Genomic DNA, 68207 nt, shown 5'->3' with positions numbered 1-68207 from the left:
AAACTACACCCAAATCAAACAATGGCTCGAAAATGTTTCCATAATAAGGGTGCATAAATTACCTCCTTTACTTGGAAAGCTCTTACTTGCATCTTACCAGCCACATTTGTAGTATTCACAGGAGCTGATACACTCCGATCATGATAGACATGCCTCTGTTACAGTAATTATAAAATGCTTTGTGAAAATATCATTGTGTCTACAGAGCTACTGATGTTGCACCGTCTGCTTGGTGTTTGTTTATTGCCTCTGTGAATTTAAAAAATATCACTAAAAAGTGCAAGAATAAATACATTCGAAAGGAGATAGATCACTTTTTGATATTTATTCTCTGTGAGGGGGAAAAATGAAAACGTATCTCAGATGGTACCAGTATGTGATATTCACCATCTGGATAATGGGAAGTGGGGTGTGATTCCTTGAAAAAAGACAGGCAATAATTCCAGGTTGGATGGAAGCATTGCAAGAAGATACACTGATGGTTTCTTGTGTAAGAGCTCAATCACAGGTGCATATGCTCCTATGTACAAGAAGGATCTGGGAGAAAGGAGGTTTTGTGGGAGAGGACCAAAGCCTCCCAGGACTGGGCGCTGCAGGCGGTGCTGCCCCTGGATCCACACAACCCCTCTGGAGCCCGTGGAGGCAAGGAGATTGCTCCTCTCTCTTGCTCTCATCTCACAGTTTGAAAAGGGATTGCTAGTCAGGGCTTTTCTTTATTTTTGGCATCCTACAACTTGAAAAATAACAACTTTTATTTTTTTCTTTAAAGGAAAACCCCGTACAGTTTAACCAAAAGCAGAGCACTTATAACTATTTATTCAGTCTACATATCTCATCATTTTATATATGTTTTCCCCTCAAATATTTTGTTTTAGTTGAATAACTCTAATGAGGTAAAGCTATAAGTAGTCAAAATTCTTTTAGGGTTCATGATGAAACCCTGGGAAATAATTATACTAACAAATGAAAGAGAAAACACAGTAATAAAAGAGTTATGATTTGCTTTTAATTTTGTGGTTACATTTACCATTACACCAAGGCAATATAAAATATCTGTCCCGAACATGATTTTGGTCCTTATTACAATTGCTGGGTTAATTAAAGAGACCATGTTAACTTTATTTTAATAGTGTAGAATCTTGGAGTATAAGTGTTTTCGAAATTAAAATCAGCCAACCTAAGTAAAAACCTTGAACAAATCTGAAATGCCTTAAAGGGTTGCTCCAAATTTATTTTAACACAGAGTGTAAGGGGAAAATGTACTTATATACAGCTGCTTTTATTATAAAAATGAATGTGGAGGAAGTTTGGAGAGAAATTGTCCACAAGCAGTGAAGTACAAAGCGTGAAACTTCAAATATACTCTTAAAAAAAAAAAAAAAAAATTACCCAGTTTTAACAAGCCAAGAGGATCTGAATGCATGAACAGCATCAGCTCTATTTTAAATTAACCATAGCAAGCCCTTCCACGTACCTGGAAAACCTGATCCGAACGCCGAGATTTTGTATGTTAATTTATACTGCAGAGTTCTTAACATCTGACATTGGCTGTAACATTACAAGTTGTGCTATGACTTTATTAAGGGATGATTTCCAAAGCCCTAAAGAATACTTATTATGTTGTAATATATATTTCTGAAGAGGATTAGGTCTTTGATGCTAAAACCTAGACGTTTTAAAAGCGAGTTTACTGAAATGAAAAAGATTACATACGTTCCTTTGTGTTGCACCAGGTAGAGCTTTTCCACCTTCATTTCAACTTCGTTTCGCAAACCTCAGTGGTGTCACAACCGAGAAATGCATTTAAAATCCCTCAGAGTTTCATTACTGAAATGGGATATTCTAGAAAAGGACCTGGGGCTTGTGCTGAACCACAAACTGAATAGGTAACGATGGGAAAAAATCCTGGAAAAAAAAATACAAAAAGCCCAGGATACATCCCTTCCTGCAACGTGTTAATGTTAATATCAGAGAGAGCAGCAGCTGGATTTCAGGGGCTGGGTCTGATTTTGGACACCAGTCTTTTAAAAGGATTGAAAAAGTTGAACAAAGAGCAAGAACAATGAAAAAGTTTAGAAAACTTGACCTGTGAGAAAAGACTGATGAAACTGGGTTTGTTTAATTTAGGAGCGAGAGGACGGGTAATGGTTTTCCAGGATGTAAAAGGTGGTTGCAAGAGAAAAACACCATCGGTTGTTCTCCAGATCCACTGGGGGTAGAATGAGAAATAATCAGCTTAATTTGCAGGAAAAAAAAAAAAAAAATGTAGGTTAGATATTAGCTAAAATGTCAAACTATAAAGAGAGTTAAGCACTGGGAGAAGTTACCTGGGAGTACAGTAAAAAATCTGGCACTGGAGGTTTTTGAGGCTGGGTCAGAGGAGCAGTGGGGGATGCTCCAGGTGCAGGATCTGCCTCAGGCATGGGACACAGCAGGTCCCTGTCCTTCAGGGTGCACCCAACACTGCAGCACTGCATGTTTGCCACCAAAGAAACAGAGCCATTTAAATTCATTGCAGAAATGTCTGGTCAGGTTGGGGTTTCAGACCAAGGGCATGTTGTCATTTTGTTTGAAATAGCCCAATTTTCTGTTTTAAACACTAGGAAAAACACTTTCCCTTTGGCATTCTCCCCTCAATTCATTGATATTTCAGCTCTCAGATTAGTCTCTATTTTAATATATACATATATATATATATCTCCAGCTTTTAAATAGGAAAACTGAATGATTACCTTTTGCAAAAGCAGAAAGCTTCCTTTTTTTTTTTTTTTTTCCCTCCTTGCAACCCTTGCCACTCTCATCTCTGATACATGTTCCCCAGAGCCCAGCAGCCAAATCAAACTTGCCTTTCCCTGTGGGATGGCTCATAAACCTCTTGGTCCTCAGCACTGAAGTCTACTGTATCCCCAAGGTCACTTCATGAGGAGATATTGGATATGGGTTGATACTGCCTTTCTCCTGCAGAGAAAAGTCAACTTTTTGTTATTATGGTAAAATTTATTTGCTCAGATGGAAACTTTCTCAGACACCCATTTGAAACTGTGCCATGAGTTTAAGTCCCTTTACAAGATCCAGAGCACTGAAAACCCTACCACACCTGGGGTTTTCAGCAAAAAGGAATGAAATCTTATTTTTTCTGTGGAAAGTTTTTCTTTTTGAAAGTTCAAAAATAAAGGTAAATCACACATGGGCAACTGAAGCGTTTATTAATGTACACCACAAAAGCATTAAGCACAGCTATCGATAAGAGACTATAAGAAATCTGGAATGACACTTACACTTTTAGCCTGACCCTATAGACAGTAGCTGCCATGCTCTTTCTTCCCTCTTTCCTGTGATCCTGCTCCCTCCCACATCTGGGTTTGCATGGAGTCCTGTGCCACAGGCACTCTCCCTGCTTGTGGGCAGTGCAGCTGGTGAAGGGTCTGGAGCACAAGTCCAGTGAGGAGTGGCTGAGGGAGCTGGGATTGTTGAGCCTGGAGAAAAGGAGGTTTGGGAGTGACCATCACTCTCTACAGCCCCCTGAAAGGAGGAGATGTGGCAAGGTGGGAGTCAGCTTCTACTCCCAAATAACAAGGGATAGGACAAGGAGAAGAAGTCTCAAGTTAGGGCAAGGAAGGTTTAGACTGGAGATTAGGAGAAATTTCTTCACTGAAAGGGTTGTCAAGTATTGGCCCAGGCTGTCCACTCAGTGGTGAAGTCCCCATCTGTGGAGGTATTTATAAGACACTTAGATATGGCACTTGGGGACATGGTCTAGTGGTGGACTTGGTGGTACTGGGGTTATGACTGCACTCAATGACCTCAGAAGTTTCTTCCAAGCTAAATCAATCTATGATTTTATTTTTCTATTGGTAGTTGCAATGAGCACCAGACTTTGTGGAGGTCTGGTGCAGGAGTGCAAGGCCTCAGTGGGAGGGATCCTCAGGAGATCCTGGCCAATGGCTTAGGACAGGAGATCCTTGGGAGAAAGAATCCTGGCCCTTCCAGTGAATCTGCATTTTGTATTAAACTGGGTAAGATATAGAAAGGCAAGAAGAAACTCTCCTTAGCCATGGACCAGGTTTGGTGGGGCTCCTTTTGGGGGATGCAGCTGCTGATTGCAGATCCATCAGTGCAGGCTCAGCCTCTTGCCCTGTACTGTCACCAGTTTTCCTGTTACAGGGACAAATGTCTTTGTCTTTATCAGGGCTGCTGGAAACCTGTACAAATCTTAAATATGTTTTAAATTTATGAGACGAAAAAAAGGAGGGGGTTGTGAATGGAGCACATTTTCACAGTAGCTCAACTTGAGAAGAAGTGTGTAAATCTCTACTCTTTTCATCCAGCTCTGTTCTCTTCTCAAAGAAAATCCCCAGTGAAATACTATTCAGAAAAAGAGTCACTTTCAAACACGGGAAATGACAGTGCTTTTAAAGCAGCATCTACATGCCCCAAATCCAGGGAAACTTTAAAGACACAGCAGGAATCTGTGCTCAAGCACTGATGTAGTGGTATTTCCAGACATGGAATAAACAATATGTGACAGAAAAGTCAAGCTCTGTGTGCCAAACAGACCCTGACTGTAACCTGGCTATTAAACCAAATATTTCTCTTGCACAGTTAAAAAGAACATAGATCTGCAAGAGCTGGAACAAACACCCACAGGTGCTATTGGAAGTGAGTATGCTGTGTTTAAGTGAGGCATCACAGCCAGGTCACCTCAAGGAACTCAACACTGTCAAGTCCCTTACCAGCACAGGAGAGCTTGTGTCTACAGGATATTTGCCCACTGCTCCTACCTTTAAATTGTATCTTTCACCATTTCTGTTGACCAGGTTCATCAAAGGATGATTTAGGATATTAGAAAGCTTTTAGAAAGGAACATCTCCATTTGCCCCAGTAGCTGAAAATCCCTGTTCAGAACTGCATCCAATCACTTTGTCTTACTGGTCCCCAATGTTGCCAATATTTGTAAAATTTCTGTAACAGATGTTCTCTCACTTATCATGACACTTTCTTACTTAGTATTTTTTCCCAACAAATTCTTTATTCTATAGAAAGATAGTTAAAACAGGATCCTCTTACTCTCTGCAAACCTTTGTATCAACTCCCAAAGATTCTCCCATTTACCTGGGCTCCCTGGCCTGGCTCCTCTTCCTGTTCTCCACCTTCTGTGAAGCACCCTTTCTCCACTTTCTCCCACCTTGACAAATACACTCATATATACCACTGGGAGAAAAAAAAAAAAAAAAAAAAAAAAAGGAAATATAAGAAAAAGAAAAGAAAATAATCAGGAAAATTCAATCAGGCACAAACCCACCAATTTCCAGATTTTCAGTTGTGTTGGTACTAGACCTGCAAAGGTTCTTTTTTCCATCCCTCTATCCTCAGCCTTTCCTCCCCTGAGCATCCCTCTATCCCAGTGTTTGCACAGTGCTCTCCCATTCCCATTCTCATTTCCATCTTTTTCTCTGACTTGCTGTTACCCAGGAGCTTCCACCCATCTCTCCACGGTAGCTCACAGGCTGATCAGACACACAGGGAAAGGTTTGGCTGTGCCCAGCTCTGTGTCTCTTCTGCCTCCCTCCTTCCCTGGGCTGCAGATGGAGCAGGTGCTGCACTCGAGGGTGTCAACCAAGCCATGACCTGGTGTCTTAGGGTGACTTTATGATGCTTGTATCCCCCATCATCTGTTCTGTTTGTGCTGTATATTGAGTCCTGTGCCTTTAAGACTGGTTCCAGGAGCAAGGAGAAGCTCAGGGTTTGTTTTGAGAAAACTGCCTGACTCCTCCACATTCTTCTGCAGACGGGGTGTTTGACAGAGGCTTGGAGAGGCTGCAGGACAGAGACCTTTTTGCTTTTAGTTAGTTTCAGCTAGCTAGTGCAGAGAAGTTCCCTGGACTGGTTTTTTTTTTTCCTTTTTCCTTGGAACTGTTTAAACCTGCTCTGGACAGAAAACCCAGGGGAGCACTGGGGGCTGCACCTGCGGCCCACCGGGGCCTGGACCTCGGCATTTTCCAGCAGCGCCGGAGAGACTGGGACTGAGGAGAGACTGAGAGAGAGCCGAGCTCCACCCACGGCAAGGACTTTCTCAATTTGCCATCTCGCTTCAGAACAAGGGGTTTCATTGTTTCATATCATTCATTTTTTGTGCTTGAGGGCGCTTTGTTTGTTAAGTAAAATAGGTTTTTCCACTTTTCTCTGAGGAAGTTCTTTACCGGACGGGTTGGGGGGAGGAGCCGTTTGGGTTTGCTCCCCAGAGGGATCCTATTCAGGGGTTTTCTCCCAAATTTGCCCTAAACCAGGTCACCTGGGTTTCAACCTCCCTTCCCTGGGATATTTATTGACACCTGACTTAGCACCCCAAAACTGGGGCTTCAGAGGAGAAAAAGACACAAGCTCAGCTCAAATATTTGATTTTTTTCTTCTTTTTTCTCTTTTCTGCTTCCGTCTCTCCATGCTCACCTCAAGTGGGTCTGGCAGTCACAAATTGCTGCGGCCACTTTGCTGCATGCCCACTCCTTCAGCAGATGCTGATGCTGTGGGCCATGAACACGCCCAATTTGGTGTTGAAACAAGGAAGAAGCGGTGAAAGACAGACCCAGCTCTGCCATCACGCACTCCAGCTTGTGGGGATAAGCACCTTCTGGCATGAGCTCTGCATCTGTATTATTCTGTTTCATAACTCAATCCTGCCAGCCTCTGAACTATTTTTATTGCTCTCCTCTGAATAATTTTCAATCTGTCACTATCTTTCAGGTAATATGGTGCCCATAATTAAATACTGCAGGCGCTACCGCACCAGAGCCATATGCAGACGGACTATTACCTCCTTGTGCTGTGATGTCTTCAGCCCCAAATCAAATTGGCCTTTTTTTGCTGCCATATCTCAAGGCAAACTCATGTCTAATTTACTCCACACTATCATCCCTAGATCTCTCGCAGCATTACGGCTTCTCGGGCTTTTATCGCTGATTGAATATCTGGGGTTTAGATTATTTTTCCACAAATGTCGTAACTTCTATTTTCTATGTTGAATCTCATTTTATTCTCCACTCATTTTCCCTGCCTTTTCAGATTCCTTTACATCATTTTTGCTTTCATACTTGGGATTTTCCAATCCACCCAGCTTAGTTCAGTTTGCATATTACATCCACAAAGCATTCACTCCTTCCTTTAGATCAGTGAAAGAGTTGGTAAACAAGCTCCCCATCCAGAGAATCATTTCAGCATGTGCTTATAACCTTTAGGAGCCAACAGTGCTTAGGTATGGGATGTAGCAGCTGTTGGAACACTCATTATTTTGGTAATAGGGTGAGCACCCTTCATATTTGATGTGCAGCAGGTTTCTGCAGTAGGGTGAGGTGAGGGGGGGACAGGTGACGTGTGGCAGAGGATGCAGCCGATGTCACTGGGGAAGCAAAGCCATCACAGGCTGCCAAGTGCATCCACACATCCTCATCTGCATGGTCAGGGCCTGTATGAGGGTTCTGCCCTGTAGAGATGCCACCAGAGGCTGCCCCAGATCACCTCCTGGCCATTCCCCTGTTCTTTCTGCTGAGAGACTTTCGAAGCCATGTCAATCTGAATTAATGTTGGGAGTGAGACGCTGGGTGACAGCAGTGACTGTTTTATTAAAATCCAAGGAACCAACTGAGCACTCCTGAACTGTGCTCACATGAATAATCCCACGTTTTTTGAGCATCAGACCTGAATTCACAAATTTTCTGTTTCAAAAAAAAGGAACTCAGTGTTTGGCAGTCAAAATTTGCCTTATGTAAAGCTATATCTGTTTCTTCCTCTGTTAACCTCTAAGTTCCCAATTCCACCAAAATCAATGGAAAGATGCACTTCAGCTCCCAACATCTTCAGATCTGGCTGCAAGGATTTATCTGTCTGGAGAAAAAATCTGGAATACCTACAGTGACATAAAATAATTCCCAATATCTAAAATACATCCTTCAGATAATTTGATCTAAAGTAAAAAAGAATTTGTTTCTGGAAAACTCCATTCAGAAAAGGCATTGGCTATTTGGAAACAAAGCCTCACTATTCGGGGATATTGACTGCACAGGGAGATGCTCCAGACTAGTTATTTCTTAGTCTGACTATTTTTTATTTTTTTCAGGGATGCAGGGTGGTGGGTGGTGACAGAGTGGCTTATTTTGGCCAAATTCCCTACATGGACAAAGTCAAACTGATGTTTGTTTTATAACGTCTGTTCCTTTACTTGAATTAGTGTAGTAGATCTGTAATCTTTCCTAGAAAAACAGGACTATAACTGGCATCATAACATTTTCATCCTAATTTTCCTATAGCTCTTCAGCTTTTCATTAAAGCAAATAAAGTGGCAGTGCTTTAGGAAATTTGTTAATTCCCTTAGTGGTGAAGAAATCCAGGTTAGGTAGTTTATATCTATGGCCACATTTTGTAGAATCAGACTGAATTTCCTTTTTCCTTCTGCTTGTCCTTAAGAAATTCCATTTCAGGTCCTGTAGATATTTGAGTAAACAGGTTTGTTGTAGGATTACATCAGAAAAGCCAGTTTTAAGTAATATTTAAGAATATTTGAGGGGGGAAAAAAATGTGATGATGTGATGCTGGAGAAGGCTGGCTGATGGAAAGCTGGTTCCTGGTGGGGAGATTTTCACCCCCTGGCTCAGGGAAGATGAACACACACTCTGACCTCTCCATCCACCCAAATGAACCCACTTGGCCTCAGGTTGGAGGAGCAAGTGCTCATAGTGAACATCTTGGCACCAACATGCACCTCACAAATAATTTTCATAAAACACCATGCAAAAGTATTTAATAACTGGCATCTCAGAAAGCTCTAATGCCCTTCCACACAGCCCATGACCAAAAATTTGAGCAGGTTATATGCTCCATGTTTTCCCACATTTTTTACCTTTGCTTACTTATTTATTTTATTAAGTTTTCTGACCTTCCCACAAAAATAATTTATTTTTTAAAAGTTCATCAGTCCAGCCATTTTTTGATTCACCCTTTGTCAGGGGGTGCCCTGGACTCCAACATCCCTTAATTTAATTGCCTTCTAATTAATTAATTAATGGGCCTGCTGTCTCTCTAGAATGTCTTTTCCTTTTGATAAACATTTTAAAACCCTTTTAAAGTTCTTTGGTTGGCTTTAAATTCTCCCTCCACCCCCTTATCCTTATTATTTCCCCTATAATCCCTAACTGAATTTGAGTATGCTTGTTTGATTCTTTCCCCTGCCCCCTCTTGCTTTCTAATTTTGACTACAGCATTTTTCTTTTCTTTTTTCCTTTTTTTTTTTTTTTTAATTAAAAAAACTAAAGCCTCAGATCTTTGCACAGTCCCTTATGAAGCCACATTGGCCGCTTCTTGTTCTCTCTGTTCTTCATTTTGAGAGGAGCAGGAGTCTCTTGCAGTTTAATTATGGTTTCTTGCAGGAGTCCCCCTGCTTCCCCTTGTGCTGGTGGCTGTACAGTATTCCTCCTCTTCTTTTCCCTCCTCCTCCTCCTTCTCCTCTGCAGACTTTTGTTAAATACAGTATGCACAGCGCATATCAACCTTTTAGATCCACCAGATTTCTCCCTTACTGGTACATAAAAATACCTGCCTAAAGATTTGCATCCAGGCAGTTTTTCTTCCTGTCCTTTGCCTTCTTTCTGGAATTAAATCCACTTCCAGAAGGGCCAGAGGATGTTGCCCCTTTTGTTAGCTTCAGAGTCCATTTTTTAAAAATCGTTTTCCTGCAACTGCAGCTTCAAAGTCACATCTGATCCATGGCCAATGTTTTGGCACATTTCACACATTCCACCTGAATATGGCTGAAGTGAGGGCCAGATTCTGTGCAGGGGTAAACTCTGCAGCCTTTTATTCCCTTGGACCTGCTTTCTGCAGGCAGCAGATGCGGCTCAAAGTTCCTCAAGACACTTGGGAGCGATTTCAAAGCCCTTCTAATTTTCCTGATAATATTGGCACTCCTGGGTGCTGGTTTCCTGGTAGCTTAATTTTTTTTTTTTTTTTTTTTTTTTTTTTTTTTTTTTTTTTTTCCTATATATATAAACCTGCCAATGTTGATAGCTTGAGTTTCTGGAATCAACTCTCAGTCCTCATGAAGCTATTTTAATTAGAATGGGAGGGCTCTGTTAACTAAAAGTGGAAGAAATATTGATATGAGGATGCTCCGAAATGTGCTCAGCCTAGCGAGCATCTTGTAACTCCTTGTGAATGCTGAACTACAAGAAATTTTAGACAGAGTTGGGGGTGGGTGACTTTTTTCCTCTCCTTTTTTTTTCCCGTTTTTTTTCCCTCTATTTTTTTTTCCTTTCTATTTCCCCCCCCTCTTTTTTGTTTTTTCTTCCTCCTTCCCCTTTTCCCCCCACCATCCACTATAACCACCTAAACTCTTTTGTTCTCACCTCTGTAAAGCACCAGCCACCCTTTTCACGGGAACCCAGAAGGTTTGCAGCATCTTCCCCCGGCCCTGAGCCCACATTCTGTGCCCCACACTCCTGTCCCATTTGTTCGCATCCCCTTGGGTTTAGCTCCTCGCCCTTTCTCTGGGACTCTGGCCCCGGTTCCCTGCGAGCTGCCTTTGGTACCAGCGGACCCCGGCTGGCGGATTGTCCCGCCGGGACAGGCGCGGCTCAGCCGGGCTCAGCGCCTTTCCTCTTCTCCTGCCGATGGTTCCGACTCCTCGCCGCTCCACGCCCAGATGGGTTTTCCCCTCTCCCTGCCCGCACGGCCTCGCTTGGCTCTCAGTCACATCCCCACACGGCGCTGCTCCGGCTTCCCCTTCAAGGACACTTCACCTCTGTCTCTGCAGCAGATTTTTGGCCTTTTGGGGTTGGGTTTTTTGCCATCTTCTATCGGGGCTGGGTTTGTTTTTTGTTGTTTTTTGGTTTTTTTTCCCCCCCCCGTGAACGTTGTTGTGCAGGCTGCCCCAATATTGATTCCCAATCCTCTCGGATTCTTATTTTATTCCATTCAACGTTGGCACCATATGGCAGCTATGGCAACTGAATATATAACCCTATTCAGTTTCTGACTCCAGTCTGGTCTGGTAAAGGGCTTCGTGTTCTGGTCTGGAGGAAAAAAAAAAATGTAATTCCTGTAGCACATAGTGGTAGAGAAGTTCAGATAACACTTCACTGCCTTTAGAGTTCCCCTTTTCTGGTATGACATATAAACAACAACAAAAAAATAGTATAGATATATTTTACAGGGTTTCAAATAGAGCAAAAATATATGCTATTGAAAGACTAACAGGTTAGTTTGAATTAATAACACAGTTAATAGCATATATAAAATCACAATGTGTAGAGGGCCCATGAGCAACATATTTGTGGTTAATTTTGTTTCCCTGTATTTGCAGAGAAAGCTGTAACCCACTGCTTCTCAGGAAGCCAGCTGCTAATAAAGAACCTGGCTAATAAAGGGCAGAAATATATGTCTGAGGGAAATATTTAAAAGCATGCCAGTGACTTAGGGACATGTGTCAGTTGGGACACATCATTTATTTAGGCATTTTCAGAAATGGCAAGTGGCGCGCGCACTCGCTCACATGAGTAGTTTTACTTGTGCACTGCCTTTGAATTCAAGTTAAGGTTACTCATGTGCATAACTCTCCTCAGGACTGGGCCCTACGGCTGTTTCTCCCTCCTGAAAAGATACTGAGGGAACTAATTTTTCTGATGATTAATCTCAAACGCTGCACCTGCAGTGCCTGCTTTCACTTGAATGAGAAGAGATTGATTTATCTAGCTATCTTTCTGTCTGTCTCATTATCCATCTCCCGTAGCATCGCAGTACCTCGGAAAATGATGACGAACTTATCTTCCCAACAGCCGTGTGGGGCAGGACGGAATTATCTCCACTTGCCAGATGGGGAGATCGAGGTAGGAATCAGCAAAGTGACATGCCTGAGGTCATGTAAGAAGTTAGTGTCAGAGCCAGGCAATGCAAAGATCTTCCTGGACTCCCACACCCATGCCATAATTCCCGTGCCGTCCAACAGTTTTTTAGATCCCTGGCAAAGAATTAACAAATCCAGCTGCCTGAACCCAGCTCCACTTCATGGCGGAGCAAACCTCGCTGTGGTCCGGCACTGCCGATATCCCACGCTGCTGCTTGAGCAGAGAGCTGCAAAACACACGTGCCCTGGCATGGGAGCTGCAGGGGGATAGAAGAAAGAAGCAGCTCTCCCTGTGCTTTAAGAATACGCAAAAGATCACTATCAAAGTTAGGATGAAAAGTAGACATCTCCTGAGGTGCCTCCCGCCATCCCTGTGGAGCAGGACTCCAGTTGGCAGGAGCAGCAGCGGGGAGAGTGAGCATGGGGGGCTGGTTAGGGGGAGCCCAGCAATGAGTGTGGCATGGGCAGAGCATTCTCCTTTGGGTGGGTGAATGTGTGAGGGGTCAGTTGGGTGTTCCCACTGTTGCCTTTTTCCCAGCCTGGAAACGAAACTCGAGATAATTTTAGCAAGGAGGTAATAGAAAAGGGGATTTTTATTTGAAGGCCTTCAGAGGCAGTTATGGAGAGATGTCAATGAAAGCCTGTCCCCTCCAGGGGTGAATACAGTTTTATGGGTTTTAGGAAATTAACATAATTGATAAAAAGCACCAATTAGGAGGACAAATGGTGATGTAATTTTCCCTCAGGTCAAGCCGCTTCTCTGGGGTTCCTCCCTCAGCACTGGCTGTACTTTGTCCATGGAAATGTATCTCAAAGAGTTGTTCTTGGCCTTTGCAGCCAGAAAGAAACAAGATAGGATAAAGACCCTGTATCCTCCAGAGCTTGGAAATTTTTTGTCATTCTGCCTAGGGAAAGGCCATTGAAAAGTACTGGGAAAACCAGCCACTAACACAATAGACTACAGAGCTACAAATATATGTGTGAAGAATACAGGGAACATATAAAAGAAAGAAAGGCAAAAACCAAACTACATCATCACCACTTGGATAAATGGCAATCCAGTCCTGGCCATGCTGTGTGGAGAGAGAGCCCCTGATGCAATGTTTTTGCAGGAATATTTAAACATTTGTGGGTGTAATTCCCTGCCAGTACTGAGAGATTTTCACACAGACATGCAAGTCCATCCTGCTTCCAAGGTGAGCCAACAAAGCATGTGGTACCCCTGGAGGAACCTGTGCTTTTTGTCTGACTCCAAATCACAGGTCGAATACAGGCTCCTCTTAGGTATAACTCAGTCTCTGACCATCCCTGGTGCTTCCCATCCTGCTCTATGAGTCCCAACCAGCTGGAGTGCAGATCTGACCTGCTCCTGACAGGACCTGACTTCATGGTGATGCTGCCAGGAGCACGCCATGAGAGAGGTCACCTGACAAGCTCTCAGGTGCTCCATGCTCAGAGGAGGGGACGTTTTTGCAGGTATTGGTAAAGGCAGACACCAGCCAGAGCGCTGAGCCCAGAGCAGTGACACTGAAGTCTCAGGCTTGACAAGAGGAACTCCTACAGCTAAGAGCAAAACAGCATTAAATGACATTCCAAAAGCATCAGTTTTAATTAACTTTTATCCTGTCCCAGTACCCAGTAGCATCTCCTACCTCCAGCACCAGGACACTGTGGTGCCCACCAGCTGATGGTGGTGGCACTGGGATGCTTGGACATGTCCTGGCCAGGTGCCAATGAGGCTGCTGCGGACAGCAGAGCCCCCAGCAAAGCCGGCCTCATCCTCCTGCCCCAGCCCCAGCCCCAGCCAGGTCCCTGGGGATATCTCTGCTGAAGGCACTAACTTTTCCAGGCATGTCAGCTCCATTACTTTCAACAGTGCTACAAGCAGGGAGGACCTCATCTTTCTTTTTTCTTAATGTGTGTCTTAATGTGCAGTCGATGGGGATAGTTATCCTGTCAGGGGCCTGGCGTGAGCGGGGCCTGATGGGCCCTGGCAGCCAGCAATAGTTCTTCGCACTCCGCTTTGTAGTGTGCACCCAAGAATTACAATCCTTGGCCCAATACAAATAAATAATTAAGTGCATTTCCCGGGGCAAGAATATGAAGACTTGGAGCTGTGGCAAGAATGAATAAGTACGAGACCTCTAGACCTGCAGTGCACGCACGCAGCCTGTGACTGACAGTGGGTTTCTTGCAGCCATCACATCAAAGACTCTGAGAAACTGCTGTGCTGGATGACCCTGGGAGGAGAGGAGAGGCCCCTCCAGAGGGGGGGGACCCAGCAGGCCAGGTGGGGGGCTGTAAAGCAATCTGTGGTGCTCGGAAAACTGGGAAAATTTTACAGGAAAAATTGCTGTTCTTCAGGCGGCACCATCAGTTCCGGCACGGTGTTCTTAGGGTGAAGAGAAAGGTAAAGGCCTTCCTCTCCCCAGCCTCAAAGGTGGATTGTGGGCTGCATGTGATGAACCAGAGGGACCCCAAGGGAGAAGCAAATTGTCACCGGCGTCCCCACAAAACTCCTGGCTCCCTCCAGAGCTGGCTCTCCTCCTATCCCACCTTCCACCTGCTCTTCCTGTTCCACTCCTGTCGGGACTCAGGGCTTCCTTTTCTCCTCAGAAACACTGGTACAAGCCTTAAGAGAGGGAGGAGCTTAATCCCCAGCACTAAAGATCCTCCCATCACGTAGGATGCTGTGCTGGGGGTGCCTGTAAGTGCCCCCTATACTTGGGGCTCTTGGAAGGTGTGCTGGGAAAATGGGTCAGCATAAAAGCCATCCTTTTCCTGGTCATACTTGGGATGCCTCCTAAATGTACTTCTAATATAAAATACAGTGTGGGGATGGTTGGGCATGGGCAGTAAGAAGGCTTTACACACACCTCTGTGCTCAGCTTTCTCCCACAGAGGGAAGGAGCCAAAATTAAGCTCCCCAAAAATTCATCCATTTCTTCAGCCAGGCTATCTTGAGGCCAGCTAGAATCTCTGTAGAGGCCTCTCCATTTTGAAACCTTTGGGGAGAGGTCTGAATGTTGCAGCAGCACAAAACACTGAATGACACAGCACAAAACACTGCCAAGGCATCACTCAGGTCTGCATATTCACCACCAGCTCCATCACAGGCTGTTGTAAAACAGACATCTGGTATCCCTCTCTGAGTTTGCATTTTGGCCTTACACTTCTCTCCCTGTAAGTTGGTTTAAACTTAGCTTTTATTTAATTTCCTTTAGGGATATTGGGTTTTGTTTGATTTTATAAATAACTTTTCTCACCTTTGAGGAGAAAAAAAGTGCAGCCCAGTGTTTCCTGCATCCCACAGCAGTGATTATAGTACCACTTGCACTGCTGTTATGGTGGTTTGGGGGAAGGACTCTCAATACCTTCTTAGTTTTGAACAACTTTGCTAGTTTGTTCAGTTGTTTTTATCAAGAATTCCTCTAAAAGGTAGTTCTTAAAAAAAAACCCACTAGCAACAGTACTTAATTTTGCCTAGTGCATGTAAACCTCTCTGCTCCTGTGCTCAGCTGGTTTGGGTTTTCTCCCCTTCCAGTTCCTGGTATCCCTTGTGTCTTGTGCACCCCTACTCTAACTCCTGATTCACACTAGACTTTTTCTTTCTCTTGTCTTTATTCTCCTGTTCCCTCACTCCTTAGGTTTTATTCAGCTTTTCTGATTCCACCTCATCCCTTCTCTTCTTTTCCATAGCCTGGCTCCTCCCCAGGGTTTCCCCTTTTCCTTCTCCCTGGGATTTTGGAGCCTGTTCCGGAGAAGACACAAGCACTCAGAAGGACACAACTGATTTGGAAGGGACAGTGACATAGAGTTGTCATTTCTAGAGAAGGTAGGGACCAAACCTGAGCCCTTTGGCCATGTGTGAACCTTGGAGTAACGAAATGTCAAAAGGTTGGTGCTTCCATTGCCAGACACACCCATCTGACACCATTCAATTCACAGCTTTTCTTTGTGATCCAAGGATCTGCGTCTTCTGAAGCTACAAATGTCTCTGTGGACAAGCTTCTTCTGGTCTGAGTGGTCTTGGGTTTGCCACAGAAGGAGAAGAGAGCCGGATGTTGAGACAGTTGTTGTGATTCCAGGTCTCAGAGGTGCAAAAAGCAGAACTAAATTTGAAAAATCCCATTCTTATTGATTTCTGAAGGATTATGTTTATCAGGAAGCTTGGAACCATGTTATCCTGGAGTGGAGCTTTGTGTTTTCCTTCCTAAAATTTTTTTTTTCAGACCTTTCCCCTTTGTAGGAGGAAGATGCAACATACACTGAAAAGAAAAAACCTAGCCTGTGTATTTTAGGTATAATTCATTCATCGTCCAAGGTGGGAACCTGAACAAGAGTTGCTAGAGATGGTACCTGGTGATGAGAATATTGTTCCTAGGCCTGGAAACTTGCAGACAAATAGAAAAATGTTCCAGTTGATACGGACAATGTCCATGCAGTGAAAAAATCTGATGATTTGTTCTTAACTTGTGCAAGAAAACCTCAAAATATTAAATGAGTTGCCTTGATCTGTTAATGATTTTTTAATATGGAGATCTCAGTTCTTTATGTGTTTCTATACAACCCAGCTTTTCCAAGAATCACCCATTCTTAAAAAGTATAAGGCAACTCCTATATTCTGTCTGAAGCATCTCTTAGAATTGCCTTCAGGTAGTAGAGAACAATGAAAAAGTCTTTTGAAATAGAAAAGCTTAGATTTTTTGAGGTGTGTTTTAAATGAGCTCTCTGTGTCCCACTGAGGTTCATTCATTTCTGCTATCCAGATTTATGGAAGCAATATTTAAAGCATGGCAAGAGTAACACTCCTGTGGAAGAAACAGCTGTAGTCAGAAAAATTATTTGGACAATTAGTCAATGAGAAGAACTCCCTGTAATCATGTCAAGATGCTGGGTTCATTCCTCCTTTGGGAATATCAAGAGTAAGTTCAGTCATATCCCTGCAATTTTCCTGATGTTAAATAAGTCTCATTGAGAAGAGAATGAAGCAATTAAAACTTTTAGGCGAGTGCTATGTCACAGTGCATGCCTAAACTCCTCCCAGTGTCTGTGGAACTGGAAGAGAGTACACACTTCCTGAAAGGTGTTCTGGATACCTTCTGGAGATGTTCCCATAAACATTATCCAAACCTATGGCTTATACACAGTCTAAAAACCTGAAGGCATTGCTGTAAATGGCCACCCATAGTGGTGATTTGAAGAGAAACTCAGAACACCCCTGGTGGCTCCAGACCACATTCTGGATGCAAAGCTCTGGCTATATCCAAGGTTCCACAAAACTTCAGCTACGTGCTTATCTTCCTTGAGCCACCCTATAAATAAATTACCACAAGGACAGGTCTTACAATCACTCCTCCCTTACTGCTTGTGGCAACTGAAAGCATCTGGACAACAATCCAGCTTGGATGTGTCACTTAACCACCGGGTCTGGGGGAAAGTGTCCCTGCCCATGGATCATCAAGGAACTGGATGATCTTTAAGGTCCTTTCCAGCCCAATCCATTCTATAGTTCTGTGATAATTCTCCCTGCATGTTTCATGTGCTTAGAAGTCACTCTTCCTAATTTCTTGCACAGTCAAGACAAGGTCTTGATCTCCATGAGGCAGGTGCGGCGTTGTCCACACAGACACCAACTCACTGCTGAGACCCCTGATAAGGAAGTGGAACCTAACTGCCTTCCTGAATGCAGCCATGACAAATCAGCTTCCAGTCAAGGTAAACTAATGTTTTATTAAAAACTGTTGTCACATACAACTAAAATCCAAAGCTGTGAAGTATAAAAGAGGCTTCCAAGCAATCTTTCCTTGAACTGTGGCAGCTTAAGTCTTGTTGCCGTTGGTGAAGCACATCAGGAAATTGTTTGAAGGGCTCAAAGGTTAAGAATCTGTGTTTTCATCTGCGCAGAAAGGTGAAAGATCAGATGACTGACCTCAGCTATTTGTGCTTTGTCTTTTTATTATCATCTCCAAATGAATCAAGGAGCTGTTAATTCAGTCTCATGAGGGCAGGGCTTTCTTAGACATATCCAAGGTTGTTTACAGGCTTTTCAGGAGAGATGGAAGACTCCTCCCAAAGAAAAACAGCCAGAGCTTGTGATTATCTTTGTTATTTTCATCACTGTATTGTTTCAGGGACCCCCTGAAATCAAACAGCCCATGACATTAAGTTTTGTACCAATATGTAACAAGAAATATGAGCTCCGTCCCCACTATTTGGAGAAGGAAAATAGGTGGAATCAAATAAGCAGATTGTACAGGTGGATGGAGGAACATCTCCCACGATGGAGACTTTGCAAAGTCAGTCAGAGGTGGGTGACTGCTCGTGCCTACACTGCATCCCATCTGGCGTCCACTAAGGAGAGAGCAGCTCTCTCTTATTCCATATGTGGGTACTCCAGGGCTCTCCTCCAGTACTTTTTAAGCTTCCACAGCGCAGCAATTCTGGTCAGAATGAATACGGGTGACAAAAATCCCCACTAAGAAGAAGTAGTCTTAACCTAAAAAGACTCTTCTTATCATGGAGAGAAAACACCAATTCTTTTCTAGGTATATCTCATTTTCCTATTCCTTAGAGGTTCTGTGTGGGGAAGGGCTGCAGGCAGATAGATAGACATCCATCCCTTTTTTGAATCTGGGACACAGTAGACAGGAGGCTTTCCTGAGAACTTAAGGATTGACTCACGAAGAATGAGCATGATGAATATGTGAGGGTCACTAATTTTAGGAAGATGAGGCAATCTGAAAACAGGAAATTCCCTGTGCACTATTCTATGCTATCACACCAGAAAGCCTCACAACCACAACCTGCCCTAGTTTGCATCTTTTCAAATGTTCTCACTGCCTTCAAGTGTCCCCAACACGTGTGGCTCAGCCCAGAATGACCCTGGCTGTCATCCTTCCATGTGCTGCCTTGAAGTGTCCTGGCTGTGCTCAGCATCACCAGATGATTTTTCACCCTAGTTTCAAGCTTGTAAGATAACTGTTCCCCCTGGTAAAGTGCTCTGGTGTGTTCATTCAGTCTGCCCTGAGGAGGAGCACAGCCAAGGGCTGTATGAAACACAACTCGCTTTAGAAAACACAAAGCATCTTGAAATTCCTTTTAGGATCTTACCTGGCCATGTAAAGTTACGTCTTGGAAAGTCAAAGCAAAATTACTCTGAGAAAACCAACCTCACATATTCTCCCAATCCCAGGGATTCAGGCATCATTACCATCCTCCTGGTGCCATCACCAGGTAACCACAAATCCATCTGCTTCCAAGTGGGTAAGACATGGCCAGGAAGGCTCTGGTTAACACAGAGTCAAAGCCCATTCCAGGTGGGTGAGTGCTAAGGTGCCAGGGGAGTGTTGGGGTTTAATTAAGCATGGGAAGCTTCTTTTGGAAAGGCGGCATCACAGGCTGGGGGCTGAGGGCTGGCGCCACTGCCTGAACAGGGATTAGGCACAGGGGAATGGAAGGAAGGAAGGAAGGAAGGAAGGAAGGAAGGAAGGAAGGAAGGAAGGAAGGAAGGAAGGAAGGAAGGAAGGAAGGAAGGAAGGCAGGAAGTCAAAGGCCGGAAGGAAGGACGCCTGCCTAGTCCGGCCTTCCCCCCTTCATTCCTTCCCCGTGCCCCATTCGTCCTTCCTGCCGTCCGTCCTGCTCTACCTTCCTTCCCTCCGCCGTGCTTTCTCCCCCTATCCTGCCTTCAGGCAGTCCGCCTCCTCCTGCGTCCCCTTGGCCCGAATTCCTCTGCCGGCTACCAAATGTTGTTCAGCACTGAATCATGGCAGTGGGGGATTCGGAGGGGAGGACACAACATGAAGTGTAGTGATAAGCAAAGCCACACAGCAGGCCCCATCTCCAGCTCTCCCTGCCTTTAGCCATGTAGGCCCAAGGCACCCAGAGACTCATGCAAGGTGCTGGAGTGCTCTCTTTGCATCTGTCAATCATAAATTTCACAGACTAGGAATGACACCGATTCTTCTTGTTCCAGAAGAGTCAGGAGTATCCAGCTGGATGAAAGGACCATATTTTGCAGTTTAGTATTTGTGGTGCAGTGGGCAGAGCAGTGGGGCAGGTGCATAACCACGCTGTCTTGCTTCTGGCCAACACAGCTGAGCACAGCTCAAACAAACCCCTAACTCAGCTAAATGCAGTGAAAATGTGAATATTTAGTCATCATGATATAGGTTACCTGGGGAAAGAAGCTGGGACCAGGCTTCATCTCCTTTGGTATCAGTAAACAGGCTTTTCATCAAATTTTTTTGTCCCCAAATAATACTTTCCAGTAATTTACCATCCCTGTGGAGGCCAGAAGAGATTGCTGTGTGGTAAAGACTTGGCCATGGCAAGGCGAAGGTGTTTAATGTCTGCCCATTCTCAATCTGCGTTAATGAAGGAGCAGTGACTCTGCATCGGCTGGTGTGTGATGTGCTCTGGGTGAATTAACTCTGCTGCTTGTGCAAGGCTAGGCACAGGGGACCCAAATCCTGACCAGGGCAGAAAGCCACCCCTCCAACACAGCTCCTAATGAGCAACAGTCGTAATGGAACTCAAACACAAAACAGATCAGCCCAAGGTAACCCGGGCAAGGTGAGCTGTGTGACACATTCGGCACAGTGCTCAACCTTCATTTTCCAGTGTCACGCTGAAAATGACATCCCAGCCCTCAGTCTCCATCAACAGTAGATGGCTGGTGCTGACCTTGTGCTTGGTGTGTTTGGCCCTGATAACCGTGGCAGCCAGACACTGCTCCTGTGCTTTTGCAAGGCTGCCGCTGGCTGGAGCTGGGCCTTGGCCTCGGCCTTGGCAATTTGCGGATTTGATCAACATGTGCAGCCAGATAAATACAGCCCTGCCGAGCACCAAGGCTTCCTGAACTCTCACCTTTTGCTCATATCACATTTTATATGACAAGGAAGACTTCCTCCCTGCCCCCGGTACCATTTAAGAAACACTGCCATATTGGAGTCTTTTTCTTTCTTCCTTCATTAATGTCTGTGTCACCTCAAGGGTTGTTGTAATTCCTTATTGGCTGTTCTTTTAGAATTTGCTTTAAGAAAACTTCAGCTAGTTTTCAGTGTGGCTGCGAGGTTAACTAGAAATAGAAAATGTCATGAACATGCTGGATATATATCCCTTCTGCTTCCCTGCCACTAAGCTAGCTTTTCATAAAGTTTGAAACCGATATTAATATTTAACTTTTAACTCACAAGATCTTTCATGGTCTCAGCTCTGCTTAATTAGCTGACATTTAGCTCCCTCTATTCCACGGCATACACCTAGGAGTCCTTGGGTACTGGTTTATTAACATTCCCCAAAGTAGATTGGAGCAGGCGGTTACCAGAACCTTTATCAATTGCTCCCGAAGGCGATGGAATTTATTGCTGAATGCCATTAAACCAGCCAGGTCTGTAAATATGGTTAAAGGCACGAAGACATTCTTGCTTTCCAAAGCTTCTCGCTCAGTTTAAATGAGCTTTGTGAATTGGTCTCTCCTTTTCTCCCACTCTTTCGCACGGAGCCTTGTTGAGGCGCTCCTAAAGAAAGCCTCTGCATTAACCTGTGCTGCATTAAGCACAGTTCTGCTGTTAATCAACGCTCGTGCAGCGATCGACGCCGCTGCAGCGCTGCTCCGGCACAGGCGCGGCTGTGGGGAACTTGCCGAGTGTAGCAATTCCATTTTGCAGTTATTTCCCGACATTTCACACTTTTCCCTCACTAAAGGTTTTCCTCGTTCTCATCCAGTCTCAGGAATCCCCATGCTCAGACAATAGAAGGTGCGAGTGCTGGGTTTACATCAGCTCTGTGCCCCCAGGAGCATCCCAAGAACTTTTCTCTCCTCGCCCCCTTCCCCACCCCTGCCTGGTCTCCCATTGCTATCTCCACCCTGCCAGGGACAGAGGTGCTCCTGAGAATTCAAAGAGACATGTTCCAGAAGGAAGTGTATCCAACTCAGCACTAAAAGAAGGACAATTTTCAGAGACCAACACAATTTAGGATCACTCACAAGTCCATAACCAAAATGCTAATTACCTACTTAAGCCCCAGAACAAAGTATGCTGCACTCGGATGTGTACACCATAATTACAAGGTATTCCTCACTGCTCCTGCTGTAAGACCCACTAATAGTATTTCATTTAATGTGAATCTGGCTCTCCTCATTTCTGGTAAACTTCATATGTATTAGGGACACCATACGAGTTAATATTTTGCTCATAAAATTCTAACATGCTTGTTCTTTATGTCAGTGAGACAGTGACAAGCACGATGCATTTTCTAAAAACTGTATTTTGATGAAGCTATCACAAATGTTAGATCACAAAGACAAATATGAATAAAAACCATGATTAGTTTGTGGATAACCTTGTTTTAGGGCTTATCCTAATAAATAAAACATCGATCTTGACAATTTAGGACCTTGCTTCATCCATTTTTGTTCCTCAGTAAAATGAACTTAGTGACCTCCACTCATTCAGCATAACCCACATTTGAAATAAAATCTGTCACCAGGAAAGTGCTCTTTCCCTGGTATTAACTGTTTTAAATACATACATACATACATACATACATACATACATATATATATATATATATATATAAACAGTCCTCATGAACTGAGGAACCCAAGTCTTCCCAGGTCAAATGTGTCAACTCTATCCCAAACCAACAGACTAAAGCTACTTGCTCTGGGCAAAGATCTGGTCCTGCTTCCTTAGAAATGACCTTTACACTTCTGCTGCACTGATAAAAGGCAAGATCATGCCTTTGGATACGTCTCTGATTTCATCAGAGTAGGGCGAGGTAAACAAGGGAGAAAAGACAGGGTCTGAAGTCAGGACGTATTTCCTTGCTTTTCCATATAGGTTTTGAGATGCTCATTTCTTGGAGGGAACCAAGGGGACCAGCTGAGGACAGCTACATAAATATCTGGATGGATGGGAATCCAAGTAGTTCATGTCATGTCATATCATATATATCATATCATTTTACCTCATCTGCTGATTCACAGATGATTAAAAGCATGAATCTCTTTTTTTCTTTTAAATTGAGCACTTCTTAACTGAACCCAAGATGAGTTTGTCTTCACAAAGATCCTCATAAATTTTAAGTTTGCATCTCTGTCAGTATCTCCTTCAATAAAGTGACAGTGAAACAATCTGAGTATTTACCCCGAAAATAAATACCCCAGGGCTGGGGAGAGTAGGTATCAGATGTGATCCACTAGAGCATTGCCCCAGCTGCACCAGGTTACATCAGGATGAGACTGGAGTGATACTGGGGTGAATTTGCCCCGTATCTTAACATGGAAACAAAAAGCAACAGACACCAAAATTCTCTGGCAGTTCTGCAGTGTGAAATCCAAAGACAGACTGGAAAAGTGTAAATGTGCAAAACCTAGTTCAAAGAAAGGCTTTCCTTCTGAGGGAGGGATATCTCACTGCTACCATCTCGTAGCGTTTTCTCAGCAGAGACCACACCAACCACATTGGTTGAATGCCTGCACTGAACACAGTGCTGGAGGACTCGATGCTCAGCAAAAATCCCAGCCAGGGTACTCAAGAACTCTTCCATAGCACCACTGTGATCAGTTTTGAGGGCATAGCAAAGCACAAGACACCACTTAAATTTTAAAGAGACATTCTAACCTATCAGCCCAAAATAATTCAGTAGCTGCTGTTAGAGAAAGCACAAAAGTTTCCCCTATTATAAAATACAAATTAAGAAAACCCCCAAAATTGCTCCCTGTTGCCCCCTTACTTTATTTATTTTGATCTTTTTATAATGGTCAGCCATTTGCACTATGCTGTTCTCCTAGATAATACATTTTCTTAGTTATTTTTATGGATTTTTCATGTTGAATGATAAAAAGAGGGTGCTGGAGAAAGGTAAAATATTTTTAAATTTTTGAGGAAAATATATGATTAAAATAAGGTGAGAAGTAGCTAGAATTTGAAACAGCTGCACAGACTCCCAGTAATTGCCTTCTTTTTATGTGACATGGTAACATATTTTTTTTAAACATACTTTGAGCCAAATCTAGCTTTTCTACCCACTCAAAAATCAATAGATTTAACAGAATGGAAACAGGAGAGAGATTCAAACATTTCCCATTAGTTTGATATTTTTATGCCTTAGTTTTATGCACAATGAGGAATGTTTTCTTGCTCTCAGACTTTAAATAGAGCCAGCTGATTGTGAGTTCTGTGTGTGAGGTGAGCTCAGCATCCACACTAAAGAACCCACCTCAGCCTAAACTGGCTGCTCAGAAGCAGAATGAAATAGAAAGGGAGATCAAATATTTGAAAGTTTCTTTAAAAATTGCTGTTTACATGCACATGAAAGAAGGTGTTGGATTGCATTAAGTGTGAAGAAAATCTTCTTTAAATACTGAAGGCATTATTTCCATTTTATAGAGTATATCTGCTCCACAATACTCAAATTATAACTTTGAAAAAGCATTCTGCAAAATTGGTCTGTCAGTAGGATATGGCAGAGAATGTTTCACCTGAAGCAAAAACTTCAGTCTTTTAAAAACATTAAATCAGTCAACAAATCTTTGTGTTACAGATTTAGGGGACAAGACATTAAACTGCTGTAAATCAGCATTGCTCTAATTGCTTCTGTAAAGCAATTTACATGCACTGAGGGATGGACTGCGTTATTGTTGAAATATTTAACTTTAGAAATATCGTAAAAACCTATAAATAAACTTTTAAATTACGTGGCACTTATTTTTTTCTGATTTTTAATCAGAAAGGGGTTTTGTTTTTCATGATAAAATTCACCATTTCATATCCTTTGTTATTTACTCAATCTGTAATAAAGGTGACCTATGTATTGTCAGAACTTTTTCTTTGTTGTAAAGCTTACTTTTAACATAAATATTCTACTGCTTTGAATAAACTGCCCTTGTTACCTTAAAACCCCGGCTAAGTAGTTAATATCCTTTTAAACAGTGTTTTCATAGAGTATTGGAGCCTGAAGCAGATATTTTCCCATTTTATCTTCTGGAGACACATCAACAACCTGAACCGAGTCCCATCTCTGGGTGAGATTTATGACCAAATGTTTTATACTGATTAATAAATATTTTGGACATAAAAAAACCACTCCAGTGATGAAAGGCATAACTTCTGTCAGGAATATTTTGATGTTTTTTGCTATTTCTTCAACAAGAAATCTTTAATTAAAAAAAGTTATTACACTAGTGGTGCTCATATTGAGTGAACGTTTATATCAGGATCAGTAGGACTTTGATATGGAAATTTTAAAGGAATGGCTTGTTTTAAGGACTGCACACTCTCTACTAAGTTATTTCACCTTTAAAAGGACAAATTATTTCAAAAGTTTGCCATCATCATCTCAATAACAGGAATAGAAACTTTACAGCTCTTAGCTCTAAACTCTAAACTCATTCTGGTCTGGAAATACAGATGAAAAAGTCATCTGTTAACTGCATGAAAAAAAAAAAAAGGTTTTTTTTGAGTTCTCTGAGTTGTCTTTTTCTGCTGGAGCAGGAGGCTCATTTTTTACAGGCCCTAACTCTGTGACAATCAGATGTTGATTTTATGAAAACCAGCACAAGTGAAATTAATACCTTGGGATAAATAAAAACCTGAACATAGAAATAAAGTTGAAAACCAGTTGCACATTATACTCCACATTCTCATCAAAAGTGCACGTTCTCATCCGCATATTTAGTACCAAAATATCAGAAACAGGAAAACAGTTAAAATACTACTACTATACTAATAATAATTTTAAAAAGCCTGTGGAATTTGGGCACATTAAGAGATTAAAAGCAGAAACCAGAGGAGATATTACAATAGCAAAAATTGACTACACAAGGAAAAAACGGGTGTTCTCATCTTACTTCAGTCTGCAATGAGGAGCTGATCTCTTCTGCAACCTTTGAGAGCAGCAGCCTCTGCTCAGGCACCTAAGGTAGGAAAAGTTCCATGTGATTTACTGATGTCCTGAAGAGTAACAATTTGCTGAAAGTACCTGTTTCTTTAATCCAAAATACATATTTTTCAAACTAGGAAAACACAGGTATTCTACTCGAAGCACTTCCACCAGTGAATGTGTGAAGGTGAAAATTAAACCATGTTAAACAGCTTTGGGCAATAAGTCAGGAATGAGGGACAGCATGAAGCATAACCATGACACACTGACAGTGAGTCAGACTCTTTGAGATATTTTGAGTTGAATCAGATAAAGAAGGATTTAAAAAAAAAAAAAAAAAGGAGTAAAACAATCTATTTATTTTTAATTCCTGTCCTCAAATGTGCTAAATAATTCAGTGTCTGACTCTTCCCTTACAGGGGAGGGACACAACTTGTGCATCCCCATGCGAGAGGGCATTTTTGCCAAGCCCTGAAAACTCTGGCTCATTTGAATTGAAAAATAATCCCACCACGTCAGGCTCTCTAATGATTGTCACATCACATAAACATAGTTTATAGAGTTTTTTTTAAAAAAAGTTGCTGGAAAACCACCTAGGAAACACCCAAGCTCTCGTGGTGAACCTGTCGCTGCCCAGGTGGGTTTCACATCTGGCTTTGGGCTCTTGCTGGTGCTCCTTTGGGTGGGTTTGGCCATGGATCAGCCTTGGAGAGCAGACCCCAGCATATTGCACAATATGACACTAATAAGTACCGAAAATATCCTGCTTTTCTCTCTGGAGGGGCCCACATTAGTCTTCAAATTCATTTCCCTGGTCTTCCCAGTATAACCTCATTGCTGCAGCTAAAATCTGATGGCACTTTTAGATCAAATTTTGTATTTTAAAACAAGGAGTGTTACAGCTCAGTTCTTTAATAAACCCCACCGATATGGATCCTCCAGCCCCTTGCAGCATTTGGAGAAATGCGTGCTCACAGATCCTATTTCAAGGCAGGGACGCAAAGGCTAATCTCTCTCTCTCCTGTTCTTTTTCCTAGTTGCACAGGGAGAAAAACGTGAGAAAATATGTAATTCCAGAGTGCTGTGGCAGCATTAAACTACAACTTCTCACCCCGTATATTGCCTTTTTAAACTGCAGTCTTGCAGACAGTGTTAAGGTGAGCGATAAATGACTTAATGGCAGCTTAATATTCTGCACATACCCATAACACACATTTTAGTTGCTTTTAATTGATGTAGCTGCTAGCTTTGTTAAACTCTCCAGGAGAGTAGTTCTCACTGGGAATGAGCCTCCTAGAAAGTATCAGTTTGCAAAAACACAATAGTTTGAGCGATAATTGTGCAGAAAAAGACTTCTGGATTTCTTTGCAGTTGAATAAGAGCGTTTTGTTTCACTTTTGTGTAACTCAACATCGGGTGTCTAAATTATAGTCAAACTTTCCAAACAGCTAAATAAAGAAACATGGGGTAAGTCACTTTTAAGATAAAATGGGGACTCTAAGATTTTAACCAAACAGAACATTTTTATGGTTGTGAGCACATAAAAAGAAAATTATGTAGAAGTCCTGCTGTTACTTAAACAGTAGCTTTCAGCACTCATAAAATACGTGGTGTTAAATTATTTTCCACTTATAAATCAGCTGGCTCTGGTCTGTACATTAGCACAAGCTTTAACTGGTCTCTGGCTCCTTACTGGCCTTCACATAACTCCATTTAACCCTGAATGAAATGCTGCTGGCATGGCACTGAGCCCCAACCATCACAACTAAATATATATATATATAACCCCAGAAAGAGCACACAGAAAATTATTGCAATCAGCAAAGAAAATTAGAGGGCAATTAAAAAAACCCCTCTGTGTTATTCCATTGGGTCGACTGGCAATCGCGCCTTCTGTTTGGGGGTGAGAGGAGGATTAAAAAAAGGTGATCTCCTTGAAAATTAACTTTTAGGTTTTTTTTAAGCTTGTAAAAATAGTAGAGGATCTGAAGGTGCGTCTCAGCAGGTTTTGCCTGCCTGTCTAGCACTGAGACTTTTTGCGTGATCAAAGAATACATGACAGCGAATGGATCTATGCTTGTAAATATCAAACGGTTTGATCACGCTAAAAGACTTTATTGAAGTTCCCCACTTTTTAATCAAACAAGAAAGATCCACCTCCAGCAGCCATGAAAAAAAGTCTGCTATGATATTAGAATTAAAGAAAAGTACTAAATGGGACTTGTGGAGAAGGGGTTTGCTTACCAGAATATGGGATTTCTATTAATGTCATGTTTGTACAGAAATCTATAACCCTTATTATTTTACCACAGAACAGTAGAAAAAGGATTTGATTACACTAATATTAGGTCTGTGATGGACCACAAGAAATAACCCATGTTCACAGCCTTTTAAGAGAAAATTAAAAGCATAATAATGAAATTAATACATCACTGACTTGGTTTGTTGTTCTGTTGTTTTTTGGGTTTTTTTTCTCTTCTGTTTTATGGTGAAATCCACAGCATCAAAATCTACAACTGGACTGTGGAGAGGTTTTCCATACTATTTCTGTCACTTAGCATGACAATTTACATCACCCTCCCCCCTCCAAAAAAGTTAAAAATGCCATTCTGAATGAACACACGGAGCTCTGAATAAAAGGAGCCAATAATTTACAGTAGGATGATAAGAGTGTAATATTGCTTTAATATAACGTATTAATGAAAATTGCCATTGTAAGATAGATAAGACCTAATAATATAAGTCTCATTGTGTTCTGTGAGTTAGAGGCTTTAGTAAGTTATACGTTGGTGCTCTGTGGCTGGCGTGAAGCCTGACACAATTTCGAAGACTCGCCATTTCAAGTGCCACCGGTGCCTGAATTTATTTTCCATGGAAAAACCCAAGCAGGCACTTCCCTGCTCTGTCAGGTACTACTGTGCTCCTCTGCCATCTCCTGCCTGCTGCAGAGTTAATGAAAATATGTTTTCATTATTTTTAATGCAACCTAATACATTTATTTTCACCCTGCTTTAAAAGTTGGGCTAACTAGATTTTAAAGTAGTCCCTGTGGCTTTTTTTAGTCTTTACTCCATAATGTACTGATATTTTTTAAATGGGCAATGGGGCAATACAGGGAATGGCAGATTAATTTATTGCCCTTATTTTGTATCAGCGTAGCTCAGCATCGCTCTGTGATGTTCCTGCTGCTTTTGCAAGCATCCTATATTTGCAATGATGAGGACTTGCACTTCTGTTTATTAAATGGCTGCTTGTTTATCTGTGCTAATTGCCAGGAAGAAAACTAAACTACTTTCCCCTCTGCGGACCACTATTTATAGGCAGGAAGAGCAGCCCTGCACATATGCAGGGGGGTATTTGTTGAAGGAGGTTAACGTGCAGTTACAGCAATCTCGTCTGCCAGGAGGGAGGCAATTGTCTTCCTGATGTAAGAAGGTTGGGTCAGAACACAGTGTGGGTTTAAAACCCAAAATGTATTTCAAGGAAGGGAGAGAAAGCTTTTGAGGGTATCCATGAAAAAAAACCAAAACAAAACAAAGAGATTTTTAACAGTGTGGGCTTTGATACTTTCATATCAATATTTTGCCTTGTGCCTTTGGAAAATATTTTTACAGTGTTACTGAAGATGCAAAAACCTGTAATTTGCTCCCCAAAACATTTAGAGGCTGCTATAAGAGGAGCCAAGAAGGAAAGAGGATTTATCCCAGTCTCCTCTTCTCTGAGAAAATTGCTCTGGAAGGTGATGATTTTGCTACACTACCCCACAGACTCTTCTGGGTTTTGTTTCTGAAATGCTCAGAAAGTTTTTCTGTGCAAAACCCAATACCATAAATCCTGCCGTCCATTTTGGAGGAAGTATGTTGTTCTCAAAATAATTTCCTACTACCTGTGTCTGTTCTGGCACAACCAAGAGTAGCTTCATGATGGCAGAGATGACAAATAAGTAATACTTGCAATAAGTCAAATTTGTTCTGGAAAGTTTATTTTTTGGAGTTTATTTGTCCAAGAAGATTATAGAGAGAACTTTGTGTCTTTAGAGATGGAGTTCTTCTGTGCCCCAGACTACGTGTTTTCAATAAATATTACAAATACTTATGTGTTAAAATATACAGACTTATTTCTATGAACTTCTTCTCCACCCTCTAGTACATTTCATGGGCCCTGTTTCTTACATCCCCAAAAATGCTTACAGCCTTTAAATCTCAAACCCTCAAACCAAGATTTACAAGCGTTGATTTGGAGATCGATATTTTCATGCATATTCTAGCACTGAAGGCAGCAGGTTGAGGAGGCATAACCCAACTTCATTTATAATCTTATAATACTTAGTGCCTCAAGTTATGTGCTTTTTACATTCAGAAATGAAAATAAAACTTGAAAAAAATACCCCAAAACACTGAAAATGAGGGAAAGAAACAGATAAATGGAAGATTTTAAATAAGCTATAATTAATTTTTGAAAGCATATTGTTACTTTGTCAGGATAGAAAAGAGGCCTTACTTATATGGAATTTTACAGAGAAAGAAAACATTAAACGTTTATAAAATACATTTTCCCCAGGAGGTGATGGCAGTGGGCTGGCCAGTCCTAAGGACAGCTCCTGTCTGATGGCAACGAAGAGTTCACCTAAAAATGAACTGTACATCTCTAAACCTGCCCTCTCAAGGTTCCCATTTCAGCTTAGTGGCCGCAGTTAGCAATTAAACAGGAGAAATAAATGCCTGTATTTGGTTGCAAGAGGGTTAGTTTCATTTCTGACCTGGAAATGACAGCGCAGACACACAAGGAACAAAAAGTCATGTAACACCAGGAGGAAAACATACCACGTTAGCTGGGATGCTCAAATCATGCTGCATAAATATGCACGAAATAATTAAAATAATTAAAAGCCTTTAAGAAAGGGGGTGTTTGGTTGTTTTGTTGTCTTTTTTTTTTTTTTTTTTTTTTTTTTTTTTTTTTTTTTTAAAGCCATGTAGTGTCATTGCTTATTCAACAACAGCCACTTCTCCTGCAAAGCAGTACGCTGGGTTTGAAAAAAACACCCAACCCCACACGGCTGTAGAGAGAGCACATGTTACATCAGACACAGTACCTGATTTTTCACTGCACAGCTTGTCAGCTAGATAGTCTGCCTCTTGGGCGATAAGTGAGAATATTTCATCTTCATACTCCTCTACGACACTTTCCCACTGTAAGGATGAAGAAAAAAAAAAAAAAACCCTAAAAAAACCAAAAAGAAGAATACTCGTACTGTGCTTTTCTTTTTTTTTTTTTTTTTTTTTTTTTTTTCCCTTTCTTTCTTTTTTTTTTTTTTTTTTTTTTTTTCCCAGCCAGAAGCAAGCAGGGCGGCTGCGAGCAGCCCTCGGCTCGCTCCGCTCTCCCTGCCCTGCTCAGCGTGGGGATGAATGGGGGCTGCCCGTGAATTCGGACTACCAAATATTACTTAAACTTCATGCCCAGCCTCACTTGTTTCAAAACCACATTCATGAACTGAGTGGGGGGGATACCCCTCCAAAAGGCATTTCACTTGGTTAGGGACACCACCTCCCACCACCCCACCCCCCCCCCCAGCCCCTTTCAACACGGACTCGTGGAGGAGGCACTCGAAATTTAAATAAAACGAGCCCATTTTGTAGTCTGATATTAGTGGTGACGATGTGCCATAAATACAGCTCCCCGGCCTTGCAGACGCAGCTCTGATTTCAGCGCAGATAGTGCTGCCGAGCTCCCCCTCACCCCAGCATCTCGGGAGATGCTGGCAATTCACCCCCGTACCCCAAAATGCGTCTCTGCCCCCCGGGATGGGTGGGTGAGCGCAGGTCCAGGGGGGTGCACCGCCCTGCCTGGCGTTTGGCACCTTGCAGGAGGTCGGGGTGCACGTTGAGAGGGAATTCCTGTCTCCAAAACACAGCCTTCAACCCCTGAACAAGGGGAAGCCCTTTAACGTGAGCAGAGGAAAAACCACAGTGGGAGAAAATCTGCCTGCTGGAAGTCGTACACACACACACACACACAAACACACGCGGTCTCAAAGAAAGGCCCTTTGCTGTGCTTGGCTGAAAAAATCAAAGCAATACCTGCCAGGACACGCAATCACCGTGAGCTGGCAGTGACAGAGGCAGAGCTGTGCCCGTGCTCCTCATTCTCTCACTCGCCTGCTTCTTCCAACTGCTCAGAAGGCCACGGCCAGCACAACTCTCCGGCTTTTCAGGGTCTTTTTTTTTTGTTTGCTTTTGTTCACTTTCCACAACAGTTAAAAATAAAAAAAAAGGTCCCAAAAAGCGTTAAAGTAAAATATATAAAATATAATTTTGAAGAAGGCGCTGGCATGAAGCCAAGCGGAGCACCTCGGTGTTTTTAGCAGAATTAGCTGAGAAAAATTCATCTCTACGCCACAAGGCCTCAGGAAAAAAAAAAAAAAAAAGACATCCCTCCCCTCCTCCCCTAATTTGTCTATAAATATTTGAAACTCCAGTTAGCAATCTGGATTTTAGCCACTCATATAATTCCCTTATTTCCTGCACATAAATCTGTAGAGAATATTTTTTTCTGGGAAATGCTAATTTCTATTTAATCACTTAGAAAAAATAACCGCAAATAAAATGTAGTTTAGAACTGTTAACGGTTAGGAAATTTGTAACATATAAAGCATCTGGTCTAATCCGTGGGTTACTTCTGCCTTTTGTAAATGCTTTATTCATATTTATGAAGCCCTAAATAGATCCAAATGATGTTTCTAAATAACGTTACAAAGCATCTGACAAAATGCAGTGTTATCACAAAATACTCAGCCAGCTTCTGTGAGGAACAAGTACGGACCATGTTAAAATAAGGCAAGAATATTAAAACAAGGCACGATCTGCATGAATTTCCTAGTGATGAGAAAGAGTGGGCACACTGACATAGCTGTGGCTGGAAAATAAAAGGTTACTTGTTTGTTCTGTTGGCCTACCCCAAATTTCAAAGGTTGGTAAGCATCAGATTAAATACTGATTTTTTTTTTTTTCCTATAGGCTGCATAGATTTCTCTCCCCTTGCCTAGGAGTAAATCCATCCCATCTCCTTTTGTCCTAACAACTCCGTTAAGTTGCTCTCTGACTTTGCTAAAAAAACCTCATGGAGGGAAAAAACTGACTATTTTTGCTTATTACATCACCAAAACCCCACGCTTCATACAGATAATGCCCGGTTAGATGGCAGAAAGAGCGAAAAGAGCATCGCTCCCGCTACCGTAGAACCGTCGACACATTACATTACACACATAATTAAAAACGTCAGCTCCAGATAAGATGGCCCTGGAGAACCTGCGTGGGCCCTTCAGCTCACACCCCCACACCCCCCTCACCCCTCGCCCTCCTCCAAAGCCAGCCTCCCACTTGGAAACCTCCCGGCAGCCCGAAGACACCGCGGCGAAGGGAGACGGCCGGCGGCGGACGTTCGGGCCATGAAAGCCCTTGGCGCTCCAGCCACTTGTTTCTCTGGTTGAAGCGGAGTTTGCCAAAGTCCTGGGCTCTCAGTTGTTGCTCTGTCTTTTAGCCGCTGCTCGCCAGCTCAGATGCAGCTGTTTAATACCTCCCAGGGGTTTTGTGCAGAAAATAATAGCTTACAAAACCTAGCTTCTCCCAGGTTCTACTATTTCAGCTTTATTTCCGAACAGCTGGTCCATGTCTTTGTCCATCCCCTTCCCTCCCGGCCGCGGAGAGAATTCGGCAGGAAACCTCTGGCCGCTACCTACGCCCTGAGAGCCACCACCGCTGGTGGTGGGGGTCAAAGAGCAACCCTCGCCCTTGGAAACGGGGACAAAAAAAACCCCCCAAACTTCGCGCCCCGTCTAGACAGGTCAAGGTGCAAGATGCTCCTCTCCCTGTTGCGTCTTCCGGAAAGGGGCGTGAACCGGAGCCAAGTGCACAGCAAACACCCGCGCCGCATCCCTGCCCCTTTAGAAGACTTCTTTTTTTTTTTTTTTTTTTTCCCTTCTTCTTCTTTTTCTCTCCACCCTCTGCTGATCAAAGTAGGAAGTTTTCATGACAACCATAGTCAAAGGGCCTGCATCGCAAATGAACTCGATTTCGGCGATGTTGATATATCCCGGCTCCATTGTCTCTTTTCAGACACAGTATGAACCCTTCCGGTCTCAATGATTACATTACAGAAGGACTTTCACATGTGGGCTTCATTTGCACAAAGGGGTTGCCTTGCTTCACCACCATCTGGCCACAAATCAGATAAATAAAGGCAGGAGAATTAAAATTAAAGCTTAGAGGTTTTTTTTTTTCCTCTCTCTCCCCCTTCGTCTTCTTCTTGCACCAGGCCCATTATGAAATCCCTCCCTCCCCCAGCCACAGCCACATACGGATGGGGAGTCTACTTTTTATGAAAACTGGGAAGAGCAAAAAAAGTGTCTTAAAAAAAAGACACAAAAAAAAAAGTCTGGGAAAAGCAAAAAAGTGCCTGGTAGAAAAAAAAGACAAAAAAAAAAAAAAAAAAAAAAAGACAGCAGCCTTTTAATCCCAGTTCTTTTTGTAGGGTAGCATAACTTATTTTACAGTAAAGGCAGTCTCTCACAAAACCACATTTTGTTATTAAAATTCCATCACATTCCATCACTGAGGTGCAATTTTTTTTTTTTTTCAGGAAAACAGAATGTTTCGCAAACTGGGAAAAAAAAAAGCTGGCAGAGGCAGAAGGTGGTGGCAAGAAGCAGAGTTTGAAACTTGTGCTCCAAACTCTGCTGCTTCTTCCTCTTGCTGGAACAGGGACTGCAGAGGCTCCAGCAGCTCAGGCACAGAGCAAGCATTTCTCCCCCCAAAATTCCAAGAAATACGTGGCAGTTTCTGAAGGTAAAAAATAAAGACACCTGTGAACATGGAAGGAAGGTTTTATGGCCTTTACGACAGAAGGTGGGACTCGACCTCACAGTCTAATTTCAGCCTTTTACGGAGGTCAGTGTTGCTCTGGGAGGGATTGGGGGGGGTTTTGCAATCTGACTGCTCTAGCAATAAATTCACTAAATTTCATCCCCTTTCTAAGTTTACATCCAGGACAGTAACTTAAGTTAGTTGATGAGGAAAGGAATTTTTCGTGGCTGTGTTTCTTTTCACATAGAGAGATTCAGTATCTGCAGCAAAAGGGTTTTATTCAGTTCTGGGAAAAAACCGTTTTCCTATGGCTATACTGCAAGCAATATTCAGGTGTGTAGTCATGTCTCCTGCAGTCCTTTCCTGTGGCTTCCTGGCTGGTCAGGAATGTGAATGTGGCTGAGCCAAAACCCATGGATGCCACACTCACAAGGGCACTCCTTTCTCCTGAACGTTATCATGTGAACCGCAGCCAAGGACTGAGCTGGAAGAAAATGTATCCAACATCAGAAAGAAATAATGAACCCTCAAAAATTCATGTGATGATCCCCACAAATTTATAGAGAGGGTTTTGCTGTGTGCACTTTCTTTTGGATGCACCCAAAGTAAGTTTTTGTACATGTGCTAGCACTTCTGTGATGTGGTTAAGGCTTTTATTTAGTATCATATTTAGATTTGGGCTGAATTCCCTTGCTACAGTATATAAAAGTATTTGAGGGACAGAATAGACATAGAGAAGAAGAAAAAAAGCACAAAAGATTAACTTGCCAAGAGCTGGATTTACTTTTTGCTGCTGTTGTTTCTGTCTAATAAATTATATATTGGATGCGTAATCTCTCCGTGACTTTGCCTTCCCTCGTATGTTTGGAGTCAGAGTTTGAGCAGAAACTATAGTTTATATGAGCCTGTTTGTTGTAAACCCATGGATGCAGAAGCTGCCAGAACTACCTATTAGTTTCTGCTGTCTATTTGTTGGGTCTCACCGAGGGAAATTTTTGCAGACATAAATGCAACTTGAATTTAAGAGAAGTATTTTTTTGCTGAGCTGTGCTCTGCCCGGTGTGCAGGGCTCCGGGCAGTTGAGAGCGCTCTTTCTGCAAGTGTTTTAATAGTAAGAGAGGAATAAGTATTTGGACAAGTGGTGGAAAACTAAAGCCTTTCTTTCTATACTGTGAAGATTTTGAATAGTACTTGTCAATAAAGCAACTCCTATTGTAATTGTACCGGAGACATGGGCCTCCACCCCGAAAAAGCTGTCTCAGAGATACTAACCTCATTAAAATATGAATGAAAAGGCAGCCATCATTGTAATGGGAGAAAACCATGTACTCAGCAACAAACTTTATCTTCTATCTAGTGCAAAATATAAATATGATTTTATCACTGCATTTGATGAGGGGATTGATAAACACACTTTTTTTTTTTTTTTTTGAGTTTTCACATCAGTCACAAATTTGCTTCTTCTGTCTCTGATTTTTCTACTGAGTGTTTCAAAATTGGAAGCACCTCCAAATCAATTGAATTTTTTTTTTTTTTTTTAAGGGGGGGGAAAGCTTTGTTTATTTGGGACATTTTTTGGAAGGTTGAAGGAAACTTTTGCATTTGTTTTTGTGGGTATTTTTCTTCCTTTTTACAGAATATCTCATCTAATTTCAAAAGAAAACAGGAGAATTCATTACAGACTACTGTGACAACACCTTAATAACAGTCAATTATAGGGTGTTCAAACGCCTGTTCATTACTATGTCTCTGTTAATCTAGTCCTAAATTTCTTGCTTGATAGATACCACAACTGGCCAAGAATACAATTGCATTACAAAGTGCAATGAAAAATATACAAAATGTAACTGCAGGAAGGAGGCAGTTTCAAAATAATCGAACTGTCAATCCAACATTTGTCAAAATAATTAGACATATCTGGTCATTTTTTAAATAAAATATGGACAGACTTGGAATGGAAAATATGGGGAGGTTTAGGTTTAAATAGGAATTGTTTCAATGACTTGGAAATAAGTCTTTTAAAATGTTGCATGTAGTTTAATCATTATCTTTTCATCCACAAAAGTGTTCAAATCATTTTTGATATTAGTTAAAAGTCAATATTTAGAAGTGAAAATTCAAACCTCCTTTGCTCTAGGCTAAAACAGGAGCAACATGAATGCCGAGCTACTCTAAAGGCTGATGGGATATATAATTAGCTATTATGTTAATTGAATCCACTGTGAGTTTGTTGTATGAGATTTCTTCATATAATATGCAAATAGCTTCGAAGGTTTAGTTTTATTAGACAATATAATTAGAAATCTTCTAAAGGACTGAATTCTAATGAGACGTAATAAAGCTTTGTAAAATATCTGTTTGCTGGGTGAGCAGACCACCTGGGCTTAATCAATACCAGGAAGTTTGTTGTGTAATGACACATTTTAAAGAAAGTTTAAGAATTTACCTTTCTAGTCCCATTCGTCATAGTTTTATTTTAGGGGAAAGAGAGTTCGTTTTGGCAAGGAAGGAGATTAAATTCTTGTAATAAGTAAGTAAGTGAAATTCTTGTAATCTGAGGGAAGGAAAGTAACTTAAAAAATAAACTACTTGAATTCTGCTTATTTAAAAGAAAACAAAAATAAATAATAATAAAAAAAACCTCTCCCAGCTGTAGCGTCAGTTATGTGTCCAGTTATCGTAAAGATCCTTAAAGTGAAATGTTACATGAGCAAAGTTAGCCATTATTCCTGCCATTAAATGCCTGCTTCAAGCAGATGTACATACTTTAGCTTCTGTAGTGTAACTAATCAGCGTAACTTCACTTTTAGTAAAATAGCCCAACATGTTAATATGTGGAATTAAACACTCTCTTCTAAAGAAAGAAATTCACACCAGGGTATTCCGGAGCCGGTCCTGAATTCCACCTTCACATTCCACTTGCTTTAAGACCACCACCAAAGACTTAAATTATTTTAGTTACTGCCAGCATGCCAAAAATGTCTAATCTCTCATCTAATTCGCCTTGTTCACCATTTAAACTGCGCCAAGGCTGCACTATTCAGTCTTAATATTAGTTGAAAATAATAAAAAACAGGATACCTTACGCTGGTGTGGCATTCAGAGAAGGGCATTTTTTCTCTCCCTGTCAACAATAATCAGTAGCAACACATGACGAAAAAATCAGAAGTGCTGATTTAAGCAGAAGATTTAACCAAACCTAGAGGAAGCACGATCCCAGCAAGTGGCCTGCCAGCCTGCCGGGGGGGAGAGGCAGAAGACAGCACAAACTGCAGCCAGGCTGAGGTTACCTAGCAAATGTTTCATTTCTTTGTGCCTTACCCAAATACTTCTGGCCCTCTGCTTTGCAGAGATGCTCTCTGAAATGCCAAAAATCTGACAAAGCCACACTTAATAAAGGCGATTAATGTATTTCTGTGCCTATGTTATAAACTCACCATGCTTTGCATGGCATATTATTATAAAACTGTCACACCTAGGTCTGGGTGGAGGCCTGGATGATACCAGTAGATGTCCATTAACACTTTTCTGATCTACCCACATGAAATCTGCAGCAGCAAGTGCTTGTTCCTCTGAATAATGAGAATCTCAGCGTGATAGAAAAGGATAATACTGCATGCATCATTTTCAGTGAAAGGGAAAAAAAAACCCATTGGATTTGTTTTTCCAGGTTCTGCCTTAAGCTGTCCCAAAGTTGTTCATGATCTCTCAGAAATTCCATCCCCTTCCCCACCACCATTTGAGGAAACAAATAGTCAGTCAAAACCAACCTTCCTCCCCAAATGTGAACTTTATTCACACTCTGTTTTTATTTCTTCCTTTGATTCAAAGCGTCTGGAGAAGATAGCCTGGAGCAGCCTTCAGAAATCAGGACTGTGCCCTGGAGAATTAGTGTCAGAAGAGGATGTTACCTGTTTGCCTTGCCTGCTATCCTCCCCTTAGCCCCTAAGGGAACAAAACCAGGCTGATTCTGCCTAATGTTAATTAAATCACTCTGTTAATTAGAAGTAAGGTGCTTGAGCAACAAGCAAACAAAGGGCCCTTTTCCTCCCTTGCTTTGCAGGATGGACTCAAATGCATTTAAATGACGACTGGATAAACTCAGGAGGCAAAAAGGAGTGAGGAGGAACCCATGTGCTTTGATCATCCTTTCCCACCTCTTCCTCAGGCACAAGAGCTCTCCTAATGAAGGGCTGACTGCAAGGGATGCTGCATACTGCTAGGAAAGGCTGGCTGGGAAGAGAACCTGAGGGAGAACTCATATGTGCGACAGAGTCCTCAACAAAGGAAAGAAAATATGAAACAAAACTGAGTTTGATATTCTCCTGTGCTGGAGAAGGTTTAAGTGTTCAGAGCCAGTTGCCACATCAGGGCTGAGACTCAACAGGCACGGTTTCAGGCACTGAAAAGCAGCTGCCTGTGCTCTTGGGCTTGGGGCAGCTCTTTGGAGGGGACAGCTGGGCAGCTCCGAGGGGTGAAGGGCTGAGGAGGCCAGGCTGGAGATGAACAGCCTGTCTTGGATGGAGCGCACCCTGCCCTGGGCCGCACCCCGTCAGGAGCCCTCGGTGCTGGACAGTACACTCGGGAGTTTCCCTGAGGGAAAGAGGGCTAAGATGAAGCGCTGACCCGCTGGGATTCCCATGGGATACAGATCTGGGCAGAGTAACTGCATCCCCAGAGCCATTGGCTCCCAGAAAAGGGATCACACTGCTCACTGACCCCAGCTACGCCACCTCCTCCTTGGGGGTGACACCCTGGACTTCCTGAACTTCTTTCTCCATCCCTGGCAGCAGGTGACTCAAAAGGGTTGCTACTCCCTGGTGCTCAAAATACAACAGCAAGTTCTTCTCGCTGCCCTATTAAAGCTGTAATTTTAAAGCAGCAACATGCCTGTCAGGGGACAGGCTGCGACTGGAGCACAGGAAATAGCGCTGATAAAGGGAAACCCCGCTGGAAATTTTTAACCAGTCTTATACATGACAGTAGAAGATTTTTTCTAATCCGTGGACAATTTCTATGCTTCACAGATTTCCATGCTAAAGCCTCAGAGTTTCTCGAACTCCTCCATCCTCCTCTGCCAGCAGTTTCTGCTCAGGAAGGGAGGTCTTCAGCCTCCCCCCCTGCTCCCTGGGGAAATCCTCCACATCCTCCACAACCCTAAACCTGCACAAGGAGCCTCCATCCACCGCTGCTGCTTGCACGCTCCCAGGCCTAGGAAAGGGTGGTAGGTTTCAGCTCCTTGGCTGCAGCCCTCTAAGACCACCTATAGACTTAAGCCTGTTAAATTAACCTTAATACCTTCATTATTCCTCTGCTGGATGGTAACCATCTGGCCATGACTTCACGTTACAGTCAACCTAGGCTCCTGCTTAGGTTTCAGCTGGAATCCCTGCGTTTTGCCCTCACTGTCACAGCAGTGATCGAGGCTGGGACAGGTTTAAGCTGGTGTGTGTCTCCCCAGCATCAGTAGGGATGTGGATGGATGAATCCTATTCCAGCTTACCCCAGAGCTGAGCCAACTGCACAGTGACTGCACACTGCTGATCCTCTGCCTGTCCTTCAGTACCCACACTCTTGCTTCCATGAGTGCAAGGGTCTGGAACAACAGATCTCCATGTAAACAGTGTTTTCATCTTGGCTTTTCTCTTTGCCTGGTGACTCAGTTAAAGCAGTTCCATTTCCACTTAAAACCACCTCTAACATGACATTAACAGCATGGATGCTACTCAGGCTGGAGCTCTCCATGTTACCTTAGAGGATGGATTTTGTGTTTCCCCTGCCTACTCCATCCTCACTTGCTCCATTGTGTCTGAAGCCACTCACACAGCCCTGACCCCCGGACAAGGGATGCTTCTCACAGCCCCATGTACCAAGCCCTCCTCTACAACAGGGCCTTTTCTGCCCTCAGGGTCCCATGAGCACATCCCCACTTTTACCAGAAAATCACAGAATCACAGGATCAATTAGGCTGGAAAAGGCCTCAGTGGTCATTGAGTCCAGCCTCTGACTGAACACCACCATGTCAACTCATCTGGTACTGAGTGCCCTGTCCAGTCCTTATCCATAAACATCTCCAGGGATGGTGACTTCACCACCTCCCTGGACAGTCCATTCCAATGTCTAAATGATGAAATACATTCTTGTGGACAGCAGCTTTGGGTGACATTGCCCACCCTCAGTCACCAGGAACAGATTTTTTCCCTTTCCTCTCTCAGGGCAGGAGACAATACACCCTTTCTCTGCCTGAGAAAGCTCTTCCCAAGTCTGCCAGGCCACCCCAGCCCAGTGACCTTTGAGGAGAGAATCATAAATTAGCAGCCAGAAAAAAGACTTTGCTAAAGAAGCAGAGCCCTGGCTGGGCTGCCATGCCTTCTTATCGCATCTCATCACTTATGATTTCTTTTTTATTTCTTTATAGGGCTTTCCGTTGCATGCTGCACTGGCTTTTGAATGTCCAGGAAACAAGAAGTGAGCGGGAGTTTTACTTGAAGGATGTTGTTGGGTCACAAAGTACCACGGAGCCACGGCAAATCATCCATTTGAGGTGTGTTTGAAAAACAATCATGTTATTCCCCACCTACAGTCAGTGTTCAGGGCATCGATCCTTTGAATCCAGCAGGACATAAGTGAATACCTATAACCTTAACTACGTGTGTTTTATATTAAATATACTATATATTAAATATTTGTGTCAAGATTATGGAGAGTAGCCAAGCACACTGGCTCCAAAATGTCCAGAAGAGCCTCACTCCAATTCTGCAGCACAAAATAAATCTCAGAGTGTGCCTGTCCTGAGAAAGGGCATCCAAGTACAATTTAAGTCTGCCTGAATGATGGACCAAGAGCAGAGGTGATCCAGGTGAGCTCTGCACACAGAAGAGCAATTGGCTGCCCAGGAGATATATGTATTTTATGCCAGGTTTTCTATGGCAATGCAGACTCCCAGCCCATGTCTCGTTGGTATAAATCCTGCTCAAAACGAGGGAGAGCAGAGGATGTCCCAGCTGCAGAGCCCTGCTCCTGCCTTCTGCTAGAGACAGCTGTAACTCACAAAGCTGGAATGCCTGGGACATGGACAAGGAGCACAAAAGTCACGGGTCTCCTCCCCACTACCCCAAAGAGCATGGCCAGCATCTCAGCAGCCATGAGAGAACTAGATACTGCCTCTTCCTGCAGTCTGAACAAAAACAAGGGCATTTGGCATCTGTGAAAGGTATTCTAGGAATGCTGAAGTTTTTGTGGATTTTTACCTTGTCTTTCTCCAAAAAATACCTACTGCAAACCATTAGACCTTTCCTCCAACACATCTGCCTGCACACCTGCCCAGAGGAAGCCAGCAGAAATTCATAACCTCACCTACGAGCAATCTAAACTGCGCTTCCCTAGTCCCCAAAAGTAACTTAGGGGTGAAAAGAGCCCCAGTTGATAAATAAACACCACCGAGTAATTCTGTGCAGACTTATCAGCTATCACTTCCCAGAGGCACAGGGGATTATCACCCCAGCTGCCAGGAGTGGCCACTTCCCTGCTGCACTCACAGGTACCAAAGGTCAGCCCCTTCCAGCCACTTGCTGGGACTCCCTGCCTTTCTCCAGGGAGCTAACCCCCATTCTGCAGAAAACAAAGAGCTGGCTTTACTTAAACACTGGGAAATGTTTATAAGCGTAGGAAAATTAACAGTAAGACCTCGTTTGTGGTTTTATCTTATGGGGATGGCTGTCCCTAAAGCATCCCTTGTGTACAGCTGGTGGGGGAAACCCAAGTCTGTCTGGTTTTCTGTTCAATGCAGAAAGGTATTTGGTAAAATTGGATGTTATTTTAGTCAAAAGAAAATATGGAGAACAGTTGGTTTCTCAAAATAATCCTAATTTTTCTAATTTTTCTAATTTCTAGCTTTGTTTCTAGGATGTTTCTAGGGATGGTGTATCCAAATATTCCAAGCACATGCATATTTTTATGGGCCATCTGCTCTAAGGATATATTTGCTAGTGCCTTAGATACAGCTGTGCAACTTTTCCAGATCACCCCAAACATTTACGTGTGCTGTTTTTAACAGTAAAAGTGAATGGAAATCTCTAAACACCAAAGTCATCGGTTTTCAAAGCAAATGACAATTAAGGGGGATGACTGCACGTCGAAAAACGCTGCGCAAAAGCAGGCACACGTGCATGCCATGAGCTAAATACCACGAGCAGAAATCCGTGTTGGACCCCAGGCACCCCCAAACACCCTCCCGGCCCCGATTCCCCATCCCGCGGCGACAGACTCCACGTGATGTTCAGGAGATGATTATGAGCACATTACCCCACCTAGCACTGCTGAGGAAAGGCTCCCACGCTGAAGGGAGTCACAAATAATTAAATGTTTCAAAACACAATGGATATGACATGCTTTCAAAATAGCATCTATAGAATCACTTCCACTAGGGCGAGGAGCTCTCGGGAGGAAAAGCCCTTTCACTCACTTCAGTTGATTACCTGTATAAAAGGGCTTAATTTCTCTGGAGCCTTTCCTTTCCAAATCACCTCTTTTCACCAAAGCCATTGCAGCAGGAGTGGCAAGTACTCCTACAGCCCATGAGGTGATGCTTCCCCAGACAGATCTACGAGGATGTGGGTCCTGGCTAGAGTTAATTTTTAATTTGCAATCAAAAAAAAAAAAAAAAAAAAGAGGAAAGAATTGGGGAAAATTGCCATTCTTGGTTCTGTAATTCACTAGCAAAATGCCCAAGCTATCTACCAGAAGGTCTGACCATGATTTAAGTCTTCAGGATGTTTCAGCAATGTCTGGGAGCTTTTTCTTGGAAATCTTCTTTTCCATCTGAATTCTGCTAACCTACACCTTTGGAGAAATGCCCCTTTTTTGCTTAGTTCGACAAGCAGAAGGTTCTGGAAGGATTTTGATACCCTCTGGCTGAGAGCTAGGCCAGCTCCTGGCCTTCTCCCACACCCATTTGGGAAGAAGGGATTGCCCAGCTCCCTTGGCCATGGTGCCCCATGGGTCACTTCCAGACTAAAACCTTACGCTTCTTTGGTGGGTTCCTGGGTTTGTGTCCTAAACTGGTGATGCCATTTTCAAATGCATTTTGATGGGAGATACTGGATGGTCTGTGGTTATCAAAGATTTCCTGACTTCTTTTCAGTGAAGAAATAATTGTTGGGGAATGCAACTGTAATTGCTCTTTAAGAAAACCTCAGTCAGGTGAAAATAATTTCCTTAAAAACTCTCTCAACTTGTTCAAATCAACAAATACATTAAATATGTCAAGAAAAAAGGAAAAAAAAAATATGCCATTATAAAGCTGTGTAAAACAACCAGATACCCAAAATTGTAGGGAAAGACAGTGCAGGACACAAGGAAATTTTATCAACTTTTATCACCTGAGATGAACTGTGATCAATTTCCCATGATCGATGATTTGAAAAACTGTCCCTCCACCCCTCCCAGCCTATGGCTAAATCAGAATCTGTGTCCCATTGACAGCAATAGTATTCTTCATTTATTCTGATGGAAGCCAGATCAGGTCACTGGATACTTCTGTGTTTATTACCTTAATGTGCTTTTAATTCTTTGGTAGTGTATATTTATATCTGGGCTTCCTGAGGGGTTTATGATCTTTTTTAAGGATAATTACAACCTGCTAGGAAAATGCCCTTAAGTTCTATAAATACATTCTCAACTCTAATCTTCATTTTACACAGATGTTGTCCCTGGGATTTTCTCTCATTTAAAAACAAAAAATTTAAAAGAGGGAAAGGGAGTGAGAAAAGGGAGTGAATAAGGGAGTGAGATTAAGAAATACAAGATTTTTGATCAGCATGCATTGCTGGAGTGTTCATGGATTTGTGGGCTTTCCCAAGGACTTTATGAGATTTAAAATTTTTACTAGCTTGGGACAAATGAGGATAAATCACACGTATTTTCTAGAGAAACTTGATGGAGATAAATACAGCTAGTCTGGGCTTTCTTCTTGTTGACACTGCATTTCAGAGGGAAGGTTGTGTGTTGGCTGTCTGATAAAAAAAGGATGTTAGTGTCCCAGTGTGAGCACAGGCATGAGGCTGCTGCCAATAGAAACGGAACTAGATGAGAAAAGACACAGGCTTTAATACCTGTGAGTTTGAATTTGGCATTTACTGGGCACTGATTTTTCCCTGGAAGGTTGTGCCTGTCCAGCTGGCCCCAATGCCCTCTGATGCAAATCTCCATTTGTGCTGGTGGAACTTTTCCTCAACACCTTTGAGCTCCCTCTTGGGGAAATCTCTCTTCAGAAAAACTCAAATCACTGAGCAACTAAACAACTTAAAAAAGAGAGAAGAACAAAAGAAGCATAATTAAGCATTAAAAATCCTATGTGAAAATTACTTCATTCTCAAGTGGGTATAAAACTAATATACGTGTGGGACATTTGAAGAACACCAAAGGCTCATGAGATACTGCGATGAAATTTAGACCACAGCTAATTTTATCTTCTCTGGTGGAATGGGCTTTCCTTTTATCCTCTGGTGTCCAAATTTTCTGTGCAAACTCTGATTTCCTCAATTTAAAATATACCTATTTGTATTATTAAAATTGTTTTGATTAGAAACACCTTTGGGCAAAAGCTGATTTCTGTAACGTCTTTGTGCTGGGTCATGTAGAGTTGGTTGCTCCATGGCTCAGACTGTTGGCAGTACTGAGGTGCCAGCACTGAGCAGCAGCAGCTTCTCAATGCACCCTTCTTTTTGCATCTCATCCCTTCAGGAGAGTGGCTGTAAACACCACAAAATGGAATTATTGAAGAAAAATACATTTGCTTTGTAGCAAAATAAAAGAAAAAACAATTTCCTGTGAAAGTTTCTGTTTAACTTCCATACAACAGAACCTTGGAAAGGTCTGGGAGTAAGGAAGGATCTGTTTCCTTCTGCAAAATCCCGCACAGCAGCTCTCCATAGAGGAGGTGACCTGGTCCAGAGAATGGTGGCACCAGAGCCTGGTGAGTCACAGAGTCACTTATGGCTCCGTTCCCTCACCAAACTCTTCAGAAACAGCCACCCTGCTTCTATGTACAGGTCAGGGGCTGAGCTTGGCTTGGATGGAAATTTTTATTTCCATTTGGACTGTTTGGAGGGATTTAGGGAAGCAGACTGCGAGGATGATCTGTGTCTGTATTTCACCAGCATCTTTGGGGTGTTGGACTTTGTCTTCAGCTTCAACTCCTCACAAGGAGTGCACACCAGTAAAATGGGTGGCTCCCAGGGTGGGAGATTAAAGCCACTCACACCCCAGGGGATATTGGAAGTGACAAGAATATCTAAGAAGAGCTTTAGAAGTACAGCTTATCCTCCTTACATTGCCAATCTGCCTTTTGCTGAGAGCTGCTTGGGAGTGGATTTCCCACTGGATTAATTAATTCTAATTATGACCTTCCATCATCTACCCATAAATTGGCTTGGTGTGGACGTAGGTGAGATTTCAAATACGGGCTACACATTAAATATACATATATATACATACATACATACATACGTACATACATATATATATGTACATCTGTATGTGTGTGTACATGCACCAGCAACTCTCCATCTGGGCCTGCACGGTAACTGAGCTGGATGCTGTGTGCACACACCAGCAAAGGATGTTCCTGTCTCCATTGAATGGAACCAGGCCAACAGGGAGGTACAGAGCAGCATTTCATAAGTGACCTGCGCTCAGTGTTGGGGTTTGACCAGATTCCTTTTTCCTTGGCTGTTTTTTCAGCTTTCCCCCAACATTCAATGTGGATTCTGGGTTCATTTTCATCTCTCAGTGTTTCTGTGGTTCCGATGTGCTCCAGGATCTCAGCACCACCTCTTGGGATGCAGCAGTGCCTTTGAGGCTGTCCTCAGGGCTGCTGCAAACCCTGCTGAAAGCACCCACAGCCTCCACTTCCATCACACTGCAGAGCACAAAAGGTATGGGTGCATACAGGACACTGACAAATAAATTAATATTAACAATGCTGTTGAAAATAACACACTGGTGAGGGCCTGAGGGGTGCCAAGCCAAGAAAATTACTGTAAATCTGCCATCTGCAACACACCCCACTGAGTGTGGAATGTGAAATGTATCTTTGCTTGATGAACCCAGCTTCCCAGACTGGACCAAGGGGCCGGGGTTGTACTGGTCTTGTATTTCCTGCCCTGGGAAGCATCGAGCAGACAATTTCTCCCTGCCAACATAAAGATCTTGTAGTGTCAGCAGGGAGTTTAGCCACTGCCACATCCCTTGGTGATGTGTATGGCAATACCAGAATCCAGGCTTGGCCAAATATTTTCTTCTTCCCAGGAAAGGTTCTGACGTAAAGTGCTTATTATCCAGATTATCTAAAGGGAGAGGATTAAATAAATAATTCTCCTTTTCCTGATACTCTGCTGTAAATCTTTGAGCACAACAGTTGCTGTAAGTATCAGCTACTGTTTGTAATCCATATGTGTGGAGCCATGTGTGTTACAGTCTGGATTAAAGGCAACCAGAGCCCATCCGATCTTGGTTGTCTATAAATCCTACAGACCCAGAAAGACTAGGAGGAATTTCAGGAATTGGAAAGCTATAGTTACATCTTTGGCCTGTAATGTTACCAGTGAAAGTTTAATACTGATGACTTAAAGAAAACGCTTAACTACTTTGAAAACTCTAGTCAAACATAACTACTCTGAAAGTGCTCCAAAAGGTTCGGTTTTGAGAGCGTTAAATCTGAATTGCAGAAAATTTCTGAAGAAAATAAGAGCCAGTCTTTTACAAGCTTAGTTTTGAGTGTAAAATTAATATTTATAGAATTATATCATCTTGGTGATGCTTATGAGAGCATTTCCCCTTTAATATTTTTTTGCAAGATCTGGACAAGTAAAGTTCAAAAATCCTCATTAGTTTGTCTAAGTTAAGGAGATAAACGGCAAAACAGCTCTTCCTTAAACCTCAAATCCGCGACTCCTCCCAGAACTCACCTAAACCAAGTGCAAATTTTTCCTTGGTGGATTTTGTTATATATATATATATATATATTAATGGGGAAAAAATAGAATGATCTGAGTTTAGAAAAGAGGTATTGCCAGCTTAAAAAAAAAAAAAATAAATTAAGAATATCTCTGCTTTTTGCCTGCCTCTGAGTGCTGGGGTCATCTTTGGTTGCATCCTTTTGGGAAAGCACTGCCCTGAAAGAGTGCCTGCCCTGCAGCCCAGAGGTGTAAAGGCAGAAGTGCAGTCCAGACCTCGGGGTGCCTCAGGGAGCCTTTCATGACTTGGCTGATTCTCTGCATTTCTCTGTACAAAGGCGCATCACCAGCTCACACAGAGCGGGGTTTGTTGTCCCCAGTGACCTTTTTATAAACCAGGAGAGAATAGGACTGTGCACTCAAGACTTTACGTTCCAGTCTGTGAAATAATTAAATACAGGGGGGGTTTTTCTGCCCCCCCCCCCTTCTTTTTGTTTTTTTTGCTTGGTTGGTTGGTTTTTTGTTTTGTTTTGTCTTTTTTAAGGAACACTTACTGTTCATTTTACAGCTCCATGCTGCCCCTGGAAGCAAAATTCCTTCCCTTTTTGATTTTCAGAGTTCAGGTGTAACAGATGTACTGAACAATATGGTACTGAACCTTGAGATGCTCTGTTTAAGCACCTCCAAATCAGATCCTCACTTGTTTCACCGTGCAGAGCTGGAAATCCAAGGAGCTCCTCATCGGGTCTGGGAGCCCCTGGCCAGGGCAGCTCCCAGGGCTGACACTGCACGGGGACAGGGAAAAGCCTTCAAGGATCCCAGCACAACGTGCTGCTCACCAAGTGCCACCTGGGTGTTTCCTGCTGCTCTCATGAGATGCTTCGATGGCTGCACAAGTCATTTTCCCAGTCTTTTATAAAAGAGAAACACCTTTATTTGATTGCAGGAGCGAGATGTGCCCTGCCGGATATTTTTTGCGGCTGAGAGACCAACGCAATCAAATCAGGCAGACGCAGCATAGAGGAAAGAAGGACTTGATGCCAGGGAGATGACACTTCAAATCATAGGCCATTTTAGACACAGGAAATGAAAATCCCAAGGAGACTCTGAAGAAATGGAAAGTTGTTTAATGTTTTGATATTTCTCTGTCAAAATCTCCAGGTTACAGCCACTACCAGCCTTCAGCAATTTAGGAGGCTCAGCAGCACCACGAGGAAACAGACATGAAGACTGCCAGGATCCAGATCCTGGCAGCAACAGGACAGACAGGGGGTGGTTTTCTTGCCAGCAGATGGGTGGTGGACAGTGGTGTACAACCCTCAAAGGCAGGCAGGTTACAAGTCAAGCTATGGTATAAAATATCTTCCTTGCATCCAGTCTTTTAGTTTAAAAATATTAACTCTTGTCCTATCTTAGAGCCCTCTCCTCTTCTGGTTAAAAAACCCAAACTCTCTCTGATCATCTTCATGACCCTCCTCTGGACATGCTCCAGCAGCTCCATGTCATTCCTTTGCTGATGGAGTCATTTGGGAAGCTGCTACAGGGTGGAACATGCAGCTGATGGGACCTCTGTGCACAGGAGTTAATTGTCCCAAAGCTGGCACCAATATCTAGTCCAGTTTTGGGAACAAGAAGATGGCAGAGAAGAGGGAGGAATTCATCTTTCCCCACACCACTGGGAAAAGGGGATGCTCTGCACAGAAGCAGAAATTAGTTTTGGATGTCATGACGTTAATATTTCCTGAAATGCCTCCAAAAGCTTGTGGAGACACCAGCACAGCTTAGCCAGAGTTATCACCTCTAGCAGTTTGTCCTTTGAGGCACTGAAGTCCAGGCCAGTCTCCTTTCAGGATATGGGGACAGAGAAGATATGGCTGCACTTGGGCATCCTGACCTGTTAAGAAGAGATCAAACAAAGGCCAGGATGTGCCACAGCTTTGTGAATTTCAGAGCTGACTCCAGCCAAGATCTGAAAGGCACAGGTTAGTGTGTCATGCACCACTGCTGCTTGGGCACTCCTGGGGCGGCTCAAACCCCGTTTTTGTGATGCTGTTGTGGAAGTAGTTGGAATGAGGCACACAGAGAGAGATTCCTTAATGTCTGCTGGTTTCCCTGGTGGTCTTTTCCATCCTGAGTCGTGCAGATTTATCCTGAGTCACACAGGTCCCAGACAGTGGAGTCAATCCTGTGGCTAGTTCAGGCTGAGTAAGACACAAGATGGGTATGCTGTTGAATTCGTCAAACTAAACTCAAATTAGACCAGCATATATGTCAGAGCAGGTATTTGATGACTATCTCACTGTGAAGACCTCACGGAATATCAAAGGGTCTAAGTTTCAACGCCCTGAGGTAAGACAAAAAAGCTCAAAGAAACACAAAGCAGAAAAGCATCCCTGACAGGGGACTTTGGGCACAGGTAACAAAGAAAAGCAATCTGGGTATGGACTATGTGATAAAGCATCCCAATATTCCTGGACAACATGCCTGTTCAAGAGGTTGAATAGTATTTGTCTCTGAAAAAATAGTATTTGTCTCTAAGGGGGCAGCTTTAGAGGGAAAATAAGTGGAAGTGAGATTCATTAAAGAAAAACACAAGAGTGGGCTGCTCTTACTGCCTGGTTATAGCACTGCCGAAGGGTGTTCAGGGAAATGTCAAGAGCAAATTTCCCTTTTTGCTACCACAGGCCAGTTAAGATCTGTTTGTGGAAGACCGTAAGCAACAAAACTGATCAGCAAGTAAAGGAGAGGTCCTTAATTCCTGCCAAGCCTCCTGGATCATTTCCCTTTAAAGGCTCTGAAATGCATGGGACTTCTGACAGATGAAAACAGAACTGGTTCATTTGTTGAGTGTAGACTGAAACCCCTCAAAAGCGTTAAGTCCCATTAGTTGTGTCCCATTAAAAAAAGCCCAGCTCAGAAGTGAGCCTGCAGATTTGTGCTGCGGGAGACACAAAGGACGAGCTTTGTTGAGCTCGACTCTGCAGAGCCAGGCTCTCCATGTCAGGACTGTGAGAGCATTTTACAGCCCCAATGAGCTGAACTCCGTACCTGGTGACACAGAAGGTGATATATGTCTAGTTTCTTCAACACTTTGAATCAGCCCTTCAGCAGAGCTCAGACTGGGAAATATGGAAAGCTAGGGAGTGAAAGCTAGCCAGGAGAAACAGAGCAGGCAGAGCAGAGAGCTTGCAGCAGGAAACACCAAGTATCTTCAGTGAGCACTGAGACCCAGGCAGTCCACACCCTCTTCAGTTCCAAATCTATAGATAAATCTTGGATATCTTGATAGCAGATGACAGAAATAAAGGAGCCATATATATAAAGGAACTAAAAGAGAGATTCAAACATATTACATTGCATGTCTCTTCACAGTGACTAGCCAGGGATGTTCTGGATGAATGTTTCTGATAGGGCAAAACGTTCCCTCTGTGTTCCTTGATCCTGCCTGCAGTATCCCAGTATCCAGTGCATGGCAGAAACGGGGCCATGAAGCAGCTGCTGAGGGGTGAGGTACAGTCACTGAGTTGATGATCTACAGGCAACAGTCCTTTACAAAGAGCTGTGCATTGCACAGGAATTACGAGCTAAGGTCTGGAACAACAAATGGAGAACAGCAAGGAAGACTTGCTCTAGGTCTATGCATTAGGGAATTAATTTTGTGCTATCTATCCAGTTTACCTTGGCTTTGGAACAAATAAATTAGTATTATGCAAAGGAAATTCTGAAACCTGGAAGCTTAGGAATGTAGTCTTACTCATAACAACATAAAGCAGGTATCCTTGCCATTAAGAGATGGGTCTGTCTAGATTGAAAGCAGAATCTTTCCGTTGTTGAACTCCCATACACCTCTGGTTGCATGGACATTAAATATCTCTGCTTTCTTCAAATTTTTCACTAAAGGATCTAGTAAATGGGGACACTGCATAAAATGCAAATATAACTTTTTGTGGAAGACGAAGGAGATGCTTGCCAGTACAGCTTTTTTGGAAAGTCTTCCAGCAAAGGATTAGGAACTATGGATGGTGTTTCCATAAGCCCTTGTTTTTGGCCTGACTATGACTCCCAGAGAAGCTGATGGTAAATCTGCCATTGTAGCCAAGAGGAACAGACTTGAGACAGCACTGAGCAAACTGAAGATCCCAGCCTTTGACTCAGGAGTGTAAATATTTTGCTTTTATGCACAGAGATTAGTAAATTCAGGGATGTTATTCAAAAGGCACTTTGGTGGCTGCTTCGCTGAGCAGCGTCCACACACACTGAGCATACTTATCTCCCCCAATTTTAAAAACCGCTTCTTGTCTTTAAGGGACAAGGACATAAACCACAAAGGCAGCTGCAGTCAGCGTCGTAATCTCAGCACAAAGGAGACAAATGGTTTGCAGACACATTATTCCCTTTGCAGCCCTTGGGATGCTCCCCCTCAGGGAGATTCGTGGCTGCAGGGATGGGTGCTAGGAAATGCCAAGGCTGCTTCTGGCACAGCTGCCTGGTTCTCTGCAAAAGCTGGTGGAGTTGTCTCTCCTGTTGTTGATGTGCTGTTTTTAATGGGAAAGGAAAAGAACTGTAAAGGGGAAAAGGAAAATCCCTGTTCATGTTCAGGGTGAGAAATATCGTTGTGTATTGAGAGAATTTAATCCACTCAGAAAAGTGCCTGTCTGAAAAGGTATCCAATAAAGATGTTCAGATGTGCTTAAATGAATTGCAGAGTGGATTTTTCTGAGTTGTCTGTCCAACATATGTAGCAAAGATAGGAGATGAGAGCAGCACTTACCTTGTAGCCATAGCAGGAGCCAGAGTGGTCACAAAAAGCTAAGATATCCACAGACACTGTTACCCATAAAATGCCTCATGCACTCAGTGTTAGAGGAAGAAATGGGATTTCAGGCTGACATTTCAGGCAGTCAGAAGAATATGGTTGTGCTTTCCTGAAGAATTTCATTTGAGCAAAACAGCCTACAGATCCATACCAGACTTCACCTGCATAGTCTGTCTTGGCTCTTCTGCCTTATTGATAAAAGTTGGAATTTGATAATTAGTTGAAGGAAAAAAAAAAAAAAATCTTGATCTTTAAGGTTGGTTTGTTTGTGTGGGGATTTTTTGTTGTTGTTGGTTTGTTGGTTTTTGTTGGGTTTTTTTGTTTGTTTGCTTGTGTTTTGTGTGTAGTTTTTGATTTTGGTGGGGTTTGTTTGTTTGGTTGGTTTTGTTGGTTTTTTTTGGGGGGGGGTTGTTTGTTTGGTGTTTGGGGGTTTTTTTGAGACTTATCAGGATTCTCGATCTGGTCTAAAAAAAAAAAAACCAACAAAAAACACCACGTGACATGGAACTTGTCAAAGAATTCAATTCAGACAAATGCCCTGACTTGAAATTCCTGTGTCTGGAGACTTTTCCTCTACCTGATGAACAGAAGTAGCCATCAGCTGGCACAGTAATGTAAGGTGGAGAACACTGTGGCAAAGTCCTGATGTGAAACTTGAAGGGGGGAATCACAAGAAGCATTTATATAGCAGCAGTTTTATTACTTGGAGCTTTTCCCAAACAAGCTTGGTAACATCATGGCTAGCAGAATTGACATTCTGAAGAATTGACATTTTACTTAAATATTTTGCTCCTGCTGCAAGATCTGACCCTACAGTTACATTTAACCTGCCCAGAGTATTAGCTGAAGAGCTACCTTTCATGTCACACACTAGATTAAATCCTGTTCAGTGACTTCTCTGAGTGTCCAAGGCAGCGTTAAGAAGTCCATCCATCTCTGTGCTTCGGTCTGACAGACACTTTCCTCAATGAGTTTTTCCAACAGAAAACTTTTGCTGGGAAAAAAAAAAAAAAAAAAAAAACACAAACAAGAAGTTGAAGATTCAGAGGAAGGACTTGAGAGAAATCATCAGAAAACCCATGTGACAAAAAGGGGAAGAGAGCAGCAGAGGGTTTCAGAGGTCTTCAGGAGTCTTTCCATCTCCTGTACAGTTTTGGACAGCACTGGAAAAGTGGCAAGGTACTAATTTGAGAAATGGTCTGATCTTACTTATTCTCATTCATGTGACACCTTGAGAGATCCAGAGGAAAGTCTAACACCAGTCCACTAAAGTGACTTGCATGAAATAGGACAGCTCCCTAATTTAATTTGTTTTAATGGAAGGTTCAGTGATATCCACCCTTGGCAGAAGTGCACACTGGTGGAGCACCTGAAATGGGAAATATCTGTCCATCTGAAACTCAGAAGCTGATCTATCTGAGCTGGACTGAGCTTGTCTTGCTCCTTTCAGTTTCTTTATGCCTGTCCCATCATACCTGTTGAAACAAACAGCCCAGGAGACCCTATTGTCCTCAGACATGAGCCAGAATCTTCATGAATTACTGCTCTGGCTACTGAAACCATTATTCATGGATTCATGGAGTCTTCTCATCATTCTGGAGATAAATGCTGGATTTTGAACTGGCACTTGAAATGATAACCACAGCTGGCATCAATCCCACAGGCACGTGTGTGTCCTCAACAAGTGTGATATCCACTCACAGCAGAGACAAGGAAACCTCTCCCAGTCAGAGAGGGAGAGCACTGGCAGAGAGCATGAAGAAGAGATGACAGGAATTACTGCTCTGCCCTCATAGGAACAGGAGACGTGAGTCTACCATAAGTTTATGTGAAAAGTGGATTCTTTTTCAGTATGGACACTTGTTTTCCTGTATGGTATTCGCAATCTTCTGTCAACTTCCTGCTGAGGTGACAATTCTCATGCAATCCTGTTTGTCTCCACTTCCTTGGCTACATTTGTGTGCATTTACAGTGAGTTCAGGATCCTCTAGAAACAAGTTTCTTGGTGTTTGCTCCAGCAATCCCTCCAGTCAAAAACCTCAACTAAAATCCACAATAACTGTCTGATGAATTCCACTTCCTTAAAACCAGAGTTAACTCTACCATGACCCAGAAAGAGAAGAATTTGTCAGATCAAACAGCAGTGCTCAGACATGGTGTAAGGGGGAAAGTCACCCTCCAGATGCAGCATGGAAGAACCGTGTCAGGGGAATGTGGAAACCAGCCTCCTCTGGGAACTGACACAGACACAGAGCCCTGCCCTGCTGGGTCCTATCCACACAGCTGGAAATTGGACAGGTGAAGGATTGTACTGCCATGACCCAAAGCAGTGAAAAGGGATTCCATTCACACCCTGGTGTTTCCATGCCCTGGGTCAAAAGCTCAATGTTTGAGCACAGGAATGACAAAGTGGCATTACATAACTCCAGAGTGAACTTTCTGGACAACATCCAATGACATTCTTCTAAAAAAAAAATTACAAGTGGCCATTTCCCTCCAAACTGGGAAAAAACCCTTGCCCCAGTGCTAGGGTGAGATTCAGGGCAGAGCTGAGGTGCTGGTACTGAGAGCTGCACCTTACTCCACACCCTGCCCTTGGCCTGCTCACTGACAGTCGGGTGGTGCTTTATCCTCTTGCTGTTCAAACATTCCAGACATGGTTTGAACTCCTGCCAATACTATAACTTGATTTTTTTTCTTTTTTTTCTGGTGTCTGAATAATCTGAGGGTTTGCTCTATAACCTTCTTCCTCTGAAAGAATTCCATCCACATACTGACACCAGTGCCTGGCCTGAGGTGCCCATGATGGCCAGCAGTCTCTTTTCCTCTTCATTTTGCTGTCACCTTTGTGTACCAATAGTATTTTTTTTTTCCTTCTGGATGGATGTCACCCTTGAGATATGCCCCCATTAGTCCTCATCAGGAGGAAGAAATTCTTCCCAAAATATTTCTAGTGGCTACTTGTGTCCTTCATCTCCAAGACAATGAGCTTGTTCCTCCCCTCTGACTCAAGTGGGCCTTTCTCAAGAAAGGATCTGGAGCATCCCTGAGATTTTGGGCATGCAGAGAATTAAGAGGAGGGGACAAGAAAGCTGGGATGGGATGAGATGGTGGGGTTTGACTCCCAATCAATTTTTCGCTTTCTTTTTTTTTCCACCCAGAAAAAGCAAACCCAATCACCCCAGCCCATGCTGTGCTATGGGATCCAGCCCAGTGGGGCCCATAAGGGGAGCATCAAGGTATATGGAATCATTGAGCCACATAATTATAGAATGGTTTGGCTTATAAGGGACCTTAAAGATCATCTCCTTCCACCCCCCTGCCATGAGCAGAGACACCTTTCTATAAAGATGCTTCCTCTCATCTCTGCCTGCCAGCCCCATTTCCCTGTGAAACCTGCAGAGGAGCCAGCCTCAATGCACACTTTGGTAAGAAAAGCTCAGAGAATCACCTCAAAATGAAAGTGCTGCTCAAAATGAAAGGCACATGCCTTGTATTTGGTAAAACCTTGAGTTCAGACATTTATGCCACATTGAAATTTTGTAGATGGAAATCCTGGCCAAGCCACCTCCCACCCACCTCCACCTCTGCAGAGTTTGTACGATGGCTACAGGATTTGCCTCCAGGTTTTGGCAGTGGTTTGCCCAGGGGATCATGCAGCTAAGCAGAGTGAAAATATTTTTCTTTTACTGTAGGGATGCTGCAGAGGACAGGGGCACCTGCTCCTGCCTCCAGACTCTGGGGGCTGCTGCAGCCACTGGCTCTTGGCACGGCAAAGCACTGCGGTGTTGATGTTGTTTTAGAGAAATAATGGCTATGGACTGTTGCTAATTGCAACAACGTGGAAGAAAATCTTGAGTTTAAATAAAACCAGAGTTTGGCAACTCTGACATGGAACCGCAGATGTGCCTAAATTCCCTGTAACTCCTTGACTCTGAAAGATTTCAAAGTCATGTTGTCTTCAGGCTGCTGAAAGAGCTAGGGGAGAAAGGCATCCCTGAGCAAAATTCTTTTCCTGAAATATGTTTATCCTTGCTCTCACCTGATCAGAGCACGTCTCTTCCTGAATGCTGCTATCATCACCACCTGTGCATGTACAGATGATGCTACAGGAATGTGCATGGGGCTGACTTCACATCCCTGAGCAAGTGCGTGTGCAACCAAGGGTGGGGAGTGAGAGGGAGTCAGCCTGGACAGGGCTTTCCTCACCAACCTGCGTGCCCAACAAGGTTTTTATTCTCAGTGCTTCTGATATGATAGATCTCCTCTGGCTCTTTTTTTAACCTCCTCTGACATTTAGGGCTGGTCTATACTGGGGATTTAATTCAAATTGTTTGAGGATGCGAATTTAGAGAGGAATAATTATTCTTGACAAACTCCCCATGTGGACAGTCTTGTTCCAAAATAAAAGAGCTTTATTTCAAATTGGTTTAATTGACTCCAAGTAAATCACTAGTTTATTTTCTCTAAGATAAAGAATAGATACAAAATGAAGAATACTTCCCCCCCCCGCGCCCCCCCGCCCAATTTCTTGAAAAATGCAAGGACTTTTGAATGTTATGCAAGTTTTAACGGAAAATTGCCGTATGTTATTGTGTATAATTTGCACCTCTGATAAACTGCACGCTGTTAAAATTATTGTTCCATGAAAATAATTACACAGCAGCCAACATAATTAGGCAAGCAGTGCAAAATCAGAGGCAGAAATGTAGGGCGATACTGTGACTGGGAGAGCTGTTTATAGGGAGGTGTATTTTATTCTGTCCACACATTCACACAGAGCCTGATTTGCTGAAATCAAAACTGATTACTGAATGTAACAAGCCTCACAAAAACTTGAACAAAAAAAGGGTTCTCGGCTTTAGGATGAATTTTTTGTGGGGGAAAACAAAACAAAAAAAAAGACAGAAGATGGATCCCAGAATAACCAATACTTTTCTGGGGAAATTGGGGTACCAAAAAATGTCCAGCAATACCAATAGTGGAGGCACTGATGCTGCTGCTCCCAGTAGGGAGAGCTGGTGTCAGCTACGGTTCTGGCTGCCAAGTGCCACACGTGGGCTCAGGCACTGATCTTGTACCATCCATATCATTGGACTCATCTCAAATATCACTATTTAAGAACATTTTTATGGGGACAGTGCAGGATTCAGTGAGCAGTTTAGGGTGAAGAATGCTTAGCACGAATCAAGAGCCAACCCATGCCATATCTTTGTTTACAGGGCAGGGAACAGGTCCTTGCCTCGTTGGGTACCAGGACACACCTGCCCATATAACCTCCTCTTCCAAATATGTGCTCTGTCTAGGTGCAAGCCAGTCTTGCACAGAAATGCTCTCCTGGAACTAAAAAATTTGCCCTTATGAAATTGTCATCCGAGATGCTTCGTGTGATGCTTCCAAAAACCTGTTGTCATCAGCAAATCAACATTTTCTGCATTAAAACCAGTGGAGAAAAAACCCCAACCTACCTAAAGCAACCAAAACTCTTGTGTGAATCAGTAGATAGGAAATCTGATTCTGGGGCTTCCCAGACAACAGGAGCTACCACTACTGGCCAGTGGAAAACACAAAACACAGGCTTTTCTCGATGAAGGCTGTGAGAGCCTGCAGCCCCTGGATCCCAGCCCTGATTTTCAGGACATAGAGGAACACGCTGGGATCAGGGTAGTACAGAGCTTTACAGGATGGCTCATGTGCCTAAAAATAGGAAGAGTTCTGCAGAAACAGCCTAGGACTGAGACTTCTGCAATCACACCATGAGAAGTGGGAATCTTAATGCTCCCAGAGAATGTTTTTTTCTTTGCTTTTCTGACATTACTTTCAATATTGGGTTTCACTGCCCCTTCTCCTTTGCAAAGATAGAAGAGCAATGAATAGACAGGAGGTGATTATGCCACTCCTTTAAAACATACCGTACGTGTTACACATTTAACAGCACAGCTCAGAAAAGAAAACCTATTTCCATATTTACCCATTCTTTATGTTCACTTCCATCTACAATATGAACCTTTACTCACACACACCAAGCCAAATCTTTCCCTCCTTCTTCAAGACCCACATCCTAATAAAATGCATTTTTTTTAATTGTCCTGCCCATCACCTAAAACAGCTCACAGCTAGGTGCGTTTAATTGCCCATCTCACCGTCCTGGTCACCTTTGCCGGGCCCAGGACGAGCAGGAGCAACTGTTCTGCTTCTATGGCCCAAACACCCCAGCTTGAGGTGGGAGGGAAGGCAGTGAGTGCAGGGACCTGGCTGTGGGCTGGAAATTGGATGTGCCAGACCCGAACATCTGAACTCAGGAGCTCAGGAAAGATCTTCAGTGCCACGCTTTAGGTACGGCCCGAGTAACTCCAGGGACTTTCGGCAGAGCTTGGGCTTTCTGGGGCCTGAGCTATTCTGAAAACAGGACTTCAGGATGCTTTTGTAAATTTTAGTCAAGGTGAATTTATACTGAAGTCTAAATCCACAGTTAATTGCAATGAAGAATAAATGGTTCTGAAGAGATTAGGGATGAGCTTTTGAAGGAGGCCTCTGAATTTTAAGTAACCAATTCTCTTTGAAAGTCACTGGATTTGGGCTTCTAACTCCCTTGCTCACTTTTGAAGATCCAAACCAAGGTTTAAAATTCATTCTGTTAACAAGCTAGCCAGTATTTCTTTCCTGGGAAAGCAGCCTTCTGTTATCCTAAAATTAAGACAACAGAGGCCTACATTTCTTGTTTTATTCTCCAAGGCTAATAATGAAACAATATAGAAATTGTGAAAAATAAACGACAGCAATTTAGATATTTAGTTTTCAAATCGGTTGACAGGCACAGCAAGGAAATGGTTTTGCCTCTGAAGAAATAAATGTAATAAAATACTGTTTAAATAATGTTTAAGTGATGTGATGAAAGACGGGTTCACGAACCCTCTGTTATGTTAACAATTAGCAGTGCAGGACAGGGATTTTGTTTAAGAAATGTGTACTGCTAATACTGGGGTCAACATATGAATAAACAAGAATGGCACTGTGCACTGGAGTCAGGCTCTATTAATATCTGCTTGGTTATGTGTACTGCTTCATTTCTCGTACCAGGATCTGCTGCAGTCGGGCCCTGCGTGTCCGTGTGTCCGCGGGCAGGTGTGGGCAGCCATCCATACTCTTGCCCACATCGGGTCATCGTGGAGTTGGAACTGGCTGATCTTTAAGGTCCCCTCAAATCCAAACCATTCTGCGATTTGTGCTCTGGAGATTTGTGTCTGGCTTTTTGCTCAGAGTGAGGAAGAGCCACATGTCAGCCCAGCACTGAAGTCTGACCTGTTTGAGCCATGTTTGAGCCAAGCCCATGGGCTGCGGCACTGACCTGGGACCACCCCAGAAGCTCGTTCTGCTACAGACTAACTGTGCGATGCCAGCCAAGCCACCCTGCTCTCCTCTCACACTCTCTTGTAAGTTGTTAATCTTACTTACCGTGAGCTGGTCTCTTGCTGTTGGCCACAGATACCCTGAGCATGGAGTTCTCACTGACAGGGAGGATAAACTCCTTGGAGCTGGACTTCAGAAAACTCAGGTGCCTTGGACAGCTTCTGATCCTCTCACTTCCAGCTGCCTTGGAAAGCTGTTGCCTCTTTCCAGTCATATCCTTGGACAGCTTGATCCTCAGTTCTCCTCAGTAACAGCTTACATAATTGCTAAAGACAGGCCTGAGAATCATGCGATGGCTCTGCCAATTATAAAGAACCAGCTTCCATCTTCTTGTGCCTTATAAACTCTATTAAGCCTTTGAGCTTACACTTGGGAACGATGGAAAGGTTTATCATCTGAGTCAACAACAATCTTCTGGAATATTTGCTAAATGACCTAGCTCACCAAACATTTCCAGGGGTACTTCTGTTTACCTGTATGGAGGACGATCTGTAATTTCCAGGCTGCAAAACACGGGAAGTAAGCCAAGCTTTGCTCCTGAAGGTTGGCAATGTGACAGCCTGGCCCAGGAAAAGGCTGATGACCCTCAGTTCCCACCACAGGCAGTGGAAGTTGAAGATATCCAGCAACCACAGGAAGCCCATGGATGGCAATGGGCGCTGTTTGGACCTCAGTGCAATGCCTGATTAGACAACAGTCCGTCTCCAGGTAGAGCATAGTTTCTCTCTTTCATTCTTTCTTTTTCTTTCTCTGTCTTAATAATGCATGTAGCTCTGATTTATTTTTTTATCAAGATTAACAATGGAACAATACCACTTCAAATATTAAAAAGGCGAAGAAATGTAGGTACTGAAAAGGAAGGAAAATACCTCAATTTCAAGCCTAAAGATTACTTTGGGTCCCAGAGGAAGCAGAAGCAATTTAGTGGCTGATACCCTTAGCAAGAAAAAAGGTTGTAAGATTAAGACCAACTGCTGTTTGGATAAGTGGTTGGTAATTGCACATATCAGCAATTATGTGCTGTCATATCATTTTTCTGCTACCTTACTCCTCTCTTGTGTCCCGTCAGGGTTTACTTGGAATGACCCTACATCCATGGTCCTCTTTGGATTCACCTTCTTAATGTCATACCACAGTGCCTCGCAAGTTCAAGGAAAAAAGAAGTCATTATTACAGGAGGTGCCTGGTGGAGGTGCTCCTCTTCACAGATGTAGCTAGAGGCTACTGCTGTAATAACCAGGCTTCCAGGGAGAGGAAGAAAGAAAGGCCTCCTGAACCTGCAAAAACCCTCTTTGTCCTCCATCCTCACAGTGGGAGAAGGGGGTGAGTGAGGAGAGTTTGAGTGGGGAGAGGTTTGATGGGGTGGGAGAGGGTTGTCTGTGTGCATGGCTCCCATGCCATCCCACCCCGGAGGGTGCAGCACTCGGCTCCAGGTGGCACTGGAGGGGCTCAGGGGAGCTGGGTGCTCTGTCTTGCCTTGTCAGGGCAGTACAGGTTATATTGAATCCTCTTCAAATGAAAAGGGGGAGCTTCTATTCCATACATATGGGCCACTTATAACTCCTGCCCCATCCGAGGATGTTTTGTGGGGTAACAGAGGCTGGGCCTCGAGCTGAGCTCTGGGCCTCACTTTTGCAGCTTGCCAGAGGCTTTGCACCACTCAGAAAAGCAAACACCATCAGAAACACCTTTTTCCTCACAGAAGTAACTGATTCCCCAGTAAAGTGTCAAAAGATAACAAAGTCTGTTCCAGCTAAACTCATCTGTTCCTTGCCTGAGGGAAGCCTCCAGCTTATACGGCACCGGGTGCTCCCATGGAGCAGAAAATATTTAGCTCAGTAATCAGACTCAGGCAGGAGGTGTTAGTGTGGCTGCCTGCAGTAGGTCTGGAGAGGCCAGGCATCAGCTGGCTTTCCAGGGTCCCACACTGACCCACAGCGATGCCTCCGAGGTCGGTGGCTTTACAGGGATGTAAAGGAGAGCAGGGTTTTGCACGGGGATCCCACCACACAAGCAGAGCCTGTCTCTGCCAGGGCCACCAGGGTGGGGAGCCCTGGGAAGGACCAGCAAACCCTGGTGTCAGGCTGTGGGAGAGGCCAAACCGCTGCCAAATGCAGGAGTCTCAGCAGGGATACTGAGGTGCTACCTCACAGCTCATGGAAGAGGTAATACCCTTTTGAAAAGCAGATAAAAGATTCATCAGCACAGATGAAGATATGAGGGCTTGGGCTTAGAGAGCCTGTAGCTCCTGCCAAAAAATTGTGTGGAAGGTAGAAACGAATTTAAAAGGTTGAGTGGGGGCCAGCAAGTCAATAACTGAATAATCCCACCCAGATAGGAAACCAAAGCATAAACAAGAGTCTCCACGTACTGACAAGTTAGCACTGGTTGCACTCTGGAAAGGATCCTAAAATAACAGAGATTCCTGTAGACAGAATAAACACATCTCTCAGTTGTCATCCTGAGCAGAGGGTAATTGCCTAGATGTCTGATTGACTCGCTGCTAGAACTAAATATGTACTTCTCTGACATGCTGTCACCTCCTTCACTGTGCGTCTGAGATTTTTCAGTAAAGCACATCAGGAATCAAAGCAAATGTCCACAAGGAAAGATGCATCTCGACCTTGAACTTTAATCACTGGCAAAGGGCTGAAAATGTATTTAAAGAGAAGCGAAGTTTCTGCATTCCTGAGAGTGACATCTAATCTCAAAATTCCCTGGGGGCTTGTGCACGTATGACCCAACCTCCCAGCAGAGGAACACGGAGCTGCAGCCCCAGGCACACCGCAGCAGGGTCCTCAGCTCCCCTTCTGACCCCCACTCCTTTCCAGGGGTTCCCTTCTGGGTTTCCTTCAGCATGCCTCTTCCCAGTTTGCATTCCTGGAAGAGACAGAGGAGCAGAGTCCCTAAATTAATCCTCCTTCTAGTTTTAGCAGCTGTTTTACCCTGAACAAGAGTGTTTGATGCCTTCTTAAAACCACTAAAAGGCTCTTGGTTCGTGGTTCCTACCCAGGGCTGAGCAGTCCTGTCCACCCTGCCCCTGCTTTGCTGCCTTCCCTCCTCAGAGCCAGTCTCTGTTGCAGCTCTGTTAAACTTTTATTTATAGAAAGGTAAGAGAACCTACTCAAAAGCCTTAACATTGGAATATTAATACGGATATTCAGTAAGCCCTGGAAGTTTCAGGGGGCTGGACAACTGTCAGCAAAATACTGATTTTCAGAAGTAAAGTGACCTGGCCAAATACTAGGCTGGCCCAGCTCATGGGTAGGATGGTGTGCTGGTTTAGAATTCCATTCATAATAGATATAAAAAATACTCTACTAAATGCAATGCAGTGTGAATTCATGAAGGTTTTTGGCTCAGTAGTACACTCTAACATGTAAGAGACTTGCATTTTACTCCATAGCACGTGACAGGTTTGGTACTGAACTCAACAAAACTTAACCTGGCATATCATCTCTGAAAGGATAGTATTTTAAAAACACGCCTTTAATGGTAACTACAAAAGAAAACCATCAGTAATTGAAGGTAATTTAGAAAGAGTCCTGGTTCTAAGTCCTTGGTCTTTCATATTTTGCATCTGGAGAAAAAAAATCAGATCATCAGAAGGCACAACATTTGATATGTGATTGGATGGAGCCCTGAACAACCCCATCTAGTGGGTGGCATCCCTGCCCATGGCAGGAGAGTTGGAACCAGATTATCTTTAAGGTCCCTTTCAACCAAATGAGGAATTCTGGGAGAACTTCCGTGCAGGCTGCACTGAAACCAGGCAAAACAGCTAGTATGAGATCTGGGGAAAATCTGCGAGCGACAGATGGGAAGGAGGAGGTCACAGCACCTCCCACTGCTATGGTCCCTGCTGTGAAACTGCCTCCAGGAGAGCAGCCCAGCACCACCACCAGGTGATGGAGCAGGAGAGGCTCTAGAAGCTCGGCTAAGGAATCGTGGCATGGGATGGGTGGAAGGGCAGGTTCTCTTCTCTCCACCCATGAAAGCGACACAGGAAGCACAGAAGGGCTCAGGCACACAGTGAGGCAGTAGAAACCATGCACCTCAAACCTGAGTTGGTGGCTCAAGAACAAGACTATTTTCTCTATCCCTCTGCATTTGAGAATTCACCCTGGAGGGAACTGAATCCCAGGTCAGAGTGAGGTTGTGAGGGCGGTTTATAAACCCGTCCTCTGCCCCCGCCTCCAGCCTGCACAGGAAAAAAGCATTTTCTAGCAGAAAGTTTGACAGAGCCATCATCTTGTGAACACTGCAAATAAATATATATAAAGCAACTTGTCTAATACATGTTCAAGATAATAATTTGAGATGCCAGAAAATTTTATCTGAGAAAAAACAGGCATTCATGTACAAGAGGATAACTTGAAACTTTCATCTGCCCATCTATTAAACTCCAAGCTTTAGGCAGATAGAGAAATCAAGCAGCAGCTAAAGCAGGCAGACACATGTAAAATGATTTCTGAAGGCAGAACAGGACATCTCTAGAAGTACTGCTAAACTGAGTTGGGGGAGGAAGTGACAATTACCCAGCCCATGCCTCCTGCCCTCACATGCATGGCCCAGGAGCAAAGTGATCCACTCAGCTGAGAGAGAAAAGTGTGTCCCAAGGGACTGGGATGGAAGGTTGGCACACACCTCCACTGCAGCCAGCTCTTCTTCTACCCTTAATGACCTACTCATCTTTCTCCTTTCTTTTAATTTAGGAATAATACAACAAGCCAGGGGGAGCTGGGTTAGGAAGACGTGCAGAACAGGCAGGAAGAGTCCAGCCCAAGCAGACGAGGTGCTCAGTTGGTGCTCCCTTGGTCTGATTTCATATCACTGATGACAGGAAATGAGCCCAGTGATTTAAAACTGATATAAATGAGTCCTAGCTTGGGCCTACCTTACAGCAAATTCCCTTTTCCTCCAAAATGGCATTTGTCATGAGGAACCCTCTCTCACAGAGACTGCCAGGCCAGAAACTCAACAGATGATGAAAGAGAAGCATTTATTGGAGAAAACAATAGTAATTCTCTTAGTTAAGTTCATTAATTTTCTTTTTTCTCAGTAGAGTCTATGCTCAACAGTAGCCTGATTATTCATATGCAGCACATTAAAGCGATTTAACACAGTCAAAAAGAATGAAAAAATGCAATGTGAAAGACGTGGGTGCACTTCACGAGCGGGGAGCCCCATCATTTCAGCTGGGCTGTGTCTGTCACTCTGTTAGAGGAGAGGTTTGTGCACAGAGCCAAGCACTGAGCAGCACTTTGAGGCAGTGCTCAAGTGCAGGGTGCTCCCCTGCCCTGGGCAGAGTTCAGCTCTGTCCCAGCAGCAAAGCTGACTGTTCCAACTTCATTTTCGTGATTGCTAAGGGGATGATGGGTGCTCTTTTTCACCTTGATTCACCTTCACAGAAGATGGATCCTGAAGATGATATTTTAAACTATCATCTTCCCTTCAAGTGCCATTTGAATTGTTTTTTCTCTCTCCCACATTGTTTCACATTAGCTATATTCAACTACAGGGAGAATCAGAAAATATTACCTCAGCTTGAGAATAGATTTGCTCTCAAGTGACACTTCCCAATACTTCTGATTTATACCCTTTTCCTGCATTGATCTGTTGGGAGATTTCGTCAGCTATATCTGACATAAACACTGTATTATTCTGTATTGCATTATACCCTAGAAATCCACTCAAATCCCTTTGCTCCTCAAATTAAAGCAATATGCATTACAGTGTCCTGATTTCCTTCTATTCTTGCATTTGCATTTTTGTATCATGCTCCAGATTACTCATGTATATTTTGGCATAAGCATCTCCCTGCTCATTTAATAATATCGCCTTTAATCTTCATTATACCTTGAAGCACACAAAACCCCGTCCCCAAAGGACACGTGGAGACTTCTAGTTCCCACAGTGGCTGAATTTCTGTGGAAGTTATTTAAAGCCAATGTCGTGTTGTTCAGGAGCCCAAGCCTTGTTCCGGGGCAATCCCGTGGACACCCACAGTGTCCCTCTGGTCTCACTGCTCCCCACAGCACGTGGGGTTTGTCTGCCACACTGCAGGGATCACCATGGCTTTGGGAGGGGACTTCTCCTCCTCCCACAGTGGTGCAGGCTGCAACTCTGCAGCCAAAAGGTTTTAGTTGTGTGGCTGTGCTGGGCTGCATGAACTCCTCAGTGGTTTAACCATGCACTTCACTTGCCTGCAGGCAGCTTTTTGGTGGCAGAAATGGAGTAGCAGCTGTACTTTTGCTGCAAGAGGTTGGGTGTGTTCACTGCATCATTCTTATTCGCTTTAAGTACCTTCTGACCATCAGAATAATATATTACTGTATTTCTTATAAAAATAATTCTATCAGAGAACATTTAATAACATATCCCATAGTCTGGTAAGTGGTTTTGGTGGGTCTGTCTTACTTCCCAGATTTGTTCTGTGGTAAGACTCCAGGTAGGTCCAATGTCTGCCCCAATGAGATACTAATGGTTATACTGGAAATGTATTCAATCAGAGCCCTGAGTTCAGTAAAGCTACATGACTTATATAAAAGGTCAAGGTATTCCTTGAAAGAGGAGCTTCTGATTTTTCTGGTATAGGATATAGGCATGTTGGTTCAGAAATGCTGTGTTTGATAACCAGACATACTCTGTATTCCAGACTTTCCTGAGCTGTAACATCCCCCAGAATGTGGACTGAAGCAAAGTTGGTAGGGAAAGATGCCTAAAATTTAGGAACAAGTAATTCTTTCCATAGGTGGGAGGGAAGACCCAGGTTTTACTCCAGTCCATCATATTCAAAGCAACCCTATTGTTGTCTTCTCTTATTTTCAAACATCCAAGATATCCAAGAATTGGTTTAAAGGTCTGAGCACAACAGACTGCAGGCAACGAGAGGCAAGGTGCACAGAGACAATGAGTGGGCTATCAAGAAGCATTTGAAAGCTGCAGCCCTTTACCAAGAGCAGTCCTTTACCTTTATCAAGAAACCCACAGAGCCAAGGAAGATCCATGTGTATGCAAGCCATGACCCATTTTAGTGAGCATTAACATATGGGTCCAGTGTCCAGAAAAAAAATGGAATATTGATCATTGTACTTGGAAAGAAGGAGCCTTTGTATAAGGCAGAGCAGAAATTGAAGTTAGTTTGACAAGAAAAGCACTGTCACCTCGAGTCATAGGGGAAATGTGTCTGCACTTCCACATCAGCACAGGAAACTTCCTTCTCCACTTGTGTTAAGGCAATGCCCTCATGCAGAGCTACTGATCAGTCCAGCATTGCTCCAGTAATGCAAAACTTTCCTTGGAGGACAGTCCAACATCATTTCTGTGAGGACAGCATGTCCTGGAATCTCCCACAAAGTGCCCTTCCCTGGCCTGTTCACATTCGAGGGCAAAAGATGCTATTACTGCTGAGAATTAATAAAATTGTATGTCCAAGCAGAAGAGACCAACCTCTGCTAATGTCCATGGGGCGAGGAACAAAAAGGACAGACAAAGAGTAGTGGGCAACAAAAACAGTTACATTGTGCCTACAAAAGGAAGTAAAATACCATTGCATATTCATTAAGATTTGTTCAACAGTTCGGAAAATTCCCTCCAGTAATATAATGGGTGATAATTCAATTTATTTATGTTTTTAAGGCATGAAGACCAGCTTTAATTTCCCTCAACTGTGCCTCTATTATTATTAATCTACTTATCTCCTAAAAAGATCGTCTAAACTACACTTCAATAGGGAATGTGATCTTTGGCCATGTAGGGCTTTGCAATTATCCAGTTCTGAATGAACTTGTTGTTGAAACATTTTTTAAGTCTAATGAAAACATTAGATCAATTCCTCGCAGTGATAGCTGTCATTAAATCAATAGTGTGTGCAAGTCCATTATACTGATATTTGACATGAACTGCCGAAGGTCTGCTAACAATGAGACCATACTGAAGTGTGTCCTCTGCTAGGCATACTTTATATGAGATAAAAATCTGTTAAGTCTACAGTAACTGAAACTTTGCTTCTTTAACTAAAATAAACAGAGATGTGAAATGTTGCTGTAACTCACACTAGGACCACCATGATCACACAGGTTTTGGAGCTGGTCCTTTTATCACACCTCTATCACAGCTGTGCTCTCAAATCTGTCAGAAAAGCTTTTTTTGCGATTGTTTATCTGTGTGGCATACAAAGAACAGGCAGAGGTTTCAAAATAAAGCTCCGATGGAGGACTTGATCCGAAGTCAAGTAGGGGGACTACCCCCTCCAAAAGCAACGGCACTGTCACCACCTTCAGTGAAAGCTGGACTGCTCCTCAAGTCCCTGGGAAATGGCCTTGAGGAAGAGTCTTCTGGCTGAGGATCCTCCCAAGGAGGAACAGCATCTTCGCACCAGAGTGCAG

The 68207-nt window shown here is 43.2% G+C and overlaps 1 protein-coding gene across 1 annotated transcript; it reads right to left on the bottom strand.

Moving 5' to 3' along the window:
• Positions 1-30525: 30525 nt before the first annotated feature.
• CNPY1 (canopy FGF signaling regulator 1) lies at positions 30526-61362 on the bottom strand. Its single transcript, XM_040063012.1, has 5 exons — positions 61294-61362; positions 60861-60956; positions 32730-32759; positions 30870-30966; positions 30526-30536 (listed from the first exon to the last, which is right to left on the bottom strand). The coding sequence occupies exons 1-5, from the start codon at positions 61360-61362 to the stop codon at positions 30526-30528; spliced, it is 303 nt and encodes a 100-aa protein (XP_039918946.1).
• Positions 61363-68207: the final 6845 nt, after the last annotated feature.

Source organism: Hirundo rustica, chromosome 1, assembly GCF_015227805.2.
Source record: "Hirundo rustica isolate bHirRus1 chromosome 1, bHirRus1.pri.v3, whole genome shotgun sequence".
Taxonomy (NCBI): domain Eukaryota; kingdom Metazoa; phylum Chordata; class Aves; order Passeriformes; family Hirundinidae; genus Hirundo; species Hirundo rustica.
This window is presented reverse-complemented; position numbering and strand designations above follow the sequence as displayed.

Bases quoted from the DNA above. Each gene is read 5' to 3' on its own strand.
- CNPY1 (XM_040063012.1), bottom strand. From the start codon at position 61,362: ATGTATGGAATAGAAGCTCCCCCTTTTCATTTGAAGAGGATTCAATAT. The intron at 60,957-61,293 runs GCAAGACAGAGC...TGAACTTGCGAG, and splicing joins ACCTGTACTGCCCTGACAAG to GCACTGTGGTATGACATTAA. The intron at 30,967-32,729 runs GTAGGCCAACAG...TCATCCTTACAG, and splicing joins ACCAACCTTTGAAATTTGGG to TGGGAAAGTGTCGTAGAGGA.